This window comes from Notechis scutatus, chromosome 5, assembly GCF_049901735.1.
Source record: "Notechis scutatus isolate UNSWTSFEM ecotype Mainland chromosome 5, rNotScu1.2, whole genome shotgun sequence".
Taxonomy (NCBI): Eukaryota; Metazoa; Chordata; class Lepidosauria; order Squamata; family Elapidae; genus Notechis; species Notechis scutatus.
The window spans coordinates 20673129-20745217 of NC_142013.1; the positions used below are offsets into that span (position 1 = coordinate 20673129).

At 38.7% G+C, this 72089-nt stretch overlaps 1 protein-coding gene across 1 annotated transcript; it reads left to right on the forward strand.

Moving 5' to 3' along the window:
* Positions 1–2317: 2317 nt before the first annotated feature.
* FGF9 (fibroblast growth factor 9) lies at positions 2318–43763 on the forward strand. The gene is made up of 3 exons (XM_026674992.2): positions 2318–3725; positions 19270–19373; positions 42539–43763. The coding sequence occupies exons 1-3, from the start codon at positions 3449–3451 to the stop codon at positions 42782–42784; spliced, it is 627 nt and encodes a 208-aa protein (XP_026530777.1). The 5' UTR covers positions 2318–3448; the 3' UTR covers positions 42785–43763.
* The last annotated feature ends 28326 nt before the right edge of the window (positions 43764–72089 follow it).

The following is a 72089-nucleotide window of genomic DNA, read 5'->3' on the forward strand; positions in this document are numbered from 1 at the left end:
TTAGATGGATAAGACATGTTGCATTAGACTACTGCATGTTATCCCAGTTTTAAGAGGATGTACATTTATATACATAGTTGTGTAGGGCAATGGCGATTTTATTAGGTATTTGCCGAGGAACTGAAATACTAAATATACAGGCAATGCCTCTCATCTTTCATATGTTTCAAGTTAGTTTCAAGCAGAGGTTGTATTCAGCAGGTTCTGACCAGTTCTGGAGAACCAGTAGCAGAAATTTTGAGTAGTTTGGAGAACTGGCAAGTACCACCTCTGACTGGCCCCGCCCTCATCTATTCTCTTATCTCCTGAGTCCCAGCTGATCTGCTGGGTCTTCTTTTGTTGCCCTGCACAGGAGAACAGAGCTGGAAAGCAGGTTAGTGGGGTGAGGATGGAATGGGATTTTGCAGTAACCTTCCCCTGCCACGCCCACCAAACAATGACCACAGAACTGGTAGGAAAATTTTTTGAATCCCACCACTGGTTTCAAAGCAACTTAAAAAATGTCTGACATCCATCTTGCCATGCCATTAGAGGTGGGTGTTGTTATGCTTAGAGGACAACTCCATGCTGGCTGCAAACTAGAGTCCAAACTAGAGCAAAGCCCGATTCTTACTTCACATGGTTGAAAAGTGTACCCTGACACAGAAAAGCAAACCCCTGGCTGAACTTTGATGATAGGGACACTTTACCACCTGAGGGAGGGTGTTCTTCTTCACAACCGAACCCCACATCGGAACATTTCCAGGAGGGTCACAAAGAAAAAAGCTTCAAACCAGAGGTGGTATTCAACAGGTTCTGACCAGTTCTGGAGAACTGGTAGTGGAAATTTTGAGTAGTTCGGAGAACCGGCAAACACCACCCCTGACTGGAGATTTTACAATATCCATGCCCACCAACCTACGCCCACAGAACCGGTAGTAAAAAAAATTGAATCCCACCACTGCTCCAAGCGTGTCCCTTCTATCGGCCTTTTGCTCAAACCGTTTGGTTGCATTCAAGCAGCCGTTAAAAAAAACAAAAAAACACACCTCAGGTTCCAGAGTCCACGTGGGAAACGGCATCCCAGCCTCCGGGAGGGGTTTCCTAATCAGCTTTGCGCCCCGTCAAATTTTATTTTTTTTAAAAAAAAGCGCAAGCGCGTGGCGACTTATCAAGGCCCGCCTCAGCTCGCGCCGGTTCGGCTGGGCAACGAGGCTTTCCGGCTTTCCTCCCGCGTGGGCTCCTCAGCAGCCTGCTGTATTGCTGCAGAAGCGATGGGCGCCCGCGTGAATTCGGAGCTGCTGGCGTGGGAATGGTTGATAAAGATGCTAGGGGGAAAAAAATTGACCTGAAGCAGAGGGTTTAGGCAGAAGAACTCCAGTGACGCTCAAAAGGAGGACAAATCCACCTCAGGTGCCCTCAGAAAAACGCTACCTCCGCATTCGGGGGAGAGTCTTAGGAGGAGGCGTCCCTAAGTTTTGCAGCCTGATCACTCCAGATCCCCCCCCCATCTTCTGGTGGTTGGACTTCCGAGTAGCCAAAAAAGCCCCCGAGCCTCATTAGAGGTATTTTGGTGGGGGGGGGGAGGCCCCAAAGGACCGTTCCGTGCGCGAATTCTGGAGGCGCCTGGAAGTTGCTTCCCAGGGAAGTTTGTGAACGCGGACTTGCCGCTTGAAAAGAAAAGGGGAAGGGGGGGGGGGAAGCGCGTGCGTTTTGCAGAGCGCGCGTTTCTCCCACCATAAAACTTTGTACCAAGTAAAAAGCGTTTGGTTTAAAAAATAATAATATGCCACTTAGCCTCCTGGAAAAACTGGAGCCGGGCTGAATGCAGAACATCAAGCTTTGATTTGGGGCGGGAGGGCCCGGCTCTCCCTTTTACATACTCCGTTGCTGTCCAGCCAGTGTATGGGAATTGGATAGTCAGGAAGCAATTGTGAGCTGTGATACAGGACATACTCGGCGAATTCAGTGACCAAAAGCAAAATATATAAATAAATAAATCCCAATCAGATTTACTTTGATCTAAGGCCGCGCTGCTCTTTCTCCCTCCCTCCCTCCCTCTTCTGTCAGCTCCTGACTCAATTGCGGCTTCAAAGTTCCTGGTCCGCATCGTTTTCTGCCCTACTGCATACCCACGGATCCAGGAGTGTCGCAGACCAGTAAAAAAAGAAGAATTTTGTGTGTGTGTGTGTGTGCGTGTCGGTCCTGGTGAGAGAGCGCGGCGATTCAATTGCCTGGATCAGGCTGGGTGTGGGGGGTAGCTTCTATTGCAGCAGGTAATGTTGAGCGCTAGGACCTGGGAGAGCCCCCTCCGCCGCCCGCAAGCTGGACTACCTTAAACCCAGCCCAATGCCTCTTCCTGCGCCACTTTTCCCTGCGTGCTTGGATGGGAGAGCCACAGACGAGAGCCGCAGCAGCTCGGGGCTGGAGTACAACATCGCCCGGCCAGCTCTGCCGAAGCTACACCTGTTCCGAGGCAACTCGAGGAAAAGATCACCGCCGCCTCTCCCCACCCCACCCCGCACTTTGGACGGGAGCTGCCTTCCCTCTTGCCTGGGTGGTTCGAGGCTGGAACGTCGGCCGGGCTGAACCGAGGAGCATCCGCGTAGGATTCTGGATAATAGATCTGGACGTCAAAAAAGTTTTTTAAAAATATTATTATTTTCAGAAATCCCGTTCTCCTTTCGGGGGGAGGATTTACCTCGGCCAGCAAATGTGAATGTCCCCCCCTTTATTCTTCTCCCCCCCTTTCCCCTCCTTTTTAGGATTCATGCTGATAGATGCAGCCTGGTATAGACTAAAAAGAGCGCATGTCTTTGGGGAAGCAGAACCCATAAAAAAAATGCCTGGCGTCGGGCCGGGAATCTGAGATGCCATATATCGATAATGTATGTCCCCGCTACCCTCTGTAACGCCTAAGGCGCCGAAGTTGCTATGGTCATTCCGCTCCTCAACCCAATGGAGAAACTACGGATTTTTATTCTTTTTTACGGCTGAATGGGCAGAAGACCTCACCGCCTTGCTAAGAGCCCCGGGAGCGTAGACCTCGTCCGCTGCTTCTAGAGCCACAACCCGAGGGGGGCCGAGAGCTATGTCCCGGTGCGGAGCGAGCGCGCTGCTTTTTTCAGACTGAGGTGGCGATTTGACCTTGAACCCTGAGGCCAGCCAAAACTGCGGGCTACTTTTATTCTGGTGTCATTTTTTTTTTTTTTTTAGTTTGGAATCCGTGCGATTATTGATGGATTAAAACAGAAATCTTTTTTTTTCCCCCTACCCACCTTCCTTCAACGTAACTGCAAGTGGAAGGGGAAAGAACGGAGTGGAAACACGCTCTTTTTTTAAAAAAAAAAATATTAAAGGGGGAAAAAAAATCTTAGGTTGGGCACCAGCGATTACAATTTGCTGCCAAAAAAAAAAAAAAAAAAAGCGCTTACCTTCCCCCCTCCTCCTCCTCCCCTCCCCGCTCCTGATGGCTCCTTTAGCTGAAGTTGGGAACTATCTCGGGGTCCAAGACGCGGGCCCCTTTGGGAACGTGCCCGTGTTGCCGGCGGACAGCCCGGTTTTGTTAAGCGACCACCTGGGGCAGTCCGAAGCAGGTGGACTCCCTCGGGGGCCTGCAGTAACGGACCTGGATCACTTAAAAGGCATCCTGAGGCGGAGGCAGCTCTATTGCAGGACTGGATTTCACTTAGAGATTTTCCCCAATGGTACGATCCAAGGAACCAGGCAAGACCACAGCAGATTTGGTAGGTATGGGCGCTTAACCCCCTGGTGGCCGCGGGAGGGCTGTGGCAGAAGTCATCCTGACCCTTTTCCTGCGCAAGGTGGGTGAGTGGGTGGTGGGGGCGGGCGGGGAGGAAAAGGAGTGGGCGGCTGTTGGTGGATGGCATTGTGGTGAAGCCTGAAGAATTTGCAGACCTCCAGCAAGTGTCCAAGTAAGGGGGTGGGGGGGAACCCAACAACGAGCAGTATGGCGTGGTAAAAATCACAGATGCGGCCCGGCGATCGCTCTCCCGGCGCTTGCTCGATGAGTAAATGCAAGCCTTAATAACGAGAGGGAAAGGTCCTCTCCGCAGAGGTGCAGCCAGTGAATCAGTTTCCAGTCAGGGCCAGGAGCCCACTGCCTGTTTAGCCCGGGCGTCTCTTTAACTCCTAAGTAAGCTTCAAGCAGATGTGCAGAGAATTGGGCTCTTCACTTTCGTAATTCTGTAACGTGTTTTCACGATCTGCTCTGCCTACCCCCTTTTTTCCCTATCTGCTTCCATCCACCTGCCTAAACTGCAGCAGAACGTTTCGAAGAGACGTTTTTGGCCGTCTCGTCTCCGCACTAGCTCTTCGCTGCTGAAGGGACACCCCCACCTTTTTTTTTTAAAGAGAGAAGGGCTGTTCGAACCCAGCTAGCCCCGCTGCCTGTTGGTACCGGCATAATAAACCAAGACGTTTTGGTCCCGCAATAATTCTAGCACGATTCTGTTCTGGAAAGGAAAGGCAGGCTTGGCTTATCTTCGCGTTTCTGTTGCATGGATGGATGTCCGCATGCTTAGATATCCCCGTGTCAGATTAAAGACCCGCGCTGGCTAATAGCTGAACGCAGACTTCGCTTAAAGTTTTTTTTTTTTTTAAAGCCCTCTCTGAAGAAATCTCTGTGACTCAGCATAGACAGCCGGCGAACTTGTTCAGCCTTTCCCCAACTCGCCCGCACTCCAGAGATCCTGGAACCGCAAACGCCTTTGTCCCCCAAGTAGCATGATTTGGGAATGATGGGAGTTGTAGTTCCTATCTCTTGTGTGTGGGGCAGGATGCCATGCCGCGCGTTCAAAGGGACCGTCCGCGCGTTTTGATTTTATATCGCTGGGGTTTAAGTCTGGTTTAATTGTGCGGACTGAACTTTGGAAAAGGGAGAGAATTGAAGCAGCCCCATTTCGGAGAGCCCGGGCTCCAAGGTGCTGTTGGAAGGACTTGACTTGCGGGGAAATCCACCTGACTGCACTTGGCCCAGATCACAAAAGATAAAAAAAAAAAAGTTCAGTGGTGGTTTCCCTCCCCTTTCTGCCGCCATGCTTTAAAGCCAGTTGTTACCCGAACAAAATCTCCCTTTCGTGTCTTTTACTGCTTTCGAGAGCCGTTTGGAAATGCCGCAGTTCTGTAACGAAAGGATGCCCTTCGAAGGGGAAACGTGTACCAGGTATTGTTATAACCCCCACCCCACCCCACCATCTCCTTTTATTCTTGCCTAAATTGGGTCTCCTTAGCTTTGAGGACACACGCCCGCTTTTCAACACGGTTTTCGAAGAGAATTGCGAAGCTACTAGGAACCAACCCCCTTTCCCTTAATTTTATTAAGGTCGTTGAAGTGTAGACGCGGGGGGCGCGCGTGACATTGAAAGGAATCTAAAAGAGGCGGTAGCAATTCCCCGAGGGAAGAAAGTTGGGCGACGAAGCAGGGATGGAGTTTGAGCCTGCTCCGTCTTCCCGCACGCCCCTTTCGCTCCGAAATGGCTTTGCGTGGCCCTTAGATGCAGCTGTTGAGATCTGGTGCAGGGCGTGTGTGAGCGTGGCTGTATGGATATTTATATTTCGGGTGCGAAAGTCGGGAGCGGCTGTGTGCTAAAAGGCGAGGTCTGCAAGCCGGGTTTGACGCTCAGCACCAAGCCCGCAGGCTCAGCCGGCAGCAGGTGTACGGTGGCCGGGCTGAAGCCGCCGCCGCCGCCGCTGCTCCCTCGCGCATTTGCGCGGCGGCAACAGCAGCAGCTCGAAGACAATGCCGCGGGGTCCTAAACTCCGCCAATTCCCCCCTCTCTCCACTCGCTTGAGGTGGCCCTGAATTGAATAGGCTCCTTTACAGCTCTTTGAAAAAAAAAAATATCTAAGGGGCACTGGCTATGCCAGCGATTCAGAGCAATGCATCATTTGCAGTTAAATTCAAGGTCCTTCCTTTGATTTAAATGGCTATCCATCTTACCTGTTACAACTGGGGGCTCTTAAAGTGTTGATTTTGAAGGGTGGAAGTCTACAAAAAGTTAAGTAGTAGTCCGATGGGAAGCATCGATGGAAAAAATCCCAGGAGTGCAGATCAGATGGCTAAGAAGACAGTGGCAAATCACTTCTGCGTTGTTATCAGGGGAAACACTATGGGCTGTCCATGTGGAGTTGACTTTGACTCAAGGAAAATTCAATTAGGGGACTGTTTATTACACAGAATGGGGAAATTATGCCAGCTAATATTGTTTTATAAATCAGAAACTTTTTTTTTTGCTTCTTTAAATGTAACAAAAATTCAGCTGTTTTCTTCACTTGAAAAGAATAGCTTTTGGAGTGGTACACAAGAAAATCTAGAAGATTAGGTAAAGCTATAGGGCTGGATGTGGTGTATCTTTTCTAGCAGGATGTTTGCAGGGTTGTCCCCCCCAAAAAAAGGCAAGGGGCACCCACCACCATGAGATCCAACCCCTTCCTTACTTTTTAAATCAGGGGTCTTCAAACTTGACAGCTTTAAGACTTGTGGACTTCAACTCCCAGAATTCTTCCTCCAGTCATGTTAGCTCAGGAATTCTGGGAGTTGAAGTCCACAAATCTTAAACTTGCCAAGTTTGAAAGCCCTTGTTTTAAATGTTCATCACAAAGCACACTGAAAAAAAGATGGTGCTTAGATTGCAGTATGTACCTGTGATCACCACCTTGAATATTTTTAACATCCCGGCCCCCAACATCCTTGTTTTCTACTGGTGTTGGAATTCAGATCCAGTAACTTTGTGCTGAGTAATAGTGGTTGCTGAAGTTCAAAATGTGTAGAAAGTGCCAGTGTGACCAAATGTCTATTAGAAATAAGTAATAAATACAGGTTTTGCTTCATCACAGCAAATCATGCAGTGAAAATTATATGGCTGCAAACCCCATGACCACCCATTTAGGGCAGATGCCACTGAATTCAGTAGCTATTTACATATAACTTGTTGCTCCATCATTAACTGAATAAATCCAACTTCCTGGGTTGATAGGCCCTATTTTCAGCATGCATATTGTGTGAAGCAAACCCACAGGTGCTATTTCTGAAGCTGTGCAGCCTGCAAGCTGACTTTACAGTATGCCCAGCTGTTGCATAGGAATCCTCATTGTAGATGAACTAGATTAATAGAGCGATAAACATGAAAGAAAGAAAAGCTGCATGTACAATTCAGATTCCTGGAATGGCACCTGCAGAGCACAGTGATTCCAAAAGAATAAAAACCACCTGTGGTATACATTATATATTTTAGAGTGGGGGGAAACCTAGGACTGAGCCTCCCTGAATATCTCTGGCAAGACATCAAGCTTTATATATCTTGACTTCTTTTATATCTAATTTGATTTCTAGATTGTACAGAGACCAGGGCAGTCATGCAGTGATATAAAAGTTTTAGAATATAGTTTTTAAAAAGCTTGCCTTGTTATTAAGATCAGTAACAGGGAATTATTCAGTACCATACTTGGACCCACTCTTCTTAAATTAGCTATAGCTGACAGGAAATATCTATTCAAAACAGAAAAATACTGTTCTAGTAGGTTTGGGGACTGCAGTTAGTAGTGCAACTACAATATGCATAATAGCTTCTGAAAAACTCTTCCCCAGTGCATTCCAGGTGTGCAACTTCCAAATTTCCAGCGTATCTAGAAGGCGCTGGTTCTGGAAATATTGTTCTAGTTTCTCTGTCAATGATTGTATATAGTTTTCAGGTTATTTATCTATTTATTTAGGCTACCACCAGAAGTATACTGCAAAAATTCAGGCTATTAGTGGTTATTAGCCAAGAAGTATAGAAAACTCTGCCATCTTCTAGCAATTACATCGATTTTTGCATTTGATTTAAAGTCCATTGTACCTTCATGCCAAAGAATCTAACCTATAGATTTGCTGTGGTGTTTACACTCTCCTCACATTAGTAAATGTGTTCAGCGATGTAAAAAGCAAACAAGCCCTATGTGCCAGTTTTATTTTGCTGTAAAGTTTACACCAGAATAAATCTGTTTAAACTGTGGTAAAGGGTGTTGCTTTTTCAGCAACATTTTTAGTCTTCTGGTCTTGAAAACCCTGTAACGCGATTCTGGGTGACCAAGCCGGTTTTTTTTTTTTAAACCTGTCACTATACAAAGTATCTTGCAGTCTCACAAAATTTGGCAACCATGATCTCTAGAAGTGTGATGTAAAGGCGTGCCTATTGCGTTGGCCCTACTCTCTACTACTACACGCATCCCTCGTGGTTTTCTCTGACTGCCCCTCCCCTTTCCGCAGTTAGCTGCTGGCAAAAGGAGGATCGAGAGAGAGAGAGGAGAGAAAATTGACTAAACCGCAAAGTAACCCTCCACGGTTTAGTGTCCAATAAATCCAGCCCGAGTAATTAAAGGCCGCGGAACTGAGACAGAAATTTGGAGCCGCGCGCTCTATCCAGTGAGCTCTACGCAATAGCGGGCAGGGGAGAACCCGGCAGCTGCGTGACAGGACGGTTCGCGCCTCCCGGATAAGGTTGGCAGGGCCAATTCTGACGTAGGGAAACCGTGGTGCAAGGTTATATATGCCCCCAAGCGCCGTCCCGACTGGGAGCCGGGGCGGGGGCGCACATCTCCGTGAAGTGCGGAACGTCCTCTTGCGAGATCCTTTCAGCCGCCTGGCAAGACTGCAGTGCACCCACTTAAAACTAGGGAGCTGGGCCAACAGGAATCCGGAACGCCGCTAGGGGTGTGTGTGTGTGGGGGGGGCAAAGAAAGAAAATGCTAACTCTTGGAGCCCCCCACTGGTTGTCCGGAATTGTGCAGCGCAAAGATGGCTTCTCACAGCTGCAAACGGCTTTCAGGGTCAACCCGCTTTTTTTCTTCTTCTTTTTTTTTGCACTCCGCCCCGCGGGGACGTGAAATTCCAACAACTGCAGGTGTGCGATTCCTCTCCCCCGCCATTCATTGTCATCCCCACCCTCCAGTTGCACATAAATCGCTCGGAAAATGGAGAAGAGGGACCCGCAATAAGGCTTTTGGGGACAGCGCGCGGAGGGAGCTCTTCTCTCTTTTGCCCAGGCTGTCCGCTGCCCTCCCCGGTTTGAGGCCTTTGGAAGAGCAAGGTGGTGCCGAAGGCGGAGGAGAGAGAGGCAGGCACTCGAGCCTCTCCCGCGGAGGACTGACCTCGCCTCGCGGCCCGCTTTTATTTCCCTCGCTGCCTGCGGCTGCTAAACAGAGCTTGCTGCTTCAGGAGCTATTTTTGTCTTTCCTCGCCCTTTCTTTTCCTTCAACCGTGCAGCCGCAGAGCCAAAATTGAATTGCAGCCGCCAGGCTTGTTTTTAGTTTGTGCTCTCATGTAAACTGATCGTTAGGTGTATGTATCTTTATATCGGTTCCCCTTTTCTCCCTGCCCTAAATGGGCTTGTACAAAAAGGTGGTTTGAAATATCCAGGACTTGCCACTTCAGAAGATCACCTTGTTTTCTACTGTTCAGAAAGTAGGGTTAGAAAATGTAATCATAGCAAAAATGTTCAGGACTTTTGTGGGGGAATGCTCTATGCAGGGGTCCCCAAACTTGGCAACTGTAAGACTTGTGGACTTCAACTCCCAGAATTCCTGAGCTAACATGACTGGAGGAGGAATTCTGGGAGTTGAAGTCCACAAGTCTTAAAGCTGTCAAGTTTGAAGACCCCCTGCTGTATAGATAAAAGTTGTTCGACATTGGAACATCGAATTGGGAAGCTGCCCTTTTACACAACTGGAAAGATTAAATGGAGACTATGATACTCGTTTACCAGGGAAAGAGGGCACTGAGGAGCTCTGGGAAGATCTTGCATTGAACAAGGGATTACTAGGTGTAGGTGTATCCAACATTATGGTTCTGCAGTTGGTTTTGTACAGCATGCTTGGCTAAGGTAGAGTATGTGGTTTTGTATGGAAGCTTAATATGATGGGTGAACCAGGTTACGCTATAATATGGATTATTATTTGGGCAAAGTATCTTATGTGAGCTCTGGAGAAGGGTCTAATGGTGAAAAAGACAGAAGAAAAGAGGACTATCAACAGCAAAGTCAATAGACTTAGTTACTGTGATGATGAGTGCAATGTTGGAAAAGCTGAAGGACCAGGTTAGGAAGAGATCATCATGAAGAAAATATATCTGTAGTCACTAAATAACATCTTGGGGTTCCGTAATCAGTCAAATCTAATGTAACCTTAGGAAATGTATATAATTCAAATTTATATTTTAGTACATTGTGTAAATCCAACCTGTGGGGCAAGTTGAGCAATACAGAATGCTTGGGGCCATCTAGTCATTTATTCCATAGTTTATTGGAAGTCCAGATCTATCCATTAAACTATACTCCATATCTGAAGTGTTTAATCAAACATGCAAAGTCTGACTCTCCAAACAGGAATTTAGCAGCTGAGGATGCAATTTATTCAAAACAACAAAAGCAATAGAAAGGGATGAGAAATTATAGAAGTATCTATACCTACTCAAAAATTTTCAAGAATCTTGAGGGGGAAAAAGAAGCCTTTGAAATGGAATAGAACACTGGGAGGTGATGTAAGGATTTGGGGACGTGGTTTATCATTTCCTTCTTCAAAGATATTTTTTCAACATGGCCTAATTTCCCTGGAATTTTCAGTTGGTCCCTCACTCAAGCAAACTTTGAAACTTCCTGAACTGTTGGAATGCTATAGACATAATTTATCTTATTTATAACAAAACAATTGACTATATCTTCTGACATTCTGATTAGCAAGCTTTTGAAATGTTGGTTGGATGACTTGGCACTTAATTAAATAGCTAACTGTTAGGTTGTTCCATCTCCACCCCAGTCCCAGGAGTGTTTCATTGCTAGATTTGACAATGTGTTAGATCAGGGGTCCCCAAACGTGGTAACTTTAAGACTTGTGGACTTCAACTCCCAGAATTCAGAGCTGGCTGGACCTCTGTGTTAGATTATGCAGGACCTATTGGAAAAGTTTGACTTCTGACAGAATTTGGGAATGATATCTATGGATGTGGCCTTGTTGAGTGATGTAGATTTTCTACCCATGAACTGTCAGGGGATTGATTGGATAGGCATGCTAGCTGACAAGACTGATGTCTCCTGAGAAGAAATGCTGACCAGTGGCAGAATTCAGTTTTGTCAAGAATTGTGCTTTTCTGGTAGTACAGTATGTAAGTTAGTAGAGACTAACATAACCTTTGCTGATAAACCTGAAATATTAAATAAAAGTTGGCTGAATAGAATGAAATTTAGCAGAGGGAGAAATGTAAATTGATCTTAAGAAAAATAAATGAAATCTACATGTATAAGATAGTGTTCTGGCTTGGTAATGATACTGGTGAAATAGGAATAATAGCTTATTGAGAACTAAATGTTAAATCAGTATGATGTGGCTGCCAAAAGCACAAATGCAATTTTATGGTGCAGAACTATAGCTTCTAAATGACCCAAAACAATGTTCCAGTTTATTCTGCATTCTGCTTGCCATATTATAAAAAAGATTTAAACAACAGGGAAAATTGGGAGCCTAGGAATTAAGTTCTCTGAAGATAGGTGGAAGGAACGGGTATATGGGAGCAGCATATGGGAGCACTCTGTAGATACCTGAAAATATATTGTCTAGAAAAAGGTCTCCCATGTGTTAGGAACATGGAATGATGGTTTGAGGACAGCAGATTCCAATTGAATATTAGAAGTTCTTTTCCTTGTAATAAGAGCAGTTCAAAGGGGAGTGTGTGTGTGCATCTTCAAATTAGTGTTGACTCCTTGGCAACTGCAGTCACTGCAGTTTTCTTTCCAAGATTTTTTCAGAAGTGGTTTGCCATTGCATCTTTCCAGAGTTTAGACCAGGGGTGTCAAACTCATGGTGTCATCATGTGATGTATTGGGATTTCCCTACCCATCCCTTTGCTAAACTGGGCATGGGCATGGCCAGCACATGACACATCCGGCCCGAGGGCCAGGACTTTGACAGCCCTGGTTTAGAGTGTGTGACTGTCCCAAGGTCACCCAGTTTGCTTCATGCCAAGATGGGACTAGAACTCACCGTTTTTCAGTTTCTAGCCTGGTATCTTAACTTCTGCACCAAACTAGCTCTCAGTTCAAAAGTAAAACCAAGTAACTAGAGAAGTGGTAAGCTCGATTTACTAAATATATTCAGGTGAAGTTTGAGCAGTCATCTGTTGAGCAGGGTGTTTAGAAATTAATTTAATTTCTTGCTTTGAGTAAGTCATTGGAATCAGAGCTTCAAATAGCTGTTTTCATTCTGTTGTCTTTTCTATACATGAGTGGTAGGCTGTCTTTAGGCCCAATAGTCCTTTTGGCATTTTTGGATCTCTCAAATAGCTGGAATACAGCAATTGTTTATCTGTTACCCAAAATGGCTACTATAATGTCCTGGCTATTGACAACTTTTCCACTTACCTAAAGGAAGCTGTTGTGATTGCTTTGTCTTACCTATTTAAGTCCCTCAAATACTTTCTACTATTCAAGTTAACTTTTGTTTTTTTTTTCCCCCTGGACAAATGTGCACACATAACAAACAGCTGTGGGCTATGGCAAATTACCATTTTTAATTTTCCAAGTATTGGTAGTCCAACCATTCAATTAGTGACCCGTTCAAAATTATAACAGCACTGAAATGAGTGACTTATGACCAGTTCTCATACTTACGACCATTACAACATCCCCATAGTCACATGATTAAACTTCAGGCACTTGGTAACTGGCATGTAGTTATGAGAGTTGCACTTTCCTGGGATCATATGATCACCATTTGTAATCTTCCCAACTGGCTTCTGACAAGTAAAGTCAGTGGGGGAAGCCAGATTCACTTAACATCTGCATGATTCACTTAACAACTGGTGATTTGCCTAATTGGCAAAAAGGAAAAACTCAACTGTTTTTCTTAGCAACAGAAATTTGGAGTTCAGTTGTGATCATAAGTTGAGGATTACCTGTATATCTTGGAAAGACCCCAAGGAAGTGACATTTATAAGATTTTATGCTACATCATCACTGGTTTTGGCATCCATGACATTTAACAACAGACTATGTGTCAAACTGCAGAAGTAGGGTATTGCCTCCATATTACAAATTCTTTCCTAACCTCTCTCAATAAATGTATGAAACAGTAAACACTACCTACATATGTTGCCCTGAGTTTGTTGAAGGAAAAATGAGATGGAAATTAAATCACATGTCTTGATTCTTTGAGATTCCTGCAATATATAAGCCTTCCTGTCACATACACACCTGCCTGTTTTAATGTTGGGCATTTTTTTAAAAAATGAAACATTTGGCAGGTGTGTGGATTTTCCCTTTTCTATAGAGTTACAGATTCCTTAAATAAAAGATGCCTGTTAACTTTTATTATTTATGCTGTTCTGGAAGCAGAGCCAACACTTTGAAATTGGGAAAGCATTTGGCAAACATATTTCCCATTACCTTCAGGGAGTTTTCTTTACATTCTTCTTCAGGCAAAAACAATTTCTGAATGGAAGATAATTAATCCTCTTATATGGAAGGACAGGAAATTAAAAAACAAAGCAAAAACATACCGGTTTCTGGGGGGGGGGGGTCTGAAGAGTCCCTGGGTTTTTTTTTCATTCTTCTGCAATCTGTGACCTTCCATGCATAGCTTGTGACTCCAGCTCACATGGGTGATGATGCAGCAGTCAGATCTTTGCAAAGACTGAGGAAAAGCTGCAGCTGTAACACAGTTCAGATTTTCAGAAAGACTGCAGATGAAATGCAGTAGCTGCATATTCTGCATTCAACTATAGTGCCAGCTGTTTTGTAGAATCTGATGAGACAATTGCAATGGGCAGTATATTTTCAGTTGAACAGATGGAAGATACTTGTATCATGAGGTTGGCTCTCAAACCTACATAGTCCTAGTGGTCTGAATATATTAATTCCCTTGAAACTGGACCTTTTCATTAGTTCTATGATGATGCAAGTATTGATTTTGAACAAATGAGGCAAAATGAATGGATTAAAGAGAAGCTAATTATGAATCTAATTTAATAAATACTTTCAGATTCTGTAATAAACAATGTTGTGTTGGTTATAAGAGGGCTTAGATATCCTCCCCTTCTCAGGATCTTGTTTCCCACCATGCGTGTACGGGAAGATACAATTTGTCTTGATTTCTTTTTTGTGTGGAGCTGGGGAAGAGAGATTTAATTTCCAGCTTCTCTAATACCTGCAGCAATTAAAATAGGGGGTTTGTTCTCAAATTGTGCTTTTGCATTTCCTTGTTGGTCAGTTGCAGGGAATATAGATTAGAATGATTTGGTGAGTCACCTACTTTTTCAGGCTTCAGCAGTACACACTGCTGTGGATGTAGTGCAAGCTGAAAACAATTTGATATGAAAGTATCATCTCTTTTAGGGGTTCAGTTATGTAGCAAACAATAATGTGGTTTGTTCAGTATTGGCTTAGCATGTTATGTGTCAGATTTTTATTTATTTATTAGATAGAATTCTTTGCTGCCCATTTTGCCTTATGGTGATTTTTAAAGAATGATTTATGACTTGGCATTTTACAGGTTCCCCCCATTAAGTTGATTAGAGTATCCAGCATATGTCTTCCAAGGCAACATTTGTAAAAATTCTGATGTTCATAATTTAGTGATTTAAGCATTGTCAGTCTCTATTATATAAAATAGGGAGTCACAACTTTCCCTAGATATCTCTCATTGCCATGTCCTACTTCTTGATGTACTGATTGTTACATCATTATACTTCTGAGTCTCAAATTTCTCCTTGATACTTAAAATTCTTCTTGGAACTTGGAAGTATTTCAATTTTCAGTAATCTTTTTTCAAGAGTGCAGTTATAGTTTTACATGCTAAGAAACATACATGTGAAACTTAGTCCACTTCTAAGACTAATACTGTTGACCTTGAGTTCTGTGTTACTTTATGTCTTCTGAATTTTTTTTTCTTTTTGAATAAGTGATGCTTTGTTTAATACTACTAAGTTGAACTATAGCCCTAACCTTCTACCTTCTCCATCTTGTTTCCATTTTCTTTACACCTAAATCCTAAACTGTGATTAATTATAATTGTGGGCCGGAAAGATAGGTTATGCATTCAGTCTGAAATTGACTTGTTTGAAATTAATCATAGTTACAGTTAACTGTAGTGTGCCGTGACCCATTGCAAACTGTTAGTCTAAAGCAGGGCTGTCAAACTCGCAGTCCATGGGCTCAATGCATCACACACTGGCCATGCCAGTGCCTGGTTTAGCGAAGGGGAAAAAAATCCCGATACATCACATGATGCCACCGTGCTGAACGAGTTTGACATCCCTGATCTAAAACATCTTTTAAAAAATCTTTTGCTATAGGAGATTGGGTGAGTGTAGCTAAGTTCTTTGAACAGCTGGATGAGCTACTGGTCAAATTGCTCATTTAATACATCATAAGTATAGAGGTGCCTCTCACCTGTTATCTCTTAGGCATGCTAATTTTGAATGTGGGTCTAAGCATCTTCTGGAAAAATGCTAAATTTATTTCTCAAAACAGCTAATCTGATTGATTGCATACATGGAGGAGAGCCAAAGGGTGAAGTGGAAAGAAAAAGGAGTTTTCCTGAAGGTTCTGCTCAGTATGGACTTTCCTCTTTGCTAGTGTCCTTGAAGTCAAGCTTTTTCTGAAGATGCTTTGGCACTCTTTCAAAAGAATGCTATAGATCAGAGGTCTCCAAACTTGGCAACTTTATGACTTGTGGACTTCAACTCCCAGAATTCATCAACCAGTCCACAAGTATTAAAGTTGCCAAGCTTGGGGTCTCCTACTATAGATCCATGTTCGAAGAATTAGGCTCACTTGCAGTAGGCTCATCATGAAACAGGAGGGAGCAGTCAGGGATATGAGAGTTTCATCCTCAGCTAGTTCTACCATGGAACAACCAAAATGTCACAAAGTGTAGCTGCTTCCCATCCACCCCTCAAAACAACAGATGATATGGCCAAGTGAAAACCCTTTGTCAGTGGAAACACCAGAAAACCTATAACATCCCTATTGAGGATAGAACCAAAACTATATAGATAGCATAGCAAAACTCATTTCTTTCCTGTTTGAACTAACTTATGCAGCATTGAACTCATGTGTTCTCAAAAACACCCCCCCAAACCCCATTAAACCCATGTAATAAGGAAGCTTACTGTATTAAGATTTGTCAAATGCTTTGGAAGGTGCCTTCTGAAAACAACTGTGCTATGCAGCCAAAACCAAAATGGTCTTGGAGGCCGGTGTCCAGTGATTTGAGAGGAGAAGTCATACCTAAAGCAACCTAAAGTAGCCAGTGAGACTGGGAAATCCCAATCTCTAACCACATTGATTAATTTAACCACGTTGATTAAGAGTTCTAGATTGTATTCATTGTGTAGTAGAACAGAAACACAATTTGAGAATTGGGATGGGTGAAGATAGTTTTAAGTAGCCTCAGTTATGGGCTGGAGATGAGATGATGGTCTGGGATGGCTGAAGATGGCCTTAAAGTATAGGTAGAAACATACAAGGAGAGGGATTCTTTCAGATTCTTTGACACCCAGCTGTGAAGGCATCACTTCTATTGATAAGATACTACCTTGCCAACAGGGGGTAAAGAACATAGGTAGTTAATGCAAACAAAGCAGTACTTGGTGGATACAATTGTAATTTTAAATCTATAGTGGTTTAGTGAATTGCATATAAATAGCTGTTATAGGTTTATTATTTTGTTAATAACATGTTCATTTCTACAGTGGCTAGAGGGAATTCTGAGGTCTAGGATTGTGTGCTGATATTAGGATAACCCAAAGTATTAACTACATGCTTAGTAATGGAAGTTCCAGTCCCAATCAAGGACTACCTGTAAGACAGTACAGCAATATTTGAGGGAGATTTAAACATTAAGGGTGACAAAAAGCTTTATTCCAGTATTAGAAGAATGGCCAGGAGAAACATCCTTCTATGGGGCTTAACAATAAAGTAAGTTACAGTGGGATAGGTTGCATTGCAAAGTGTTTAGTTCTGCTGTTGTGGAGAGCAGAACGGACACACAACAGTTTTATTTCAAGGAAGCCTTAGTTCAGAGCTCAATTGCAGATTCTGGATTGAAGAAAAGCTTGGATTAAATCTTACTCCCAATTCTGGGTAGAGCTGGGTAAACATAAATCAGAATGTGAATTTCCTGATTGTTAAAGATCTACCAGTTATGCTTATAAATGGCCTAGCGTATCATATGACCCCAGCTATTCTGGTTATAGTCAATAAATGATGATTAAACAGATCACAGCTTAGTGTGTTTTGTAAATGTAGGTGACCTTTTTGCTGATGAAAAATATGTTTGGTCACCTACCTTTTAAATGCCTCAAGGAGAATTGCAGTAAACTGCATACATTCAACAGCAGAATGAAAACAGTTGAATGCAGCTTTGAAAGAATATTGCATTATACCCAACAGGAAATGGTCATATGCAGCTGGAATGATGATTCATGAATAAATATATTTACATTCTGATACACAGCTTGTGTGTATTACAGATCAGTAATTCAGAACTATTCTTCATAGCCAAATTAAAGTGCTATTTAACATTTTAGTGCTATACTCATGCCAACAGAAACTTATAATAGTATAACTTTCGCTATCCCATTGGTAATCCCTAGCTTAGCAAACATTGCTATCTATATATCACAGAGAACATGGTGTGGTTGAGGGGGAGGATTCCCTTGGCTTCATTTTCCTTCCATTCCACCCAATATCACCAATTGGTGATAGTCTGTGATTCTATCATCCTTCTTTGTAACCCGGGATAGGTTGGGCAAGAGGTAAATTTTGACAGATGACTAAACTAGCAAGTTTAATCATTGTTCAAACTCATTCTGAAAATGTTTTTTTATGAATATATTCAAAGGGAATAGTGCTTTCCTGGAATAGTTCAAAAATAATCCAATCAACAATGGAGTTCTATTTTGAAGCATCAGAAAGAGAGCTGGGTTTCTCTGTCCTGCTTCCCTGCTTAGTCCCTGCCATCTTTGATGGTATCTGCTGCTGTTCAGAACAATCCATGCAAAATTATACAAAAAGCATAATTAGTCTCATAGCTTTTGTCATTAAAGTCATGGCTTCATAAGGCCTAACATTAGAACATCCATTGGACATTCAGAACAAGTTGACTGCATTTTGATCTGGGCAATTTCCCTGTCCTTGCTTTTTACTTATTGTTGTTGTTCTATTGATTAGTTTGGTTTGTTTATTATTTGATAAAACTGTTACTCTACTGGTAGTAATTTTAAATGTCTGGACTCCAGTAGGCCACTGTCATCCAAGGTGTAAATCAGATGCCATCAGATGCAGTGATGAATAATATATAAAGCAAAGCTCAATAATAGTTGCACAGAACTTTACATGACAAGTTCCAGAACTTCACCTGTCAGTTTTTTTCCTTATTGCTGGATTTATGCTGCTGAGATAGGTTATTGCATCCCGCAATAACTTTTTATAAAAGATGTGCAGTTATTATTTTACAAAATCTAGAGTGTGCTTTCCTATTAGTCACATTTTCCTTATGCATTAGTGGAGTTTATAATTGCATTCCTGTCCATTAAATTCTCTTTCCTTTCTCATTCCACTCAACCCTTGCCTATTCTCATGTACATTTTAAGCCTATAATTTTGATATAGCCATTTTTAAAAGTTTTCAACATTTTAGTCACATTCAGATAAAAGTAATATGTATATTGAATATAGAAAAGAAATAAGAATCCTAGATAATACTGTAAAGCAAGATATGAGAATATTTTAAGAAAAATGAAACAAGTTAAGCTATGAACTGAAATTTGATAAAATAGGTTTAATGAATATAATATTTGGGAATATTTAAAAGAAAACAGAATAAGTAATAATGTGATATGAATTTGAACAAGAAAGATGGATATATAACCATGGTGGCTAGATTGATGAAGAATTTAAATTGGGGTAAATTGGGGGAGAGGAGATAGGTTGGTTATGTAGATACAGGTAACATATCAGATTACAAATCCTTTATCAATTGACAGTTGTATATGTTAAAACCCCTTGTCTTTATTCTTGTATAATGATTGTTCTGCAATAATTTGAGGAAAAGCTCAACACTGTTTGCTTATGTATTAGGACTACCTGTAGCTGTAATAGTTGCTGATGTGCTGGCATTCTTTTTGGCAGAAAAACAGGTGCAATTTTAACAATACGACTGAGTCAATTAAAAGTCAACACAAGTATTAAAACAGGAGAATGAAATCTATATTAATACGCTTGCTTTATATATTTTGCAGGTATCCTGGAATTTATCAGTATAGCAGTCGGCCTGGTCAGCATTCGAGGGGTAGACAGTGGACTTTATTTGGGAATGAATGAAAAAGGAGAATTATATGGCTCGGTAAGTATTTTGCAGTTAAAATGTGGCTTTACCTAGTCAGTTTTGATTATTTTTGTGTCTGATGGGCTTTTTAAAAAATATTTATTCAACCATATCATCAGCAATTATGTAACATTAGGAAAATACCCAAATCTACCAATGCTTATTTTTTCCAATTTATTTAATTCAATTTTGGTGAATCTTACATTTCACTTAAACAAAGATGCACATTTTTGTATGCGTTTCTTTTGAGATTTTTGAGCACTATGAATCTGCTTTATGTGTAGGTAATCGACAGTTAAATTCACAGTCTAAGATTGCTGGAAATTTAACAATTCAAGTACTACCAAGCCTACTACTACTATTATTGTCTCTTTTATTCATTAAACATGAAACTCAAATCAACTGAACATTTAAAAATGTATCACAAATATAACTGACTAGCGCTAATGGTTGATACGGGTTGCTGCCAGCATCCTAGGTTTCAATCAGGTATCTTCTTAAGATGTACGATGTTCTGAGTAGCGCTGTTTTTTTGCAGTTCTGCTGATGTTATTGCAGAAAGCTGCAATTTCTTGATGTATTTTATAAAATTCTTGGACATGGTATCAAGTGCCCTGGTGACAATGGGTATCACAGTTACATGTTTCATCCATAATTGCGTAGTTTCGATGGCCAGGTTGTGATATTTTGTGATTTTTTTTCTAGTTCCTTTTCTTCGACTCTGCCGTCTCCTGGTACAGCCTCCTGGTATTATGATGATGATGATGATGATGTAAAACTAGACATTGGGGGTGGGAGAACTGAATTATAAAACTGCACCTTTAAAGGAATATTTGAATTTTGGTTTAAATCTTTGTTGAGGCATAAAATATATTAGTTAACTTTATTTCTATCACTCAGTATTTCTGTCGTGTCAATTTTGTATGGATAAAATTTATGCTTTGAACTCTGGAGGAAATGCGGTGTATAAATGTAATAGATACATTAATGAATAAGATCCTACTAGTAATTATAGCTAATAGTAACAGATAAATATGGTAATCCAGTTGTATTTGCACTGTCATGAGCTGCTGTTTGTGTTATTTCATCTACAGTGTTATATTGACATATCACTTGGATAGCATCACATAGCAGCTAACTTTCTTAGGTTTTGATAAAAACTTCTATACATCAAAATTATTTCCTGGTGATTATCTGACAATATTCCTGTAATTCTCAAAAATTATAAGGATGTGTATTGCATTATCTGAGTTTCCCAATTTCCCAATATTGTCTATAATCCTGGGATTTCCTAATGATTGATATGTCAGGAAAACCAGATTCAACCTTGTTTGCTTTTTCAAGAACAGCCGAGGAATACAATAGATGTATAATTCCTATAGTGTTGCCAAAACTTTTATATGTCATATAAATAAACAGAGGTAGGACTTGGGGTAGCAGAATACTTAGAAATTCTAAGGCATTCCAGTCCCTATGGAACTATTATAAGTTGAATGGCATCTGATAGCTATACTGGAGCATGTTGCATTTGGTGGACACAGTAGATGGAAACTGCATCTCCAGAATCCCATCGGGATCATAATCTTAACTTCAAATGCCTTACATAAGCAGTTGCTTAATATTTTTATTAGAGTTATCTGTCCTCCTTTCAAGCTTCATAACCAGAGAACGCAAGTGATGTCACTGGCATGCAGCCATAATAAATGATCCTTGGGAGAATGCTCTTTTATTCAGAAAAACGGGTCCCACTTTATCTTGTCGTCTTTTTCTTCCTCAGCTTTAGAAAGTTAGTAAATATTTATAGTTGAAGATGAACTGTCAGTGCTTATTACATATCAGAAAGGCACAATGGGTGGGGTGGGGTGGGGGAAGCAGAATGTTGAAGTGAATTACTACTGATGTGGGTGAAATACCTCTCTCTCTCTACCCCTCCCCCCTCTGTCTCACACACACATGAAGAGTGCAAGCTATTAGCCCCAGAATAGCAGTTGTTATACTACAAAATATACTTATGTGCCACGGTATTTCTGAAGATAAATGGGCCTGTAAAGAACTTTTTCCTCATTCTACCGAAGCAATTAAGCAGTTAGAGAGTTATTAAATGTAAGCAACAATCCATGTAAAAAGGGCAGGACATACAGTGCAATGTAATTTCAATTTCCCACACTGCGCAAAGTCATAATTGATCATGCTCCATAACAATGTTTCTCAAATAGGGAAACACAATTATAGAACACTAATATAAGTGGCAGGAAACCAAATGTAAGTTGGGAGAAGTTGGTGTGGCATGCAAGGGACTTTGGAAAAATAGCTGGCTGAATTGAAGGGTCTTCCATAGACCAACTGTTTAATAGCATGGATTGTACTCCAGTTACTCTATAGACCAGTATGAAAGATGTATTGTTTCAGCTCCGCATTTCTCTCTTATGTCCAGATGAAGTCAAAGATTGGGCTGAAAAATCTGAGGTCTGATTCAGTGTCTTTTTCCCCCACGATGACTGAAAACCGTATCTGAGGATATCTGAGTCTAGTCCCCTTACCACTGTAAATGATTATGGCAACAGACATATGACACTTGCTTTTCCACTAGTAAAAATACAACTCTGTTAGCAATCTTATGGACTAGTGAAAGTGCTTATTTGTTTCCCTCCAAGTAGAAGAAGGTTAAAAAATGGTCCCCCGTACTTAAGGGCCTTTATTTATTCTATGAATAGAATAGAATAGAATTCTTTATTGGCCAAGTGTGATTGGACACACAAGGAATTTGTCTTGGTGCAAATGCTCTCAGTGTACATAGAATAAAAGTTACATTCGTCAAGAGTCAAGAATCATAAGGTACAACAATTAATAATAGTCATAGGGTACAATAAGCAATCAAATCATACTAGGAAACAGTCAATATAGATCGTAAGGATACAAGTGTCAAAGTTACAGTCATACAGTTACAAGTGGGAGGGGATGGGTGATAAGGAGTGATGAGAAGATTAGTAGTAATAGTAGTGCAGACTTTGTAAATAATTGGATAGTGTTGAGAGAATTATTTGTTTGGCAGAATGATGGCATTCGGGAAAAAAATGTCCTTGTGTCTAGTTGTTCTGGTGTTCAGTGGTCTATAGCGTCGTTTTAGGGGAAGGAGTTGAAACAGTTTATGTCCAGGATGTGAGGGATCTGTAGATACCATTTTCAAATAGTTATTATGCCTATCATACTTTTTAATAATGATAGCTGTTTTTGTTTTGGAATGCTGATTATTAAGTTGTGATGTCTACATTGTGGGGGCCATTATGGGGATTCTCTGCCTTAATTCTACTTGTGTTGTAGATAAGATGTTGTGTCATTAGTAGAAAGAAGGACTGCCAATTTAGTGGGATATAGTTCATTGTTAAAGTTTGGCTCGTGGAATTAAAATGGAAAATGTGGGACTAGAATGCATGTTTGCCTCATTCCTTTCTGAATTCGAATTAATATAGACAGGCTGTCAGAGGAAAAACTGCTTTGTGCTGGCATGAACTTATGTAATTGTGTTATCAAAAGTAGTACTGTAGTATTCGGTCAATTGAGGAGAACTAAATCAATTGAAGACCACTCTCACTCTTTGTACATGTAGTCCTCAACTTACAACAGTTCTGTCAGGATTCTGGCAGTTACTCCAATTAAATCATGAGCCTCAAGCCATACTCCCAAAACTAAAAAAAAATTATTTGAAGTTAACATTCTACGTCTGGCATTAACTTGGGCATAGCCAACTCTGAGATACATAATTCACAGTCACTCTTGATCCTGCTTCTCTCCCCCCGCCCCCCCGTGTATTATCCATCATCTAATCAGTCTTTGAAGAAAATATGAATGGAATGTACTTTCGATTCCACACTGCTGCCTGCTCTTTGAAATTCCCCCATTTCTGTTGTCAACTATAAAATGTGTATACAAAATGTTTTATGAGTTGACAAGTTCATTTAGTGACCATTGAAAGTTACAACAGCACTGGAAAAAGTGACTTATGCCATTTTTCAGAATTACGATCTTTGCAACATCCCCATGATCATGTAATCAACATTTGGACACTTGGCACCTAGTTCATATTCACATTGGTTGCAGTGTCCCTGGTTCATGTGATCCCCTTTTGCGACGTTCCAACAAGCAAAGTCAGTGGGGAAGCCAGATTCACTTAACAACCATGTTACTAACTTATCAACTGCAGTGATTCACTTAATAATCGTGGCAAGAAAGATTGTAAAAGGGGGCTAAACTCACTTAATAAATGTCTCATTTAATCACAGAAATTTGGGCTCAATTGTGGTTGTAAGTCAAGGACTAGCTGTATTTCTTCCTCAATTTAATTTGGCCTTTCCTAGCCTAGAGTCATTCAAATGAGTAGAATTCAATTCTCAAAAATCCTATCTAGCACAGGAACATTTACAGGTATAAATAAAAGACAATACATTTGTAAGACCTGAGTTCTACATTCCTTTATGTTTCTTCATATAATGGTATACCCCCACTTATTTCTGTATTTGCAAATTTTATCAATACATCTGAATTTCTGGGACCTTTCAGAATGTGAAACAATCAAAAGAGAACTCCCCAGTTGTTCAAGTGCTTTTTAAAAATGGTGCAATTTGAATGAGGGAACTAAAATGTAAGTAAATGGAAGAAATGTTAAATAGGACCAAATCTCCATTCCTCTCTTTATAGAATCACATATCCATTCTAAATATTTGATGATTTAAGGGGAGAATTTTAAGTATTTGCAGAAAAAAGCTTACACTTAAAAACAGGTATCATTAAATACACTTTTTTAAAAATGTGAAAAAATTTGACCTTGGAAAAAATACCAAAGTGAGGTTCTTTTGCCAGCATTATTTATTTATTAATTAAATTTATTTGCCGACCACCTCATTTTGAAGCGACTCTAGGTGACTTTGCAGCCCAGTTCCAGGAGTCCTTTTAAGACAAAAAGAAATGCAACTGTACATGTGGTATATTCATTGTTGCATATTCAAAATTGTCTTACAATATAACATATGAAAAATATGTAAATTAGCCATGTCATTTGCTAATTGTGCAACAGGATTGAAAATAACTATTGGCTGTCTGAAGTATATTAGTTCTGAAATCAAGTTTGCATAGAAACAAGCTAGCACTCAAATTAAAAAAGACAATGTTGCTTAATAGCTACTGCAGTGTAAAACAATCTTTAAATGCATCAAAGCCAAATACTTGAAACTGGTTTATTTTACTAATGAAATTGGTTTGGTAAGTAACTGGTTTTGAATCTGAGCGGGTATCTTTCCTTCCTCAGTTAATTTTACAATAGGTACCTATGGACATTTTAATGCCATGTTGAAGTATAGAAGCTTTTTGTTGTTGTTGAATATGTACACAAAGTTTAATGAAGTACTTGGCAATAGTGTGTTTGAGCCATATGCTGTGGAAATTCCTATTTCCACTGGTGGGGCTTGCACAGGAAAAATGCCTGGGGCATTGTCCCCTAAGACTGAAAGAATTGGCTTGAAATGCTGTCAACAGAAAATGGGCTTTACTGCTAAACTGCAATGTGATGAAAAGTGGCTGTAGTGTAATTCCATTAGTTTCAATGAAATGTATCATCTAATATTCATGATCCTTTAGGGTCTTGTTGACACTGGCATAATTAATACCTACATTTTAACAGCTGCCAACAGTAGCACAAATAGTCTGGTTATGGTCTGGAGTCGGTATATATTTTCCTATCCTCCTGGGTTCTGGAAGCATATGCCAAAAATAGTGCTCAAGGTGTTGGATTATTTCAAGTACCATACTGGTACAGGGTTAAAAATCTGAGGGTTGTGGTATTTTGGGTGCCAAGGCTATAGAAGTGTGGCTGGATGCTGATACTGAAGTACTGACATTTGCCAAATGACACATGTATCCATTAGCAAATATAGCCTGTGCTCTGAAATAGTTTATTGTTGTAAATTCCCTCTTCCAGAGTGACAGCCATGCTAGACTTTTAAAGACCTACAGACACTCAGATCATGTGATTACTAAAGTCACATAAACTGTAGGGAGCCATGGAGATGACCTTGGGGGAAAAAGTTTCAGAAATCACTGCAAAAAGAAAATGTGCAGAAGCTTGCCCTGAGCTTTGAGAAAAGAGAAAGTATTAGGAAAAGACTCACACTGGCTGCTCCGTGATTCCTAGGGGTCTAAGAGGAATGGATGGAACAATATAATCAGTCTTGCAAGAGTCTGTTACTATAGCCTTTTTCAGTAGAGTTTTATGACTCATGATTCAGATTTATGAATTAAAAGTTTTTGATATTTTGGGCAAATACGTTGCAGTGTATTTGGTGACATACTGATTTTTTTTTTTTTAGAAGACCCTTCCTGACACACAACCCATACTAGGAGGATCTTTAAAAGACTCCACAAACACAAGCGTTTTGCTACATTGGAGAAATGTGTGTTTTCAGTAACAGGATTTCTGCTGAATGCATACAAATGGTTCCTTTAGAAGTACAAGCCATATTTTCACAGCAATTACTTGAAAATGTGAAGGATCTACACCTTTCATGGTTTTCCTAATTTCTATAAAAAGTTCATAATTCTGCAACTGCATAAAACTCATCTGTTAAAGATAGGACATATTTTCATATAGTCTACTCAAAAGGGAACAGCATTTCAGAAATAGAAAGATCTTTCCCCATTACAGCTCCTACTCAGATGTCCAAACATCACATTCCAATTCATGATGCAAGTTAATGTTTTAGAAATGGTGGCTGAAGTAGTTCTTCAGGCACAGAATGAGGGCAGAATGGATCTCTTGTCATATGCATTTTATTCCAGATTGCTTCTATCAGCTGAATGCAATTATATGAAGGCAGCATTCCAGCAATGAAGACACTTCCTGGAAGGCCAGGACACCTAGTACAAGTATGCACAGACCATGTGAATTTGGAACTTCTGCAAAACATTAGAACTTGGAAGATCAAGTGGGCACAATTTTCCTCCCAGCATCAATTCCTGTATCTTATTTTCCCTGACTCACAGATCAAGTTATTAAATGCCCTGTCACATAAACCAGAATATGATAATCTCCCCCTGCTGTAACTATGCCATTGCTAGGAGTTAGACCCTCCTGAAAGAGAGGCAGAATGCTTACTTCAGGTCTTGGATGGATAATATCCATGGAGTCTTGCAAGATGTTTTTTCACCTTACATGTCTGAAAGGGTGGTATTTCACAACAGCCATTTATAGGTTCCCTGTCTTTAAGAAGAGAAAGGTTTATAACACTGTCATGATAGTAGAACTGCTGGATACTGGGATGTGTTTAAAACTGCATTAGGTGCTCAGATAGTTCTCATGGTCAAGTGTGAGAGTGATGACAGAGATTACATTTCATCTTGTCATGGTTGATGCTGAGCAAGGTCTATTCATGGAAAACTCCTTGACTTGCTTCTCCCTCTGAGTTCCTGTTTATGAACTGGGATTACACTTCAGTGGGTTTTACTCCTCTCCCCACCCTACACTTCTTGCAGGATTGTACTGGCATTCTTGGGGTTGTAGATTTGTTTACAAAAATGGCTCATTTCATTCCTTGCAAGGGATTCCCATCAGCTTAGGAACAAGCACAAATTTTTTGAACATGTTTTTAGGTACAGAAACCTAGTCAGTCGTGATCTCAACTTACCTCCAACTTTTAGAAGGTCCTCTTCCAATTATTAGACATTAAAACCCATTTGTTGTCATCTTTTTGACATTCAACCTTTAATGGTCAAACTGAAACAGAAACAGATTCAGGAACACAGCTTAATCTGTAAAAAAATTTACTCTTCCCATTTTGATGGATAGAAAAGAGGTATATGAAGTGGAAACTATTCTGTGTTTTAGTTGCAAGGGAAATAATTGGAATATCTGATTCACTGGAGGGCCATCCAGAATTGGAGAGATCATAGGAGAACATGACAGACATGCATGCCTATGCTTATGGACAATTTCATTACAATTCCCAGGAAACTGTCATCCATACAAAGACAAAGTACCTACAAAGAAAAGGGGGTCAAACTATTTTCCAAAGCACCAAAAGCCATAATGGGTATAAAAGGGAAGGAAGGGAAAACTTAATTGGACTTGCAAGATTTTATTTCCACAGCCAATCTCAGTCAATAATAGTTCTAGTCTTCTAGGAGTTCTAGGAGTTCAATCCTGGACTATATATTTTATAGTATTGGAGTTTTTTTCCCCAGGACTCTATATCTTGATATTCTTGATATTATATTAACAGACTACTGCAAGCACATGGAATCAGCATAGCACACAAGCCAACTAAAGCCCTTCAAAACATCCTAAACAAATCAAAAGACCCAGCCCCAGGACAAAACAAACAAACCAGGAGTAATCTACAACATACAGTGTAATGACTGCAACAACCACTATGTTGGACAAACAGGAAGAAGACTGGCAGAACTCATCCATGAATACCAAATACCAGTGAGAAAACTATTCAATTTCACAACAAATAGATAGACTTAATCATAGTTTCATTTGGGAAATTATGACATCCTAGACTGAGCCAAGTCCAAAAGAGTCAGGGAATTTCTAGAAATCTGGTACTCTGACAAATTAACCTTCAATAGACACATGGACATTAAGAACATCTATAGATTATGCAAAACCAGCCAAAAAGGGAACAAAAAGATCCAAGCACCTCTTCACCAGCAATCAGCACCTCCTAGATCAGAATAGATTAACTCCACAATTAACATCAGACCAACTATTATTCAGTGTTCTGTTATTGGGGAAAACAATACCCCAATCAAGAAATTACCAGAGAAGCTAACAGTAAACAGCCCAGCCAAAGAATCTCTAAGAACCCCCACCAACACTGAAAAAGGGCAAGCCACAAGAATACTTTATAAACTGACAGCAATTCACATTCCTTATTAGCCCTGATGATGTTACCTAGTTTGGGTAATGAAATATCTGCAAGAAAACAAACAAGCTCAGAGAGCACAAAGGACCCCTGGAGTCTTTTATATTCTGAACAGCCTCAAAGGGATGACATAAAAAGAGATATCCAAGCATCTCAATTTGTCCTTGTTGATATTGAAAATAATAAAAAGACAAAGCATGTTGGAAAAGACCTTGGACTTTTTAAAGTCCATCATGCACTGTCTCTGACTCTGTATTCTTATGAATGAGAGACAGGAATGCTCTGATCATTCCAGGGAAAGGATTATCCAACCTTTGCTTTAAACAAGCTTCCAAGGATGGAGTATCTATGACCTGAGGAGGCAGGCCCTTCTTCTGCTGCTTAACATGTAGAACAGTCAAGAAGAAACTCAATTATTTATCAGTAAGAATAATTTCACCATTCTCTGTTCTCCATTTTCAATATAACGTTCCTTTTGAGTCCTTTTTTTTTTGGTTTGTAGAATAATATATGTGATAATATGCAATGTATATATGAACTACACAAAATTCATGTGACTACTTAATAGAGGCCTTGAATTGCATGAAAACTAGTATCATCTACTATTTATAAAATGTATGAAAGGAATATTTAAAAGAATAATTATTTCAAAATCTCTAGCCAGTATGGTCAGGTATAGTGTTAAAAATGAAAAATAAATGATATTGAAAATACTTCTTGGCTAATTTCTTATATTTTCAAGCAAAAACACACTATATTTGTATATGGTACTATAATGCTCAGACAGATTTAAAAGTGATGTACCATTCAAAGCAATTAAGCACGATGCTGGTGGACACACAATACAGCTAAACTGTATTTTATGTATCTTCAGCATGTCATACTTTTAATAGGCAAGACATACAACAGGACCTCAGATGACTGCAGTTTATTGGCACGATTATAAAAGAAGAAAGAGGTTTCCAAAAATACTGGCCTCAAACCAGAATATTATGCAGGATGACAATGTTCAATGGTCTAAAACTGGCTAAACTTCAACCTCTGAAATTATAGTTAAGGACGGTTTTGATGCAACAAATAATTGCAATTCAAAAATAGAAATGAAAACATATGACCTATCATATTAGAGAAGGAGGGTGGACTTCAGTAGGGTTCCTATAATAAAACATTTTACCTTAATTTAGCAATAGCTCTATGGTTATTGGTTGTGTTGAATCTGCTGGATACAAGGAAAAATCAAGGAGTATCCAGAAAGATAGAATGTCAAATCTTGCTTCCACAGGCTGATTACATTCATTTTAATTACATTCAACAGTATCCATTGGGTTTATTTCCTAGTAAGCATGCACACATTTGGAAATTACTTACTAGGAGCCTTTTTATGTAATTGGGACTTAATCCTTTTATTCTCTATTTTAAGAGCAGAATTCTAAATCCCTGGCCTTATATTGACTTTGGGAAGTTTTCCCCCATGTGTTTGACAGATTTCATTTATTCACTTTATTATGAAACCAGGATTTCGGTATATTATGAAGCCTTAACACGACAGAAAAGTGATAATCAGATTGCTAGTTTTGATAGCAATGTTTTAAAATCTGTCTTGTAGAGTTTCAGCAGCACCATATTTTAGCAGGTATAGTTCATAGTACGGGGATTGTGTTTACACACACTGAATAATATAGCCTGCAGTACTGTATTTACAGGTAATATCCCACAATGTTTTTTTTGTCAGAGTCTGAGGTCTATGAAGCCAAATGAATTACCAAGCAATAACAAGTCTCTTTGATCTCAGAGCATCAACTTTTATTATCAGATATTTGACAGATTCATCTTTTTAGATTCTGAAATATATTAAAGGCAATGTGAAATGAAATGGTCACCCCCACACACACCCAAATTTCACCTCCTCACCTCTCAAATGGGGATGCACTTTTATTAACCCTGAGCCTTTTTGTCCTAGCAGAACCAGGATATCTACGTTCTTCCTGAATATGTACTTTTACATTCTGCCTTACCTTGACCTGAATTAAATTGGTCATGTATAAATTCTGTTGAAGCCAGTGGATTTTCACAGGTGCCTAATAAGGTATTGGCAACATTTTTATTGTGCTGTAATACAGTTGCTGAGAAACTGATCTGTGAAAAAGCTATCTCTTGTTCAGATCATTCTTTTGCCACTAACTTAAGGACTCCTCAGATGAATTGTCCTTCATATGTACATCAAGCATGGTAAGGATTGGAATAACACATTCCTGATCCTTTTCTTGCATTTCATATGATAGATTTTCTATTTAATTCATAAATACTGGATCTACGTTGAAGTGCTTGCTTTGGGCTTTGAGAAAATCCTGGTCTAGTTAATGAGGAATTGCAGGGTGGGATCAGGTGTGTGTGTGTGTGTGTGTGTGTGTGTGTGTATGTATGTATGTATGTATGTATGTATGTATGTATGTATGTATAATTTATATGGCCACTGGTCTCAACAGAAAAATGATACTTTCTCCTATCTTCCATTTTAGCTTTGAAAAATAGTGCAATAATTGCAATATATATTGCTATTCAGAGCCTGAGTGCTAAAAATTTCTGGGCTCAGGAAAGTCTAATGTGATTTCTAGCAAGATGGCTGCCTATTCTCTGATATCTTCACTCACCAGTTCAGTTGAAAATTGAATGCATACAAATTATTAAATAATTGACATAAAACATCATCCAAGTTGAAAGTAACTGTACATAAGATGGATTTGCATGTGAGAGAGACATGCGACAAAGCATTGGTGTCTTTAAATTTAGAATTGAGAAATAAAGCAAGTAATTGTTCCCAGCCTGGTTTTTAGTTATATTTCATGTTGTTGCATGAATAGGGATGATTGTTAAACTAAAACTTGCAGAAAGCAACTCCAGCCCACTATAATTACGGCTTATAATTATATAAGTATTAGAAATACTTATAGAAATACTGGTATTAGAAATGCTGGGAATTCTGTATCAGTTTATAGTCTCAGCACACTTAAAGATTGGTTGATGGGGGGATATTGCTTTAAAATGATTTTACAAGGTAAATAATGCAGAAAATTATGATGAGCCATGCTCATCAGTTGGTGGCTACTTTTCCTGCCCATCACTAATGGATGACTGATTAAAGATAGCAAGCAACCTACCAGTCACTGCCCTGAAACCACACTGACTTAAATTGTGTGACGGCAGCAACATTAACTGGCCTGGTTGTTTGATAATGTAGGGTGTGAGTCAGTCCTTTCCTGCTGAATCAAGGATGGGAGGAAAACACATGAACAAAGACTATAAGGATGTGTCCTCTGTGAATTCCAGACTTGAAACTGTAAAGATATGATAATGTCTAAACCATTTTAATATAAGAATAAAGCTACAAATAATGGAGACAATTCAGATCAATCTTGGATGAGTTTTAAACTGACTTGGCAGGAAGTGGAAAACAAGGGAGCCTGAGGGTCTGCAAGAGTTCTTGGTATGTTGTCTGTTTAAATATGGAAGATGCATGGAGGAAAAACTAGAACATTACACATGGATCTTCTACTTGCTTTTTCCTTGCACCGAGGTACTTAAAAAGTATTAAGAGAATCTACAGCCCAGAAGAAGGTACTATGGGTCAAAACCAATGTGGCATCACTAGATAGTAAAGAGTACCTTATTTGAAGAAGTAGCTATTTTAAATATAGCTGTGGGAAATTTCAACTATAAAAACAGTTCAAATATCTTTCCCAGAATCTTATTTTTGCTTCCAGGCAATGCATCAACAGTCATTCTTAAATTGGAGATGACTTTCTGTTTGATGATATCTAAAATTAGGTTTACAGTCTTGATTTACTGGCCAAGATTAAAATTGGTAGAGGATATGAAGCTACCAACATTACTAGCCTGTGTTATCTATCCACAATTCTGCTTAGCTCTTGTGCATAAATTACTAAATAGGTATGGATTTTTCTTAGGGCAAGGCAATTCTGAAAATTAATTGTTGACAGTTACTAGATTAGCCAGCATTAAATTTCAAGAAGCTTTAAACAAGTCACAAATCTAAGACCTTTCCATACTGTCATGCATTTGAAGAAGGAAAAGCTTTGTCTCAGGCCAACAATTGTAATGCTCCCTGCATGAAACTGATTTTAAAAGATAATTTGTTATAAAATGCAGATGAAAAGATACCGATCACATGTAATTTTAAAGATTATATTATCTCTTCCTGTGCGGGTATCCTTCAAATTATGACTTTGTTTAATGATGGTCTGGAATTATGTTGGCTTTCAGCCAACCAACAGAGACAAGAGGGAGCTGAGATGAGGTAGTAAGGCATAATGTAAGTTGTGTGGGGTGCCTCAGGGAAGTAGGAGAGGCCCTGGAAGGCCCTGGTGCAGGACACAAATGAGTTCTCTTCACTCCACTGAAAATCTTGCTTGGATTTCAGGATGGAGGATTTTCAGCTCCTGAATGTAACCTCCTAAGTTCTGCCCCCAGCCCCCATAGGATCCCACTTTTCTTACCTGGGACCAGGGATGGGCTGCTGGGGGTTTGCAGGGGTTCGGGAGATCCTCTAGCTAAGATTCTGCACGGTTCTGAGAACCCCCAAATCCCACTCCTGGCTGGCCCTGCCCACCTCTCCCCTTCCAGAAGTCCCCACGTGGCCTGTTTTGGATGCAGGTAAGTGCAGGGCACGTGTGGAAGCTCGAGGAGGGCGAAAAACGGGCCTCCCGGAAGTTCAGGAAAGCTGGAAATGGGCTCATTTCCAGCTCCCAGAGAACCTCCAAAATCCAGGGAGGCCATTTTCGCCCTCATGGAGGCTCGAGGAAAGCCTCCAGAGGCTGGGGAGGGCAAAAACACCACCCCCCCGGCCATGGTTCAGAAGGCTGACTAGGCCACGCCCGCCATAGCCACGCCCACCCAACAACCAGGCAGAGAACCTGTTGCTAACATATTTGAAGCCCACCCCTACCTGCTTAGATCTGTGAGGTCGCTTTAATGATCACAACCAGGAGTATTGAGAAGTCACGTGGGCACCTCACTTTACGATTGCGTCAGTCAACAGCTGAGATCCAGTCCCAATTGTGGGCTACCTGTATTGGCTTCCCTGCTTGCCTTTTTAAGCCTTACCAGATAGACCAGACAGAAAATACGATCAGATAAGCTAATGTCACTTTATTGTAAACCTATAATAACAAAACCTTGCATGTCTGAAAATACATTTCTCCTGTTGTCTCCTTTATAGCTCAACAAACTGGGGAGGGTCCCTTCTGAACTTCTTTCTCTTTCTCCGCTCAATATCCAGCAACGGGCTATCTGACCATTTCTAAACATAATCTCTTCACCCCCACCAGATACCATTACAGCCTGTTTTCAGAAAACAGAAAAGGTCATTTATATAGTTCCTTATTTTCCTTACTTTGGATGCATTTCTACTCAGAGTATGTATGAAAAGCCAATATGAATATTTTAACACATATTTATGTGCAGTAAAGCATCTTTATTGGTCCAGTTGCTATGATTCAACCTTTAAGCCACTAACTTAGTTTTTAAAAACAGGATTGGAAAAATTCATTGGAAAAGCCAGATGAACTGGGAGGCTCAATGTGGCCCCCAGGTTGGAGGAAGCATTCCTCCAGATGTTATAGGAATACTGCAGTGACCAGGAGCATGTTACCATCTCCCACTTATGGGAATTGCGGAAAAACAAGATTGCTAGAGTAAGATAGGCCTGATCCAACAAGCCTATCATATGTACAAGAAATATGCAACGTCCGGATGTACATGATGAGCCTTCCCTGGACCTAGCCATATGTTTCGTCTGTGCACAGACCCAGCCGAAGTACATTTGGTCTATGCATGGATCTGAAGCACCCATTTGCATGCAAACTTTTGGAAAATTAGCATGAACATTATTTTTATAAATACAGGTGATCCTCATTTAAGTACTGCTAGTTCAGTGACTGTTCAAAGTTATGACAGTATTGAATGAGGGTTACTTACCCTCACACTTAGGGCTGTTGCAGTGTCTCATGGTGATGTGTTTAGAGTTTGTGACGTTTCTTGCTGACGATCTCACTTGAGATCTCACTTGAGACTTTTAAGAGATTAGACTGCCATTTGTCAGAAATGGTGTAGGGTCTCCCGCTTGGGCGAGGTATTGGACTAGATGACCTATAAGGTCCCTTCCAACTCTGATTATCTGTTATCTATTATTCCCACAAGCAAAGTCAGTGAGGAAGCTGGCAGGAAGTTGGAAGTCGCAGTCACATGAAGTTCTTACTTAAACAATATATGGTCCAATGGTGGGATTCAATTTTTTTTACTACTGGTTCTGTGGGCGTGGCTTGGTGGGCGTGGTAGGGGAAGGATACTGCAAAATCCCATTCCCTTCCCACCCCACTAACCTGCTTTCCAGCTCTGTTCTCCTGTGCAGGGCAACAAAAGAAGGCCCAGCCGATCAGCTGGAACTCAGGAGGCAGAGGATAGATGGGGGCAGGAGTCAAAGGTGGTATTTTCTGGTTCTTCGAACTACTCAAAATTTCTACTACCGGTTCTCCAGAACTGGTCAGAACCTGCTGAATACCACCTCTGATATGGTCCTTGCTTAATGATGACTGGAACTGTGGATCTAAACAGCATGATCATACTGTTTTTTGACTAATAACCTTAAAATTGGAGTTTTCGGCCCCAATTAATATTGTTATTACGTGCATACCTATTTTTATGAGCACTTTCTCACTACATGAAACTTTTCATTTGAACATTCCATGTTAACATTTTGGAGAACTGTAAAAGTCAAATTGTGATTCAATTCCTATAATGGTTAAAAATTTAAATAGTTTTAAAGCTTTAAAAGTTTTATATAGATTCTTGATAAGATTTCATAAGTAGTTTGTCACTACCTTCTTCCTATGGTTAAGAGAGAGTGAGTGGTTCAAAGTCACCCTACTGGCTTTGTGCCTAAGGTGGGTCTGGAAGTCACTCTCCCAATTTCTATCTTTCTAGCCTTTAACCACTACCTGGGAGTTATACTCTTATTAAAATGTAATGCAGATTAATTTATCTTCCATATCTGTCCTTTTTTCACTCAAGAAGTTAATTAAACAAGAAGTAAAAAGCCCAAAATTAAAAACACAAGCAAAAGAAACAGAAAAGAAAATAATAAAGAAATAGAAAAGAGATTTTTAAGCAGAGACTAGTAAGAATAAATAAACATGTTAATGTTAGATTAGTGCTTCATATTTATAGTATCGTTTGTCGATTTAGAACTTCACACTGTTCAAATTAAGTTGATATACACCAATTAATATATATATGGTATGAATTATATATCAACATGAGAAATTCCAAACATTTCTGTTTAATAGAAAATTCTATCTTTATTTAGTAAATCTAGCAGGATAATGCTATACAGATCTTCTCTACAATGATTATCCCTCTCAGTAGCTGAGGCAGAGTTGATGGGAACAAGATAAAATGCCTTTCCCGGTTAATGCTAGAGTTAGAATATAGCCCACTCTTCTTTACTTATAATCTTTCATTGACATATTGAAAAAAAAAGTAGTATTAGTATTATACATACTATCTTTTGGAGAGGTTTAAGTCTCTGTATTATTCTAGTTTTACTGTATTTTTGAAATTGTTCAACTTCAGTGTAACTTGGCCTTGACTTGAATATTCCAACAAGTGGAAAAGACTATGGTAGATAGATATATTACAAATAAATACATTGAAGTATTAAGATTAAGTATTAAGTTGCTAATTATGAAATTATTCTAAAGTTCTATAAACTGCATCCTGTAAAATCTGCAATTCTGTGGTGTCTATAGTATCTCGTTTCTCTTTTCACACTTTTTCAAAAGATTTGCTGAATCATTCTGGATGAGAATAGAATAGCCTCAGTAAATATATGACCTTAAAAGTAGGTTATTTTAATATTCTAGTGACTACACTTAGATATGACAGGAAGCCGACAGAGTTATTTGCAGATGACACAGAGCTGGAAGAGAGTTAATACTTTTGAGGGGGAAAACAATCTAAAGACTTAGATAAGTTTCACTCATGCACTGATATGAACAAAATGGAATTTAACAATAGAAATGTAAAGTTTTGCATCAGACAGAAAAGTATAAGGCACAAATCTTAGATGGGGGAAGTCTGGCTTGGTGATACAGGTAGTCCTGATCTTACAGCCACAATTGGGGTCATAATTTCTGTCATAAGTCATTGTGGTGGTAAAGTGAGTCATACCTCATTTTACAACAATTTTTATGGTGGTCATTAAGTGAATCACAAGCTTGCTAAGCAAATCTATCTTCCTTAATTGATTTTTTTTGCCAGGTTTTGTGTGTGTGTGCCAAAAATGAACTGGCAAATCAGGATTATGTGACTTCAGGCCACTCACAGGTTGTAACCATGTGCTGATTGACAAGCACCTGAATTGCGATCCTTGACCCCTGGCTTCATATCCCCTTCCACCAAGCATCTCCTCCTGATGGGAAAACACTCATTAATCATGTTTCTTAATATGGAGTGAGGTGAATTCACTTGTCTAACTAGTCATCAGACTAACCAGGGTTCTCTCTAAAGAAAAGAAAAGGAGAGAGAAATTGATCATAAGCGATCCATGTCCCTGATTGCAGATGAATGCTAGTGCTACCAATAAATGCCCAGGGAATCCAGTTTGTATCTCCTGGCTGGCAGCATCTGAAGTAGCCAAGAAATGGGCATGGAGAAGATACAATAGAGCAGACTTTGGAATCAGACAATTGTGATTGGCCCATTTGCAATAACAAAGACCGCAAAATGGTTTCTGCCAGATTTCAGCAACTGGAAGGGGATTTTGAGGTTCTCAGAAAGTTGCTCTTATGGGGGAGGGGAGAATCTATAGAAGGATCAGAAAACTTAAGTTAGCATCCATAGCCATTTGATCAAGCCTTGCCTTTTTAAAAAGTGTCAGTTGTATAACACCTATGAAAAAGGGCGTGGGCTTTAGTTGCATAGTTGAAGCCACCAATTCACCATTCCTGTAGATATCCCTTTGTTCAGATGCAAATGGATCTTCGCCTGGCTATCCTTCTTCTAGGACAGGGATGTCAAACTCAATTTCATTGAGGGCCACATCAGGGTTGTGTTTGACTTCGGGGAGGGGGCGAGGGGAGCATGGCCAGGGTGGGGCATGCCCAGCTCAACATCATTCATGTCGGGGCGCCTGTGGTGGCCCAAGCTCTCTGCCAAGCTCTTTCCCAAGCTCTGTTTTCGGATTACAACAACCTCAACCCTCTGCCAGTGAAAACAGAGCTCAGGAGGACCACCTGCAGCTCTTCCGAGCTCTGTTTTCACTGGCAGAGGTACTTCAGGTCAGTCCTTTGCTGTTTCCAGGGTAGCCCTGTGGGCCAGATCTAAGCACCCCATGGGCCGGATCCAGCCCGTGGGCATTGAGTTTGACACCCGTGTTTTAGGACATGCTTTTTGATATACATCTGATGCATATGTACAAATATGTAGTGACTAATTGTGCTGGAATTCTCTTTTATTCCTACTCAAAGACAATTTTCAAAGATACCTTTAATTGACCTACTTTAAATTGGAGATACTAGTTATTGATATGTAGTTATGTATTTTTGTTTTTCATCCAGCTAAAATTGATTCAAATGGACTGAAATATATCATTGCTTATTGCAAACTATTGCTAATTTGGATTTTTTTATCTATATGTAGTGAATGTATTTGTTCCATAGCTATAAAACTATTAAATCAAATGTTTTATATGTGATTGTGTATATATATTTATATGTATCTATGTGGTGTGAGTATGTGTATATATATATCAATATATTTCACTGATATATGTATATCAATGTCTTTCACTGTAGGCATTAAATTGTTTCTCCAACATAATAATCTTGATGTTGTAATGATGGTAGTTAAAAACAGGAAGAGGTTTAAAAGAGAAATAGTTATTGTGATAGATTTTCTTCTAGTTTAAATGCTAATAGCATTAATGGGATGAAAGGTTTTCTTAGATTGTATTAATTAATTTAATTAAAAATAGGATCAGCTCTCAGGCTATTTATTCTGCTGAGTGATTCTGCATTTGTGAACTAAAGTATTTGACTTTAGTATTTGACTTGATGATGTGGTTGTCTAGCTCAAAATCCAGGGGATATCATATGTCTCTAAAGAAAGGATGTTGTCTTACTGCATAATCTAAATAGAATGCATTAATTTCTATTATATAGCATATTGATTAATGCACCTTTAGAAATATCCATATTTTGGCCATTCATAGTATTAAAAGAATGTAATTCAATTGTCAACATGTGGGAGATGTTGTACTGGACTGACTAAAGCAAAATGTTCTGGCCATAGAGAAATAACAGTCATCCAATGTCTACCATTCAATTTCCCACTACTGTAGTGCTTCTGCAGTATAGGGAAGAAGAGGGGCACAGTGGTGCAGCTTATTGGTAATAGTGCAGCTCAATGGTAATAATGCAAGTAGGGATGGTTGGAACAAAAGATTTGGCTGCAAATTTTTTTAAAAATATTGTACCCTGTGTGACTGTTGTATAATTCTAATATTGTTTGGGAACTGACAAAATGTTAAAAATATGGAAAGCAAAACATGGTATTCAAAGGTTTTTTTCTCTTAAGTTTTAATTTTATAACCCTTTATTATGATTATATCCCATATTTATTATGACATACGTAAACTAACTTAGGTATGTCCAACCTGTGGGCCATATGTGGCTCTGGACAGCTGGTAATGTGGCTCCATAATTAAAAAAAATAAAGGAAGTTTGTTGTTTATATACAGTAACTATACTATATATTTTGTATGCAGCCCAAGATCATTCTTAATCCCTCAGTGCGGCCCAGGCAAGTCAAAAGATTGGATAATCTCTTCATATGATGCTATGTCTTATCATACCATCCTGTTGTGTATTTTGTTATAATTCTTTGTAGAAATAATCCAATTCTATTTTCAAAATGGAAACCTGCTACTATCCTGTGGTGGTGTTTATAATTAATTTAAGTTGTCCAGAAGAACAAATAAATTATCTTACAGATTCAACTTATTTTCAAATAATGGCATCAAATATGTATGGAAAACTGAATAACTGACTCAAGAATAGACTGAGAGGCATTTAATATGCCTCTTTAGATCATATAGAGTTACATTGCAGAATGCATTCTGCAGTGTAACTCTATATGATCTAATTTGTCTGAAGAAAATAAGAATTAAAAAAAACCCATTAAGTTTCTTGCCAGTTTCTCTGACAGTGCATTTGACTTCTATACAGCATCTGGATTTACAATTGAAAGAACTCAAAGTAATTTTAAAAATTGTTCAAAGGAACGTTAAGATAGGAAATGCTGTATTTAAAGACTATTCAGCAAATAAAAAGAAGAGATTGATTACAAAGCTGCTTGCATTCTTCTTCTTAGATAAGCTGTGGGAGGCTATTAGAACACATTCAACTCTTACCTATTGTAGAATTCAGTAAAATTGATGATGCACAATGAGGTTGAAACATCAGACTTGGTTCTTTTTCTCTATTAACAATTTTGGTTGAAGTAGATGTAATAATGGGTAAAGTGCTTATCCATCTAAGCCTTTGTAAGGATCTTCCCCCTCCATACTGATTAATATGTATGTTTGTTTATAGCATATGGTATTAAAGCTGTTTTGAGAAGTCCATGGTGAGGGTTACAATGATTAAGTGATTATATGAACAACTTCTTTGAGAGCTAAAATTGCAGGAACAATGGAAAATTATTTATAGTATTTGTAAATTTAACATAAAGGTAAAACATCCTAAACTCAAACTCAGCTAATGTTGATAACATGGATATCACAATGAAGGGTGGGTTTTTTTGCGTACAATGTGGAAGAAGTTTACCATATTCTTTGTTTGTTTTTTCCAGTTGAGCCTACAGCTCTGTGATTTCCTTGTGGTGTTCAATTAAAGTAATAACCAGTTTCTTTAGTTTCTTTCAAGGTCAGCCAAGCTTGCTAGGAAGCCAGAAGGGGAAAAAGTAAAAAAAAAGACATGCAAATCCTCCCTAAAAAAACCTAATTTAAACTTAAGAGCACTATAAAAATCAGAGTGTGAAAAGTTTTGCATACACCATAAGGTCTTATCTGGAACTGAGAACTTTTGTCTTTCATTGGATCTTTGAAGGACATTTCCCACCACTAAAAGAGCAGTTTAAGACCATAATAAGAATAATCCTGGATCAGACCAAATACTGTTCAATAAAACTCTCTTCCTTCAATGAATAACCTTCAGGAAATTCATATGCTGGGTGTGAGAAGAATATCTTCCACTTTCTTGTAGTACTGGAATCTCTAGTCCTCTTGATACATAATCTCTGTGTGTGGTGGGAATGGTGTAGTCATTCTCACTAAATATGTTCAGCTTGTAACTATCACTGCCTAACAGCTCTTGAATTCATTATGGGAAATGTAAGTGGATGTTTCCCTTTCAGATAAGCCCATATGTTCACCATCTGCAATGCAATATAAACATTTTTATTCATCATTTTATGTATAAAATTTCTACATTGCTTTTCCTTTATTCAAAATTTCAAAGCAGAGGTTTCTTGACCAGCTTGAATGAGTATATATAAATACTGAAATAATTATATCTATCAGAGGCTACCTTGAAAGCTTTGCTATAAATGAAACTGACCTGAAAAGAAAATATATGGATGATAATTGTGTTGCACTGTATATTTCATATGGAAATATATTGGAAACCACTTGATTTTTTTAATGACAAGTAGTATAGTAATGCTGTAAATAAATAAGAAAGAAATGCTTACTCCGTGGGCACAATCATATCTGCTTCAGAATTTCTATTTTTTTTTAAATTAAAAATAGTAGATCAAATCCTGTGATACTGGGCAACTGAGTTTTATTTTAAAAAGTTTTTATTTGTATGCAGCCAATGTAGTGTCAGAGAATGTGTCATCTGGCAAAGCATGGTCTTACACTGAAGAAGTTATCTGTGGAGCATATTATTAGCATCTGAGCTAAAGAGTAACTTTAATTTTGTTTTCTTCTTTTCACTTCATTAACTTTTCTTCCCCTTACATTCTTAATTCCTTGATAGAGAAGTTTCTTTTAGTTGCTATATATTGTTCTTAAGAGCTAGCACTTAATGAATGTAAAGGTGTTTTCTTATTCTTTTATCGTCATTCAATGGATTTTTAAAATGTCTATTTTAAGCCAACTTTAGGGAGCAAGAATCTTGAATATATCATATACCCCCTCTTAAAGAGTATATCTCAATAAAGTGTTGGTTTAAGGGCCGTACAATTTGTTATTTTACAAACTACTAGATTATATACTATATGCTATATGTAAACAGAGAAACCCACCCTGTTACAACATTGCATCATAATATTATGCCATTACTTCATTCCAAGGGACATGGTGGCTCAACAGTTAAGGACGCTGAGTTGTCAGCTGAAAAGCTGATAGCTTGGGGTTCAAGACCAGAGTGCTGCGCAACGGGTGAGCTCCTGTTACTTGCCCCAGCTCTTGCCTACCTAGCAGTTCAAAAGCATGCAAATGCGAGTAGATAAATTGATACCATGTTGGTGGGAAGATAATAGTGTTCTGTGGTCTCAGTGTATAGTCATGACCATGGAAATATTTTCAGACAACATTGGCAGAAATATATTCTAAGCATTTTTAATATATGTCTTTATAATTGTAGCAGCACTGTTCAAATGGGACAATCCTATTTTTTAAAGCAAAAGATGTATTAATTTTTAAATGTTTAGGATTTAGAAATTAATGAAAATCTATTTAATCATGTAGGTATCACAGTAGTTCAGCCTTCCCACTTAGGTGGCTTTTAGATGTGATTTTTTCCTGGCAGATTGCTGAATGAGAAATGCTGTAGTGTAATCCAAAAGTTTTGAAGGGCAGTAGGCTAAGAAAGAGTATATATAGTAATAAGAATGTAGATCTATGAGCTGCTCAAAGATTCAGATGCTTAAGAAATAAATGAATTAGAAACCAATAGGAGGAATAAAATATTTAGATTAGTTTTTTGTAGCCCAACTCAACTTCACAAGGTGGTTTTTTTAGAGAAAATAGGAGAAAGGAGTATTGAGTGTGTCCTTCACTTTGAGGTAAAAATAATAAAGGGGAGAATAAAATGTATTATTCATCTTTGTTCCAAATGCAGCACCCTTGTTTAACAATATATGGGAAAACAATCCACTCATGACTTTTTCTCTCTCTTATATTTACAGGATAAATTGACCCAGGAGTGTGTGTTCAGAGAGCAATTTGAAGAGAACTGGTATAATACATACTCATCAAACCTATATAAGCATGTGGACACTGGAAGACGATATTATGTCGCGTTAAATAGAGATGGAACTCCCAGAGAAGGGACCAGGACTAAACGGCATCAGAAATTCACACATTTTTTACCTAGGCCAGTGGACCCTGAGAAAGTCCCTGAACTATATAAGGATATTTTAAGCCAAAGTTGACAAAGACATTTCCTTCACTTGAGCCCTTAAAAACCAACAACCACTATAAAGGTTTCATGCGGTGGGTTCTTAATTGATTAGCTGTGTCATCACATCAGCTCCACTATTGCCAAACTATGTCGCATGCATAATATATGATGGAGGCTTGGATGAAACTTGCTGATGGTGTTCCGCACTTAAAAGGTTTGTCTTCTGGAAGAGAGCCTATGCCCATTGCTTGATTTATTGAGTGAGAAAGAAAGAGTGAGGATGTTTGAGAGTGAAAGCAGAAGCTGAAGAACGAAGGAAGGGGGGAAAGGCCTGATGCATGCTGGGAAATAGACACGCTTTAAAAAAATTTTGGTCTGTTGTATACTTCATCCTAGATCAGCATAGCTGCCATACTTTGACTCATGAAGAATTTTGGCTGGTGGCCTGCTCAAGTGTACGCTGCATTTTTTTTTAAAAGCAAAGGCATGGAGGGTATGGTCTGTCTAAAATCCACATAGGAAAAAAGAGACTTATTTTCAGTTTGATTGCTTCCTTAATGAATTTTAAGTAAAGACCTCTTAGTAATACAGGATTTTTTTTTTAAAAAAAGTTAAATTTATTTATAGAAATCCAAAGGCAACATTTTATTTATTTTATATATTTATTTATTACATAGAGTTTATTTTTAATGACAAGTGTACAGGCCAGATAGGCAGATTGAAAGTTATAAGCTCTAAAAAACATTTCAACAGCAAAGGCCGCTACGACCGTGTGATTAAATTCATACAAGTCAAACATAAAGATGCATGGAGGCAAGGAGGAATCTAGGGATCCTAATGTATTAAAGGCGACAATATTTTTTGTGCCCATATTATTGTAAAATTATGCACACCACTCATAACTCTTGAGTGCTCACTCTTCTGACTGCTTGTTTCATAGCTTAAAATCTCCCCCTTTCCTCTCCCTCTCTTACTGAGGATTAAAGATAAAACTGGGTCTTCAAAACTTTAATTCTGTGTCTGTAGTATTTCCTCTTTGATAAGCAACTTATCAAACTTAAAATCTACAAACTTCCCATTGTGGAATAAAAAACGCAAAGAAATAAAAAGAAGGGTTGGTATATGATACATTCTACTTGTTAAACCTACTGCATATAATACCAAAACTACATCATAAATATGTATTTGTTTTTTTTTACTTAAGCAGAATATCAGAAATATTCTAATGCCTATTAGGATATTTTTATACCAATTAAGGTTGCCTCACACAAGTAGTAACAAAGACCAGAGACAAGGCTCTCACTCTTGTAAACTTGTTTAATTGTGCACTTGATTATCTACTCTGAAATTACACAAGTTCCATGTGGGGTTATTATCTTTCATGGGAAAAATGCTTTCATTGTGGTCTATTATAATACATAGAGGACTCTTGCAGATGACAAGAGTACATTTCTATTGAGAATTACAATGTGGGTGAAAGTACTATACTTAAATTATGTTTCAAATGTTCTTAAAGCATATTGTGCTGGCTGCACTGCATAATGTGTATCAGTGAGGATTGTGTAACATAATGAGTGCAAGCATACCTTTTGTTAGTAGCTATAATTTGGGCTTACCCATAGAGGAGAGGCTTTGTCATAAAGCCCTAAGATCAACAGAGGCCACAGAAACCTTGACAATGACTGCAGTTCATGCACTTACATGTACATACCATTTCAATAAAAGTTGGCAGAGGAAATGTAGAGAGTTTAGACTACAGTAATACAGTCAGCTCAACATGGCTCTGGTTATAGCCTGGATTCTATGTAAAATGGAGTGCTCTATTGTTCTCTGTAGCAGGATTTGCACATAACACTATGCCATACAATAAAGATTAGTAACTAACATTCACGATGTATAAGATGCAGAGCGGCCCAATAAAGAAAATGTGTCTTATTTGGGGGCAGCAAACCTCAGTCTGAAATTAATGTTGTTGCTGAGTTACAAGACCTGGCTTGTGTTCATTATATTTTGTCATATACCAAAATCCTGCCTTTTTTGGTTTGTTTTGGTCTTTTCTTTTTTCAATTAGAAAAAAAAATTATATTTTTCACCTGCAAAATTAATGTTTAATGAAACATGGGTAAAAATTCTGGATTAGAATTAGATGCAGAAGTAGTTCACATTAGAAATATATGCTTTGCGTTATAGCCAAGCCTAAAGGAATTGTAGGAGAATACTAGCATATGCGCTGATTATGCTGCAATGCAAAAATAATTTGCTAGAAAGAGTTGCTCATTGTGAACTCAAAATTCATCTCAACCTCTGCTAAAACAGGACAGTTCTACTGGAAGCTACTAGGAGCCCTTGTGGTGCAATGGTTTGAATGCAATATTGCAGGCTAACTCTGCCCACAGTCTGGAGTTCAATCCTGCTGGGGCTCAAGGTTGACTCAGCCTTCCATCCTTCTGAGGTTGGTAAAATGAGCACCCAGATTGTTGGAGGCAATATGCTGACATTGTAAACTGCTCAGAGATTGCTGTAAAGCACTGTGAAGCGGTATATAAGTCTAAGTGCTATTTCTATTGCTATTGAAGCAACCCCAGAACCATATATTTATACCCTGATTTTCCACAAGAAGGTCTTCTCAAACAACAAGCCGTTTCAGGTCTGAAGTAGCAGTCAGGAATAAATCTTGATGTATGTGCTTGCGAATATACTGAAAAAATGGTTAATATGTTCAAGATGAATTAAACATTTTTTAAATTGGTTGTATGGTTGCCCTTTGGAAAGAAAGATGACAAGAAAATGCAGTGAATTCATAAGATCAGCTTTAGGTCAGAACAATTTCTTATTTTCTACTTGTTCTCCTGAAGTATTAAGCCATCTCTACTCTTGAAGCCAGTGAGTTAAACATTTTCTTGCCATTTCTAAAATAATCAGTGGTTCAAGACTGTAGTTTTGAAGACACGACATACATACAATGGAAGATGGAAAACAAATATGGGACTACTATTTTAGGAATAAGCCTGTGTCAAATCTATCCATAGTGTTAGCTAATCTACAACACCTAGTCTTGGGTAATTTCTAGATGTGATAAGATGCAGCTATTCATGATTATAGTTTGTTGGAGAGCTGTCCCATATAACTATCAGCTGTATTGGTGTGAATGCCATAAGCAGCATCTAAAAGGGGGAAGGACATCAAAAAAGTCAAGATGAGGTCATGACAGCACAGTAGAAACTCTAGCCCTTTGTGTATATTTGTGAATTTGCATGTGTCTCTTGTAATGCCTTGATGCCATCTTGCCTTTTTTTTAAAACAACCTCCACCTTTTCTCAAGACATTGGTGAATGTCATAATATGTACATTATTCATTGCTGGTTTAGCACAAAAAATGCTCATTTTACTAAGATCATCGAGAGCTCTCCATGACATTAAAATGAAAAAGCTATTACCAATCAATTTTCAGTTCATATTTATAATACAATGTGAGACTTTCTCAATTTAGTTCTGAATTGCTAAGAAAATTAGACTAGGATCAATCCTTTCAAATTGACACCTAGATTGATCCCAAGAAACTCCAAACATATAATTACAGAACAATTAAACCTATAAACCATATAAATATATTTCGAGTGGTATCTTGAATACTGAACTGAGAGTCAACCCTTTGAAATCCAGCATTTCTTTAATAACTATGACCAGGATTGAACTGTTAATTTTTGCTCAGAGCCGATTATTTAAGAAGTTTAGTCTATTTTGTAATAACCTTTTTATCACCACTTGTCTGTTATCTTTTTTTAACCTTTGCTTCACATTGAAATGATGAATCAGTTGCATCTTTATCTATAAAATAGGCACATGCAATACAGTATTAAGTAACAAGATCAATGCTCACTGAAAGCACATGAGCAATCCATCTACAGCTTTATAAAATTGCCTGCCAGAGACTGCAGACATAGGTGGCATGTCAAGCACCTGATAAGCCTTAATGCGGGTCTGTATTCAACTTGATGGTTCACAAGTTGCACAGACCTCTTGTTTTAATGGTCAAACCACTTTCACTGGAAAAATGATAAAAGAGTTTTTAAGATGACTTTAAATATAAATTACTTTTCAACTGTATCCTTAAAATTTGGACGATAAATTGATCATCTTACGAGGAAGTCGGATAAAGGACAGCATGTTCAACATCTAGTAGTAGAAAGATGTACACGTGTATATCTATATGGATAAAAGTATGTATATGTATATCTATCTATATGTATGATAGATATAGGTATGTGTGTATGTATGCATGTCTACCTATGTAGTTGCATAAAGATGGATTCAAGGAGCAATAAGCATCCAGATTTGCACTATGTCCACAAAAATATTAAGGACACCCATAAGCAAAGTCAGTTTTGCCACAACTGACCAGAATAAATAAGACCATATTTTTAGCCTTAATGTGGAATTTGCTGTGGGAGGGGGAGGGGTTGATCACAGACAGATCATTAATATTACTTAATGTGTTTTAATTTATTTTTTTGTATTTTTTAAAGAAAGGACTAAAAATAAGCAAGAAAAAAAATGTTATGACTTTGTGGCAGTTGATACAATAAACTATAACCAATATATTCAAATAACCCATAGTGTTGTGTTGGATATTTGAATATTTAGAGATACGGAATTATCATAGATATTTTCTTGGACAAACAATTTCCATTCAACAAAACACTGTTTTCCACCTATCTTATCCTTTTATTCTTCTAAGCAACATACAATAATTCCAGAATTAGGATCAATTTTATCTTCTTCCCCATAAGGCATCAGCAATTAAATCTCAAGGGTTGCACCCTTTACTGACCCTTGTTGTATAGACATTTGTTTTTATATAAATTGTGTGGCCTTACAGATAATGGTTTATTCCAAACAGGACTTCATAGACAAGGCTACCTCTAACACTTGCATTTGGAAAAGGCAAAGAAAGTGCCTTCTATTAGAGAGGGTTTTTCAAGTATGGCAGGAAAAAAATAAAGATGGTAGATGTGATTTTGGGGGGTCTAAAGTTAGTGTTGACTCCATTTAACTGCCCGTTGAGCTCCAAAAACAAAGAGATGATGAGTTTTTTCTAAGCAGTTTCCTTTATGGTTCTTTGCCTATAGACTACTTCTGCCATTAACACATACTCGGAGAACGACTAGGGAAGAGTGGCTTTAAGTCTTTTCATCTTTTGCTCCTCCGGAATGCTCTCCTTCCCTCTTGAAAATCTGGACTACATTCCATCACAACTGCTTGGAGTAGCCTCAGACAATTTCTTGGCTACATTTCAGAAGTGGTTTGCCATAGTCTCCTTCCTAGGGCTGGAAATTGAGTGATGGGTCCAAGGTCATCCTACTGTCTTTGTGCTTAAGGCAGAAGTAGAACTCACGGTCTCCTGTCCCAAAGGTGCTTTTTCAAAGGGCAACTGGACTTCCTTTGTTTTTTCTTGTAGACATTTAGCTTCTCATCCAATAAGCTTCTTCTGTTCTGACCAAATGGTGGGGAATGGAAGGATTTATATTCCTTGCAGTCAGGCTTTTGTAAAAGCAGCATTGGGACAACCTCTATGACAGAATCTCCATAGCCAGCAGTCTCCTGGTTTCTAGTCAGGGATATATTGTGTATAAAGAGCAAACTTTAATCACACCATCACAGTCAGTGATCTTGATGATTTTACTATAACCTACTGACTTTGGGGAGACATTTGTAATATGAAGAAATCTTTATTGTTGCTATTCAGTTCTATATACAGTGTTATATAACACTGGCACTTTTTAATAATTCACACAAACAAAAATGCTAAACCCATAAATGTTACCCGATTACATGAAACTGTAAAGACAAAATAGATTTGCACTTTGTATATATTTATTGTTAGGATTTACACTTGGCTGTAAAATTGTATTCACAGAACTGCCTGTCAGTGGGTTATGTGAAATCGCTTAAATTTTGTGGGGCAATTTTGTGTTCTTCAAATATACTTTGGAATCCATGGAGCTACTATATTTAACAATTGATGATGCCTAGCTTTGGTTTCTATATGTTGTTTATCATATATTAAAGGACCAATCTATTCTCATGGAAATCAGTAAGATTCTCCCATTTTCCATTAACAAATCAGCCCTGTGGCAAAAATAGTTGGACCATTTCTGCAGAACACAGACAAAACTAACTGACTAGTAAATTCTTCAACATGCCATTTAATTAAAGAATCTATACATTATTTTTAGAACAGATGAATAGATTTCACATTCACATTTACTCTACCTCCATTATAATTATGGGTAATAGCATTTAACCCAGTGTTCTAGTGATTCACCTTTTCAATTGTTTAGGACCAAAATCTCCTTAATTTATCTCCGTCACCACTTTGGAGACACATTCTTGCAAATAGAACACTGATTAATCTCAGTTTACAAGATAGACAGGGTGGACTTTAATTCACTCATGAAAACTAACAAAAAGTTTTTGAACAATATTCGGTAACATTTTATTCAGATCTGCCTTAGTTTTGGATTTCACAGAAGCCCATTTTTAATAGTCATTGAATTTAGTAAATTTCCCCTTCCCCTTCTATCTTACCCAATTTACAGTTATAAAATTATTAAGGAATAGTAGCATAATTAAAATATTAACATTGTTAAAATTCCATAAAAACCATCCAATTGTAATTTAAGGCAATTTCAGATCTTAAGAACTACAGTATTGGAGCATTATTATATCATAAAGTATATCTCTTAAACATGAGAAAAAGTCAGCTGCATTGCTTTTGCTAGGTAAGTGAAAATGTAGGTGTCATTATTGATTTTTGTCAACATAGTACTTAAGTCGACAAATTCTGTTTAAGTCTGATAGCATGGTAGAGACAGAAACTTAAGTCCTGCTGTTTCTAGCAGGTTAGGAGATAGATCCCAGTAGGCCACTAGTTATCTAAAAAATTACCCAGATCTGGCCCTGTTTAAGTTTTTAGTTTCCTTTTCCGAGGGCTGATAAACTAGATCAGTGGCCCCCAACCTTTTTTGTGCCATGGCCTGGTACCGGCATCATAAAATGATCCGTGGCCCGGTACCGGCATCAGCACGCATGACAAGGCAAGGCGAGCCAAGCGACCGGCCGGCCAGCCAGCCGTCCCCTGCTTCTCCCCTGCCACCTTCAACTCCTCCTTTGTACCTTTTTTGTGCTTTTTTGTGCTTTCTTAATCTCCTCCGCCATCGGGACAGCTCTTCGTTTGAAGCCACCACCCCCCTTCGATGAAACTAAGGCGTGAGGATTCCTTCAGGACCCAAACACCGCTTTCCAACCGGAAAAGCTCACCCGGAAGCACTTTCTTGTCGAAACAAGATGGCGGCACCCAGCAAACCGGCGCCCGGTAGAAAATGATCCACGGACCGGGACCGGTCCAGGGCCCGGTGGTTGGGGACCCCTGAACTAGATTATATCTCTTTAAGTTAGCTACCAGAAATAAAGAAGACAAGTAGTTTTCCAACAAGATTTTTCCTTAGTCCTTTTTTCAAGAAATTAATTGGTAGAGCCCTTAGAGTTTTTCTCTCTTTATGCAACAAGGAGGCTGAACTTCCTTCTTGTGCTCCTGAATTTAATCATTGTTTCAAAGTTTGGAGTGTTGTGATCTAGCATCCAGAATGGACAGTGGTGCCAAATTCAAGAAAGTCCATGTAAATACCATCTTGATTCCAGAAAACTAATCATGACTTTTCCTGCCAAAGTATAGTTTTGATTTCCCCCTGCCCCGCAGTTAAAACTTGGTGATGATATTCCATAGACTTACACACATTTTTGGGTCATAATGATGAACCAATGTTTCACTTGTCTGTAACAAGGGTATGAAGAAATTCCTCAGCTTCTTATAGCATGACAACAATTCCTGGCATATTCCAATACTTAGAGCTTTTATCTGTGCCATCAGCATGTAAGAAACCCATCTTGTACAACTTTTCTGATATTGAAAAAAGAATGGTAATGTGACCCATACATTCCAGAAAATGCCAGACTTGAAATAATTTCTCTTTGAGTAATTCTGCAATTGTCCTTAATAGGATCATCAACTTTTCTCACATAAAAATCACTACCTACCGCTGTCACAGGCCATCCACTTCATTCTTGATCACATGAATCAGTTCTTCCTAGTTCCTGATTTTTATATTTTTCTTGCCCCAGTCTTGTCAACAGTCATAACCATAAATAATCTGCATTTGGCAATGAATTTAAATTCTGGAGATGTTTCCAGCAGTCAAAAATCATAAAGTATTGCACTGATAAGTTCTCACTGCTTTCATTTCATTTCACACGGCTTTCATTTCACAAATAATAAAACTTAGTCTCAGAGCAACTTGTCAACAACTGAAAAAATAAAAACCCAAATGCTGAATAATACACCAGACCTTAGTACATCAGTAGTGCATATCGGAGTATTGTGACTTATAACACGAAGATTTCATTCAGTCCTTAGCTGGAAGGATGAATGGATGAAATATAGATAGCTGGATTTCACAGAATTTTCTGAACCTACACAGAAGAAAGGAGTGGCTACAGTTAAGGCCATACATCTATATTTTGTAATATAATAATATAAAGTACAATATCATATATAATATAATATATTCCTATATACATATGCCGGGGTGGGATTCTACCAGTTCACACCTATTCGCTAGAACCAGTTGTTAACATTCTAAGCAGTTCAGAGAACCGGTTATTAGAAGAAATTACTGGCCTAATCCTGTAAGGAAGGCAGGAAGGAAACATTCTGGTGTTGCTTACAGAAATTGTCTCTCCGTTAACCCTTATTACATTCTTGGCAGGACTAGACTTCCTGTCTCAGGAACATCTCTGGAGTTTTTTCCCCCTCCTTTGCTGGTACTTTGTTTGTTTGGAGTGACCATTCAAAGTTACAATGGCACTGAAAAAAGTGACATATGACCATTTTTCACACATACGACTGTTGCAGCATCCCCACAGAGAGGCCAGGTGAGGAGATATGTGCCTCGATGTGAGTGATATTGAGTTGGCCACGCCCAGCCAATAACATGACCACCAAGCCATGCCCACCAACTAAGCCACGCCCACAGAACCAGTTGTTAAAAAAATTGAATCCCACCCCTGTAACATATGAATATCCAGTAATTGTGCAAAGCTATGTTCATACAGTTGGATATCTAAGAAGAAGCATAATCTTTTTCATGTATAAAGTCTGTATGTGTATAGAGAACAGAGTAGAGTCTTTATGTGAGATGTGGTGGTGCAGTGGTTAGACTGCAGCATTGCAGGCTAACTCTGCCCATAGCCAGGAGTTTGATCCTGATCAGCACAAGGTTGACTCAGCCTTCCATCCTTCTGAGATCAATAAAATGAGGACTCTGATTATTGGGGGCAATATGCTGACATTTGTAAACTACTCAGAGAGTGTGTAAAGCACTATTGGTCAATATATAAGTCTAAGTAGTGTTACTACTGTTATGTGCCACTGGTGTAATCTCACTTTTTTCACATTCAAAAAAACACTGAACGGTGTACCTATAATTTGACCAAACAATGGCTGAGAATTTTCAGAACTGCAGATTTAATGTAATATACCTATAATTTATCCAACATCAACAAACAGAAAGCATCTTTTTATGGATGGAGAAGAAATCTTGTCATGTCTCAATATTTTGTCAAGAATATCAGTTCTTAAAGCTAATCCTAGAAGCATAAATAGTATACAATTGCAATTATTGTTTCATGTAACCTTTGATATGCAAGAAATTAATCAAACTGCAGGCAGGTTTGACCTATTTTAGGGCCTCCATGGCAGGGCAGAAACTATAGGCTGACAATTCAAGGTCAAAACTAACAAGGCAATTATAGTAACAAGGCAATTATAGGAAAAAGTACTGCTCCTTATCAATTACAGTTTCAGTAGTTTGGCAGGAAATTATCAACAAAGTTACAGCAAAGGTCAAATAAATAATAATGAAAGACACTTCAAAATGCATAATGTTGAAATCAGCCTGCCACAAACAGTAGAAATTGTTCCAACATTTAAGAGCTCTAAACATAGAGTTTTATACTGGAAGCTCCTAGTCTCTACCCAAAGATACTGATCAACAGTGATTATAGAAAATAAACTACTCAAATTACTCCAGGAAGACCATTATTCAAGTCAACCTGGCACTTTTTTGCCATTTAATTCTTGCCACGTTTAATTATTTGCCCGCTCTCACTGACATGAAGGCTATATGTCAGCATTAGTCCCTGTGACCGTGTGAAGTTGGTCTTCTTGCTATATTTCAGCTAATCCTTAGCTTCTTTCTTTTCCTTAGAAGGGATGATATAGGGGATAGAGCCGATAATATAGAATTAATGGAGAGCTGATTCCCTGTATTATAAATATGTAAATGTATGCATTAAAAAAGCTGATTCACAAGTCATTTTGGCAGATCTTGAGTTTTGTCTAATGTGCTAATGGATTTTTTTTATGCACATCCTTTACAAAAAATATCAGTGCTGCAATGAGTCAGCAAAAGTGCAAGAAAATCTTGCAGTAATATCTGTCAGTTTGCAGTGGAGAGGATTTCACATTTTTATGCCAACAACTCTGCCTTGTCTGCTGACTCCAAAACAAATTCAGTGAAGCATAATGCTTACTGTGGTACACAGAGTTGAAAATCAGAAAAAGAGTCATTATTGGATCTACTTCAAAACATTCTCTCTCTTTTATGATAGACTGAGTTACTCTAAGCAAATTGTTAAGCTGGAAGCGTTATTATGTCATAATATATTTGGTTTATCTCTGATGTTGTTGGATTTGACCTAATAGTAGGGATCACTATTATCTTTGAAGAGCAAAATAATAGTTAGTTGCTAGTACAAAATGAGGGATTGGTGGATGTGCACATGTTTTCTTGCAACAGAGACATCCTGTGTCCAGATAAATGGACCGTTGCCACTGCATTTTTTTATGCTGATGGAAGGCCTTTGGGAGAAACTGGGCTTTGAATATATAGGACAAAACATTATTTGACTTTACATCCTAAGTGATGTAAATGAAACTCTGGATATGGCACAAAAATTACCTTATTATTCTCCTTGCTTATTTCAAACAGCTCGGAGGATATTTTTCTATTTCACTGGATTTTCAATTTAGGTAATTACAGAAGTATCTACTAGAGTTGATGTGGGAAAAGCCAGATTGTAACTAGAGCTCACTGGCAAATTCAAAGACCAAAGTTACTAAGAAATAGAAAACTTGCCTATCGTCCATCCTAATTATTGCAAAGACCTAGTTGCTTAAGGAACTCCATGCATTTATTTAGCATTGAGAATAGTATTTTAGATTGGTTCAGAAGGATGGCATACTGTCACATCTGTGTGCGAGAAAAGGAGTATGACTTCTGCTTGTTACAATCACAATACACAAAAACAGACCTGACAATACAAAAACAATCTTGTCCTAGATTTGTCTGCTGCACCATCAATCCATTGCCTAAGAAAGGTAAACCAAGATAGGGGTCTCCAACCTTGGCAACTTGAAGCCTGGAGGACTTCAACTCCCAGAATTCTGGAGAGTGGCACATGGGGAGTTTCTGGCTGGGGAATTCTGGGAGTTGAAGTCCTCCAGGCTTAAAGTTACTAAGGTTGGAGACCCCTGAACTAAGACATGTCACATTCACCTCAAGACCAAGAACACAATATAGAAGATTTGCAGTGAGAGGTTGGAGATGACCATAAGCACAGATCCAACTGCAAAAAAAAAAAAAAAAAAGCAAAATTGAAAATCTTGGAAAAAAGAAGCCTTCTTCACAATTGTCTGCATTTCCATCAATGTTTTGCACAGAAAAAGCAAACTAAAATATGTGAGTTAATGTGAAGATCTTCAGTTAAAAGAAAATCTAGCTGGGGCTAAATTTAAACTGATGTAGTTATACCTTAAAAAAAAAAAAGACAGGTTTTAATAAACTCCATACCATGATAAGCAAAATTCTATGGAGGAATAGCCAGTGGGAAAAGAAGTTCAAGATAGATGAAAATTCCTTTCAAAATTCGAGACATTAACAAGCACAATGACAAACAATTCCAGGGAGAAAAAAATGGTGGATCGAAGAAGCATCAGCCATTGTGATGCCACAAAAAGCTTAATCAAGACCTGGAAAAAAAGGACACAAAGAAGAGATGAAAAGGTGGGTGGAGTGAATGCATAGTGTGCTCTGTAAAGCGAGAAAAAGCAACTCTCAGAATGAGCTGAAGTTGGCAAATATATATGAAAAGGCACATTGTTTAGAATGTGCTTAGAATGCGAGGACAAGTATATCAATTATGGAAGAGTTACAGTTCATTTGCATATCCTGCTTGTCCTAATGCAAATACAGACACTTTAGTGCTGCTGGACAAAATGTTTAAACTGAATGTTGTTTAATTAATTCTTTTAATTTTAAGAGATAAAAATAACAACTGATGCCACATAGAATTTGAAAGTGAATTGGAGCTCCTATTTGTGAACTTATAGTAACTACCGAACCTTAGAGTAACTAAATACACAATTGTTCTAAGTATCATGAGACTGCACCCAAGATTGATCTTAACAATATCTAATGTTAATAAATGGTTTTAAAAAACATAATGGCTATATGATAATATCTTGATAAACTCAAATGAACTTACCAAGAGACCAGAACTCTGAGACTGAGGTACTATCACCAAAAAGATCACAACTTCCATTGTGTTCCTTCTCTTCAAGGATGATGGCTGTGATAATGACACACAAAGTGACCTCTAATGTGAAGACTGCATGTTATAGAAACTAGTTTCTATAGACAGATAAATCAACTATTTATTTAGACAGAACAATCCTTATTAATACTGAGTAGGACATTTTTTTATTGTAAGCATTTAAATATGTTGTTCTAAATACTGTAAGACAAGTTATTAGAGTTAACTAAAAGTCTCAAGCCATTTTTTTTTAGAAGGTAAGGATCAAATATTACTCTCCAGATAGAGATAAAACATAATTGTTGCAATCACTGCAACTTACAATTCAATTGCAGTGCTGCTGATAGTGAACAGCTCTCCTCTATGGAAAACAGGTCATCTTAGATATACCTAGCTATAACTAGATTTAAGTGGCAGTACTCTGTCCTTCAAAAGTAAGTCACTTAGATGTTGTGAAGTAATGTTTGGCTCCTGGTCAGTGGTGGGATTCAAAAACTTTTACTACCGGTTCTGTGGGCGTGGCTACATGGGCGTGGCCATGTGACTGGGCGGGCGTGGCTTTTTTTGCAGCTCCCACCCATTTTTGGGACCTTCCTAGCCTCAGAGAAGCCTTGGAGGGGGGTTTGCTCCCCTAAGGCTCCTCTGGGGCTCTGGAAGAAAAGGAACAGAGCATGGGAGGGGCATGCAGCACTCCTCCAAGCTCCGTTTTGGGAGCTTCCTAGCCTCAGAGAAGCCTTGGGGGGAGGGCGTTTTTGCTCTCCTAAAGGCTCCTCTGGGGCTCTGGAAGGCAAAAAATGGAGAGGGGGCTGAGCTCCTTCCTCCATTTTTTGCCTTTCTGGGCCTCAGCAAGGAGAATCCCGACACAGCTGATCTTATCTACAGCTGATTGTCGGGAGGGGGGAAAAAGAAAGAAATACCTTAGGCGAATGTCAGGCAGGCGGGCGGGGTCAGCGAGCATCAGGCGGGAGGGTGACTGGGTGGGGAGCGTGGCCAGCCAGAACTTACTACCGGTTCGGCGACCCATGCCAAATTCTTGCTATTGGTTCGCCCGATCCAATGCGAACTGGCTGAATACCACCACTGCCCCTGGTGACTGCATAGCTATATGCTTAGTGTTTTCACATTTGTTTAGTCATAAGTTGTAGTTCTTTCAGGACATCCCCCCCTCTTTTCTGGATATTGTATATCTTCTTTATTGTCTATCTATCTCTATTTGTCTATATTGCTATATCTCTACATTAATTCACAGGTACTTTTTGAAGTCCATGAGAGTCTAATTATCAACTATCTTGAAATCCATTACTAAAAAATGTTTATTTTCTCCCACTTTTTTTCCCCTCAGCATCCAGTTTCCCAGTACAATTGATACAACCTCTGCTATATACATATTATTTGCAGGCTTATATCTCAGTAAAGTTTGCAGCTGAACAACTTGACAGTCATGGATGAAAACTCATGAGGCAATGGTGTAGCCTGCTAGAAAGGGGGGGGGACCCCACCCCTATCCAAAATCATCCCCATTAGGAAAAATTCAGGCAAGTCAGGGATAAGTCCACCGAGTGCTAAATCAAATAGTTACTTCCTTTGCCTCAAGTGCACAAACCTGTTTTCTTTCTTTTTCTCTTTTTAAAAAATAAAGTGTCAGAAATGTGATTGGGTAAACATGCAAGGGCTTGAACACAAAGCAAGTAGACCACTTGAAGAAAGGTTGTTGCCTGTATAAGAGGATGAGAGACAGGTATCTTGGTCTATATATCAGACGAATGACCCATTGGGATACCCATATCAAAATAACCTACCTTATGTCCGGCCAGAACTTGAAAATAACATTTAAAGTAGCACAGTATTTAAACAAAATAATTCGGTTGAGATCTGCATATGTGGGATTGATTGGGGTAGATTGCAAGGGCGACTCCGAAATATAACGTTATTATATTTTATCTATATCTTAAATCATTGTACATTATTACAATTTTATTTTGGATTGTATTTTATTACTATTTCATCTTAAATCGTATTTTGTCTAGATTCCATTTAAATTGTATTTTATCAAATTTCATTTTGAATTGCTTTTATTAAATCTTAGTAACAAATTGTTGCTGGAACTTTGCACTTTGATATGGCCCAATGGCTAATCAATAAAGACTTATTATTATTGAAGAAAGGTGGAGAGAGAGAGAGAGAGAGAGAGAGGGAGAGAGAGAGAGAGAATAGCTCAGGAACTTCTGTATATATAGGTGAGGTGGATAGGAACCTTTGCAGAAAAGGAAGAAGATCATAGCAATTTATTTGGAGATATGCTTGTATCAAAGTTAGAAATCAAGGACTGGTATTATTAGGCAGCATTTCTGTTGTATTTTCACTCTTCTTTTTCTAGGTCATTGGCCTAGAGGAAAAAAGCATGAATGAATAAATGGAGCAAGAAGAAACAGCTGCTGCTCTTTTTCTTCTGACCATCTTTGGAAGCGCTGGAAATTGAACTCAGAGGCAAGAGAAATAGTTGGGGAACATTTGGGGTATCTGTCAAATGCTGCTAGTTTTATGATGATAAACTACAAAGTTAGAAACAAATCAGGTACCTTATAAAAATGTTCAATTCCATTTCATAAATGAGTATGAAACACAACAACATTCTCTAATCACTATTTTGAACCAGAATGACCAGGGATGTAATTGCAAGAGAATGTATTAAAATGAGCAATTATAGTATTGCAGTTTAGGAAGTAAGGTTATTTTGCCAAAAATAACCTTTAGATAAAACCATGAGCTCAAGAGAAGAACACTATAACAGAACTGCTGTAAATAATCACTTTAAAAAAAAAATTAAATTGCTTCTTTAAGATACATTGCTGTGGAAAGAATAAGCATCCTTAGGTATCACGTTGACTTTTTGCAATAAAGTCATGGATTGAATCTTGATGGGTCAAAATTAATGTGTTGAAATTAATGTGTCAATGTATAACATATTAAAAGACCAAGAACAGCTTCTTGGTGCAGTTAGGCACTGTAAAAATAAAAATTTCAAAATGTGGTGAAGGAAGAGGAGTTTCCCCTCACAGCTTGTATGCCTTATGGTTGGCTGAAGGGATTAGGAGAAAATGAGAGAACTGTCAATCTGTCAAGTAATTTCCAATTGATGTCAAGAAGAGATTGCTGAACTGAATGTCATAGCCTTTCTGTAATGAAAGCAGCCGGTTTTTGATAGCAGGAGCAAAAAAAGGATACCCATTTTGAAATATAGTGAACTGTACGATTGTAGCCCAATGTACTTCTAAAATGCCATATCTAATTGGTGATGCACTAATCACTGGTTACCAATTTGTGTATCCAAGATGTGTCTAATTTAATTAATTTGTGGCAGAAACATTACAACTTCATAGTGCAATTTCTTTTTGAGTTTCAGAAGCTCACAGCAATGGGGTTCCCCTCAGGGGTGGGATACGACAGGGTTAACTATCAGTTCGGGATTTACGAGCTTCCTTGCAGGCTGCTCGCTGCGCGCCTGTAAATTGTCATCAGCAGCTGCCTGCAGAGAAGCAGCCTTTGAAACAGCCCTCTTTTCTTGCTTTTCTAACTGCAGCTGTGTCTTGTTCAGCAGCTGAAGTTGAAAAATCAGGAAATAAAGATCAGGTAAGAGCCCGGGTGGGTGGATGGGCAAAAACATTAGCAGACATAGAACCGGTTCTATGTCTGCTGCTCTTCAGAGCTACCGGTTCTATAGAGGTGGACAGAACTGGTAGAAACCCACCCCTGGTTCCCCTGCAAAAATCTTCTAGTAAGAACTTTGTGATGTAGTGGTTAAAGTCTTGGAGAAGGAAGAACCAGGTTTTATTTCAACCTCAACCATGCCAGCTTATTGGTTGACTGGTCCACTATCACACGGGTTTCTTATTGCAGGGAAAATTAGGAGGCGAGAACAAGATGTATACTTCCTTCAGTGCGGGATATCAACCAAATACAGATTGTCAATGTTAATGTGGGCTCTCCTCATAAAATAACTATGAGGCCAGAGATTATTAACTTAATTGTCCCCCCTGGAAATGAGTATATCTTCTATTCTGTCCTAAAAGATTTTGCGCAACTTTATAACTTTGAGAAGAAGTTCAGGTGACTTGGTTTATTCCTGTTCTTTGCATGGCACTTTGTGACAACGCAATGCAAAAATGTCATTGTACAAACCAAGCAGGTTGAGACCAGTAGCTTCTATTTTGGCTGATGCACAGAATTAAGTTCAGCAGCTACTACAAGTAACAAAGGAGGCCTGTTTAAAAAAATGCCACACGTGAGGGGTCTGAAAAGAAGAGCAAGGTGACCAGAGAGGTGCTCTTTCCCCCCCTTAAAAACAAGCCGGCACATCATTTCTGGTCTCCCGCATGCATTTGATAAACACGAGTTTGCATACAGAAGGAATAGATCTACAGAGGACACTATAGCCATCACTCTTCACACTGCTCTGACTCATCTAGAACAGCGGGAGGGCTATGTGAGGATGCTTTTTGTAGATTTAAGTTCTGCATTTAACACAATTCTTCCACATAGAGTAGTGTCTAAACTTCTGGACCTTGGACTTTTTTATTCCATCTGCCTTTGGATTATGGATTTTCTGTCTGGCCGCTCACAGAGGGTCAGATGAGGTAATCATACCTCTTCAGCCCTTATTCTTAACACTGGTACACCACAGGGTTGCATGTTGAGTCCCTTACTCTATACTCTTTATGTGCATGACTGCATTCCCACTCACGCTAGCAATACTATTACTAAATTTGCAGATGATACAACAGTGGTGGGACTTATCTCTGGGGGTGGGGGGAAGAGTCTGCCTACCGAGATGAGGTGGACGGGTTGCTTTCGTGGTGTGGAGACAATAATTTGGTCCTCAACACCAATAAGACCAAGGAGCTTATAATTGACTATAGAAGGAACAGATCAGACATCTAGCCCTTGCTTATCAATGGAGACTGAGTGGAGCAAGTGGCCAGTTTTAAGTTTCTGGGTGTTACCCTAAAAGAGGACCTGACCTGGGGTGCTCACATTGCAGCACTGGTCAAAAGGGCCCAGCAGAGATTATACTATCTGAGTCTTCTCAGAAAACAACAACTGAATGAGAAACTGCTGGTGATCTTCTACCGCTGCACCATAGAGAGCATATTAACATACTGCACCTCTGTATGGTTTGCCAGTTGCACAGTGGCAGATAGGAAAGAACTCCAGAGGGTTAATGTCATTGCCCAGAAGATCATTGGTTGCCCTCTCTCCTCTTTGGAAGAGCTTTATAGCTCCTGCTGCCCTAAGAAAGTTCAAATCATTATTAAAGGTCCATTTCATCCTGGGCACCCTTTTTTTGAACTATTACCTGGCAGACGGTACAGAATATTAAAAACAAGCACAAATAGGCTGAAAAACAGCTTCTATCCCAGGGCAGTAGCTCTTTTGAATTCTGCTGTATGGTGCGGTGTTGCGGATTTTTGGTTCAATGTGTGGAGTGTGAAGGATGTGTGTTTGTGTTTATTTTCATGGTCATGATGTGCACTGAAGATGGTGTTTGATTTCATTGTACGAGGTGCAATGACAATAAAGTAAAGTAAACTGCCTTCAAGATTCAAAGTGGAACTTCAGAATTTCTAAAAGACTAATCTCTGGTCTTAGCCCTTACTGATGAGTTAAATTTAACTTTAATGCTTTTAAGAAAGGATTATGTGATACATATATGTAAGTGGAGCCTGTTTATGAAGAAAATGGATTAGGTTTAGGAGAAAAATTTATGGTTTTCATTTTGGACTTGCCCACATTTGCTTTGTCCCTTCCCTATGCAATTCCCAAGATGCACAAGTTGCCTTTCATTTTCCTACTTCACCCCAATGTTTAGCACCTATGGGTTAAATGAATATAACATTATATAGCTGAAATCCATCCTAGTCTGCCATACCTCAAAAACATCTCAGAAACCACCAAAGCACATAAACCAGCTAAAATCCTCTAAACGGGGCCCCGGGCCCCGGCCGCCGAACAAGTCCGGGTGCGGCCCCTTTGGAAAAGTGATGAGTCCGGGGGGGGGGGGGGGGGGGGGGGGGGGGGGGGGGGGGGGGGTGGGGGGGGAGCGGGGGGGGGCGGGGGTTGGAGGGCTTTCGTAACCTTCCAAAGTCACCGGCCCTTGATGCTCGTGGTCCCCCTCAAAAGTGGCGGCCGTGATCGCCCGCCGCCGGGCCGTCCGGGCGCGAAAAGTGGTCCTGCTCCAAAACATCTTAAGGAAACCAAATGACCCAGCAGCCCCATTTGCCACATACAGTGTAAGCATTATAACAGCCACTGCATAGGACAAACAGGTAGAAGGTTAGCAGAGTGCATTCATGGACACCAGTTAGCAGTCAGAAGACATGGTGAAAACTCCTTAATTTCACAATACATGGACAGACTTTAGCATAGTTTCAACTGGGAAACTGTGAGCATCCTAGACCAAGTTAAATCTAAAAAATACTAGAGAATTCCTGGAAGCCTGGCATTCAGACAAATCAGCCATGAACAGGCACAAAGAGATAAACAATATTATCACATACCATTCAAAAGAGGTAATCAGAAAGGAAACAAAAAAACCAAAACACTTCCTCACCAGCAATCAACACCTAGATGAGCAGAGACTAATAGCAATATTAACATTAGACCAACAATCAAGAAGCAAACAATACTCCGGTAAAGGAATTATATATTTGGACAAACAAGCTTGCAGTAAGCTTGTAGCCCAAAGAACCACCAAGACCATGCTCACCAATACTGACAGGGCAAACCGCTACTAACTAGAGCATACAAAACATTTGCTAGACCAATACTCGAATACAGTTCATCAGTCTGGAACCCACATTACGTATCTGATATTAGCACAATTGAGAAAGTCCAGAAATATTTCACAAGAAGAGTTCTCCACTCCTCTACTCGTTGTAGAATACCTTATGCCACCAGACTTGAAATTCTTGAACTAGAAAACCTTGAATTACGCCGTCTTCGGTCTGATTTAAGCATGGTATATAAAATCATACATTGCAATGTCCTACCTGTCAATGAATACTTCAGCTTCAACCATAACAACACAAGAGCACACAATAGATACAAACTCAAAGTTAACCGCACCAAACTTGATTGCAGGAAATACGACTTCAGCAATAGAGTGGTCAATGTCTGGAATACTCTACCTGACTCTGTAGTTTCTTCCCCAAACCCCAAAAACTTTAACCTTAGACTGTCTACTATTGACCTCGCCCCTTTCCTAAGAGGTCTGTAGGGGGCGTGCATAAGCGCACCAACGTGCCTACCGTCCCTGTCCTATTGTTTCTCTTATTCTTGTTTTATTTTTCTTATATGTACCCATTTCATGTATTCACAACTATGTATACACTTATACTTATTATCTTGTAAACAATTGGCAAATCAAATAAATAAATAAAATAAATAAAATGAGAGCAAACCACTCTCTTTGACCACTGATGAAGTAATTTAATTTGGTAATAAAATGTCTACAAGAAAACAACCAAGCTCAGAGAGCACCAAGGACTCCCCACCATCTTAGTCTGTCAGGCATAAGCCTATACTAGTAAAAGTTATAATTTATAATTTAAACATCCTATTTATATTCCACCCAATTGGCTCAGCAAGCCACTATCAGTTGCTGAACTACATTTTGACTAATGATTCTCAGTATTTATTTTATTGGGTAATTGCTGATTTTATTACATGCTTTCTTATCAAAATTACATGATTTTTCACTCCCTATTTTATCATCACAACCTTATATGAGGTAATACAGATTAATAGTTGACATTTATTTCATCAAATAGCAATAGCACCTATACACTGCTTCAAATTGCAATAGACTTATATACTGCAAATAGCAATAGACTTATATACTGTTTCACAGTGCTTTACAGCCCTATCTAAGTAGTTTACAGAATCAGCATATTGCCCCCAATAATCTGGGTCCTCATTTTACCGACCTCAGAATGATGGAAGGCTGAGTCAACCTTGAGCCTGGTGAGATTTGAATTGCCAAACTTCTGGCAGCCAGCAGTCAGCAGAAATAGCCTGCAGTACTGCATTCTAACCAGTGCGCCACCATGGCTCTTGAACAGCATGTCATCAAATTACTTTAATATGTGTACTGTAGCTATGAATGCACTCATAGCAACAATGATACTGATTGGCCAAAGTCAACCTGTAAGCTTTACAGCTAACAGGAATTCTGAATTTGAATTTTGCTGATTGTAATCCAACATTCTACTACTCTACTACCACATTTAAGTGAGTAGTTATCTTTTTGTTTGCACATGCATACATGTGTTTTGTTTTTAGTTATCTCTTCTAAAGCTGAAAGAGATTGCGATATAGCAACTGTAAAGTATTAGTGTGGATTTAATATGAACTATTACTATGAGGGAGCCAGTTTGTGTCCATAACCATATAAATATGTGACCTCACCTGCAGCTACATTTTAAGAAGCACTGCTGTAGACTTGACAACCATAGATATGAATCTCTTACTACAGGAGAGTTCATTTGGATTAACTTTCATCTGGAAGATTCAGCAGCGGTCTGCCATCTATTATATGTCCAAGTGGAAAGGCAGCCACATCGGTGCAAAATTTGGAATGACATGTGTTATGAAGTTCTCAGAGTAAAGTCAAGACTAGGATAGGAAGCAACTAAATTCATTTAATAAGGACCACATGACATGCATAACATATCCAGTTCCACAACATATGAAACACTCTCAACACTGAGTTTTCCTGTTTTTAATTAAGATGTAAACTTTGACATCAAAGAGATGCAAAATCCCCAATTTGCTCAAACATAACTTTTATACCACTTAAAGGAATTTTACAAGTTGGAATAAATACTCTGGCTTCATGCATATTGGATTAATTGTGCAGTTTTAGGAATTTAGCTGGAGTTATACAATAGTAATTCCACCTCATGGCATTCCTCATTAGATATATTTCAACATTTTTAAAAAAGCAAGAAATAAAATATGAGCAATATGGCAAGCAATTGCTTTATTTGAATTTAAATTAGTAGAGGACTGTCTGCAGAACTAATTTCTATTTGAATGAGGAATCAAAAACATTTACCATAACTATAGATAATAAGCAGGTAGAGAAAATTTACCTTGCCTCAAAATATCCTAATAAACCCAACCGCCTGCTTTTTGTGATAATAGTCAAATAAGTGTGATTTAATTTATAGTAACTCACAACCAGAGGTGGTATTCAGCATGTTCTGACCAGTTTGGAGAACTGATAGCGGAAATTTTGAGTAGTTCGGAGAACCGGCAAATACCACCTCTGACAAATCCTTTTACATATCCTTCCCCTACCACGCCCACCAAGCCATGCCCACAGAACCGGTAGTAAAAAAATTTGAATCCTATCACTGCTCAAATGTAATCTAAGACTTTTTTATTTAATGGACAACATCTGTTTACTGCTGTGTCCGCTTATTTATTCATTAAATATCTATGCTGCCCAATTCCCAATAATTCTTTTCAAAAAAATTTCAAAACTTGGATGTGTTTCTGGACATTAGAATCAGGAAGATAAATGGACACTGTAAGGCAGGGGTGTCAAATTCGCGTCATCATGGCAGTGTCACGTGATATATTGGGACTTTTTTCCCCCTTTGCTAAACTGGGTGAGGGTGGCGCCAGCATATGACTCATCTGGCCCACGGGGCGCGAGTTTGACGCCCCTGCTGTAAGGGGTTAATTTATTGTTAATTGTGTTTTGTCCTTGGTTGCCAACATATGCTTTTTATATTGTATTGGGTTTTATGTGGTGGTAACTGACCAGAATCACTATGGTGAGATAGGGAGTCATGTAAATTAAATCAACCAATAAAATAATAAATTAACATTTTTCACCTTAAGGTAATAGATCTGATGGCAGCTGTAAGGTGTGTAAAATATGTTGTTCTTTGCTATCCATTACATTGGAAGCAGAATCAGGTGACTAGTAATGGGTAGGATCAGAACAGAGCTCACTGGCCATTTTAAGATATGCAATATGGTCTAACATCTTCCCTTTCAATCCCTGGACAGTCACATTTTCTTTCATGCTGTAGACACCTCCATGAAGGACTGGGCTATCATAATTGTTATGGCTTTATTTCTGGTTACTGGTTTAGTGCAGGACAGAAATAGCAATATAGTGGAACGATCCCCGTGGTATCTAAGAAAGCATGGAGGAATTTGACATTTCTTGCCCATATAAAGAAAGGAAAGGAAACACAGATAAGTAAAAGTGGTTTGTGTTCCATTCCTTCATGACTTTGATCTTTTTTTAAAAAAAATATTTTATTCTGGTTCCATCAGAATAGAGTGGAAATACAAAATATGTTCAAAAATAAAACACCGCCTTCTCTCCACCTAAAAGCCAATAGAGATTATGTGTGATTAAAAAGCAGATAATGTACATATTTCTGGGAAACAGGGGCTAGAAAGGAGTATTGTGAAAAAACTATCTGGCTGGAATTCTGAGGAAAAGATTGAATTAATTAATTAATTAATTAAATTTATTTGCTGCCTATCTTGCCACAATGCACTATTCCATAGAAAACATATTCAGGTGATTTAAAACATAATTATATGCAAATAAAGGGACAATGAACCAGTTACCAAGATGATTCTGAGTGTTTTTCTTCTGTCCATCATATTAGTAATAACATAAACATCTTTTAATTCTAGAAAATGCTACAAATTTATCTTTTGTGGTGATTTTACAATCTGTAAGTAGTTAAGAACTGAATTGGAAATTTAAGCAAGAATGTCTTCCCTGTACATTGCATGTCACAGAACAAGGCAAACTCACATACTTAGACTCAAACTCTGTTTTTAAGGGGGAAATATCTGACATGAAGATAATATCAAGAGGCCATTTTAATGTTTATAACTATTCTGATGTTAAGAATTGAACTTGACAAATCTTGGGTGAAGAACCCCACAGAACTTAAAAACTGGTTTCTGAAGTAACTGTAATTATGAGAATTATCAAACACTAAAAGTGACTTTCCCATAGCTATTTGATATTTAAAATGATAGCAGCAGATGTTTATTACTAAATGGAATGATGTGAACTGAGGAACTGAAGTGTACATTTGGTTTTACTGAAATGTTTTAAGTAATCACTTCAAAGCCTGTCAAATTCCTCTGTACATCTGTGTATCTTTCCTGAGAGATAAAGCAACTACACATTAGGTACACCTGGTCCACAAAGACCTGTATGTAGGTATTTGTTGGCATAATAGATGTAATTATAGTGTGAGTAGACAGACACTTAATGTAAGCATTACTGAAAAATTAATGTTTAGGTAATTGGCTCTTTTCCACTATTATATGTCAGAGTCAAAAAAGAAGCAATGAGAAAGGCAAAATATTAGTACAGTGCCTTTGGCAATCTAATATTGAATTGTGAATTTTCAAAAAACACTGCATACACAATGACGTTATCTATATAATTTCTTTTAATTGTTCAATTGAAAAGAATTAGCATATATGCTGAAGAAAATTGCGTGATTAGTCGATAAAAATATTGACACATAGTTCTTCGAGAGAATACAGGCTGCTGAAGGCAAGGCGAATAACACAGGTTGGTTTGGTGCATGGTTTGGCTTGTTGGTTCGTGTAGTTGGTCTGAAAATATATGAAGCATGTCGTCATACATGGAAAAAATACATTCACATGCCTTACTTATAGATTCCCTATAGGCATCCAGTAAGCCATTGTGGATACAAAATGCTAGGTTGATCTGATCCAACATGGTTTATTATATGTCCTAAAAATAATGAAACATGAGTTCTATAAACTTTTCTATCAGCAGTCTAGGAAGTGTGACTGTCTGCAGAATATTTTTTTGATGGAAAACATGGCTTTTTCTTTGGGACCTGTGAGAAGGTGTCCCTGACCTTCACAAAGCCCGGCACCAGATTTATAAGGAACTGTACCTTCTTGTCATGTGTCCTGACAAAACAGCCTCAAAGGTTACTCCTTGGCCATGTTGCTTCCCCAGGTTCAATATAATGCTCCTTCTCACAGATAAGGGTGATCTGCCATCTTGAGGAATTATGTGGTCATGGCTGCTTCTATAATTTTAATAGCTGTGTAATTACCTCCCTCAAGATAAGGTCAACAGTAAGATAATGTCTATTAAGGACAGATCTACGGAATCAAAAGTGTCAGATGGCTCTAGAATAGGGAGAAAAATAGGAAATGGTTGGTTACATAGTAGGTTCAGTTATTGTTTCCCCAGTTTCCCCAATCTGGGCGCACTCCAAATGCAGCAATTGTAACCTTCACTATCACCACCCTTGCTATTGCTGAAGGTTCTGGGAGTTGAAGTTCATACATCTGCCTGAATGCCAATTATACATGCAGAATCGGCTTCTGTTACAACTCAAGGTATTTATTACAGTCCTAAATCCTTAACTCTAGTACCAGAAACATATTGCAGCATACAAACTTTCTAGGGAATGAAAACACAAAAGCTTATTTTTCAGATAATCCACTCCACTCCAACACTAGTTCAAAAATAATCCATAAGTAGTCAGGATTCCATCCAGAAGTGCTCCAGGGAATTTCAAGCAGATGGATGGATAGAATTAACAGAACAACAGAGTTGGAAGGGAGTTAGTAGGCAATAGAACATTAATAGCCATAAAAAGGCAGTCATTATGCAGGTTTCTTTAACGATAACTCTTTCTGTTAACTGCTTGCTAAATCACACTTTTTTCTTTTGAATAGATGGTTTGACTTTCTTTGCTCTGCCATTCAGTTTCTGGGTTAGATGACTTGGACAGCTGTAAAGATCTGAATGTTTTATTTTATTTATTTATTTATTTGATTTGCCAATTGTTTACAAGATAATAAGTATAAGTGTATACATAGTTGTGAATACATGAAATGGGTACATATAAGAAAAATAAAGAAGAATAAGAGAAACAATAGGACAGGGACGGTAGGCACGTTGGTGCGCTTATGCACGCCCCCTACAGACCTCTTAGGAAAGGGGTGAGGTCAATAGTAGACAGTCTAAGGTTAAAGTTTTTGGGGTTTGGGAAGAAACTACAGAGTCGGGTAGAGTATTCCAGACATTGACCACTCTATTGCTGAAGTCATATTTCCTGCAATCAAGTTTGGTGCGGTTAACATTGAGTTTGTATCTATTGTGTGCTCTTGTGTTGTTATGGTTGAAGCTGAAGTATTCATTGACAGGTAGGACATTGCAATGTATGATTTTATATACCATGCTTAAATCAGACCGAAGGCGGCGTAATTCAAGGTTTTCTAGTTCTAGAATTTCAAGTCTGGTGGCATAAGGTATTCTACAACGAGTAGAGGAGTGGAGAACTCTTCTTGTGAAATATTTCTGGACTTTCTCAATTGTGCTAATATCAGATACGTAATGTGGGTTCCAGACTGATGAACTGTATTCGAGTATTGGTCTAGCAAATGTTTTGTATGCTCTGGTTAGTAGTGTGATATTACCAGAGAAAAAGCTACGTAGGATTAGGTTAACAACTCTTAATGCCTTTTTGGCTATGTAGTTGCAGTGGGCTCTAGCACTTAGATCATTAGAGGTGAGTATTCCAAGGTCCTTTACAGAGCTTGGGTCATCAACAAGATCTTGACTATTCAGCTTGTATTTTATTTTCTGATTTTTTTGCCAATATGTAAGACAGAGCATTTATTTGTTGAGATTTGAAGTTGCCATTTGTTTGACCATTCTGATACATAGTCAAGATCTTTTTGTAGGGTAGCAGTATTGTCTGTGGTATTGAACAGCTTTACATCATCAGCGAAAAGAACGCAATTGCTCTTAATATGATCACAGAGGTCATTTATGTAGAGTATGAAGAGAGTTGGTCCTAGAACACTGCCTTGGGGACACCACTATTGACAGGTACAGAATTTGATAGGGCGCTCCCAATTTTGACCATTTGTTGTCTGTTTGCCAGGAATGCTTCTATCCAGTTATTCAGTTGTCCAGAGATACCATAGGATTTTATTTTTAGGAGTAGTTTGTCGTGTACCACTGAATCAAAGGCTTTACAGAAGTCTATGTAGATTGCGTCTATTGCTTTGCCCTGGTCGAGTTGTGTCGTCCATATGTTTTTGCAGTGTAAGAGTTGCAGATTACAGGATAGTTTTTTCTGAAACCAAATTGTTTATTGGAGAGTAGGTTGTTTGTCTCTAAGTGGAGGATGATGGATTGGTTAATAATTGATTCCATGACTTTACAGGTGACGCAGCATAAGGAGATTGGTCTGTAATTTTCAACTAGGCTTGGGTCTCCCTTTTTGAAGATGGGGATGACTGTGGCTTGTGACCATAGGTTAGGCAAGGAGCTGGTCCTGAAAGATTTTCAAAGATTATGCTTAGAGGTTTGGCTATGGCAGTGGATAGCTTTTTTAAGAAGTAGGCACATATTCCATCGGTCCAATAGATAGAGATGGTTTTAGATTGCGTAGTGCTTTTTCAACATTGTCTTCTGTAAAATCGATATGTATTAGATCATTGTTGTTATCTGTGGTACGGCTAGGAAATACTGGGCATGATCCATTGCTGTTTACAAATACTGAGCCGAAGAATGTGTTAAAGAGGTTGGCTTTAATGGTGTCGTCGTTGCAGTCTTTACCATCAGGTCCTATCAAGGGTGGGATGGACCTTGAGTCTTTTAGTTTGTTGTTTACAAAATTGTAAAAAGCACTGGTGGAATTGGTGCTTAGAAGGTTTTCCTCTTGTTTAATGTGATAATTGGTGCATTCGGTCTTTATCTGGTGGCATAAATTTTGTATCGGCTTTTGAAATTGGCAACGTGACCAGATTTGTTTTTCCGCCAGAGTGATCTCTTTTGGATTGAAGTTTCCTTATTGTTATGGGTAATCTGCTTTTTGTTTTGTTTTGGGAGTTGTTGTTGGTACATATAGTTTGATGACTCTTTTGACTTCAAGTAAAAATATGTTGTAATGGTCTTCAACAGTATTGCATCCAGTGAATAGAGATTGCCAATCAAGGGATGAGAGATCGTTGTCTATAAGATCATAGTTGCCTTTTTGAAGTTACAATTGGGGATTACATCATTGTGGTGATTTTTGTGTGGGCGTATGTTGAGACAAAAGTCAATCATATTGTGGTCACTGCTGGAAAAGGGTTCTTTAGTTTGTATTCCGTAAATTAAATTCAAACTATTGCAGAAGATGAGATCGAGGCAGTTGTTTAGTCTAGTGTTGTTGGTTACTAGTTGTTCCAGTCCCAGATTTGTAATAGCATTGTAGAAGGTTGTGTGTATGATTTCAGTTGTACATTCATTTAGGGTCCAGTCAATATGAGGTAGATTGAAATCACCAAGAAAGATAAAAGGGTATGGGCAGGATGCAGCCCATGTTAGTAATGTATTTAGCTTGTTTACATGTTCGATGTCATAATCAGGTGCTCTGTAACATAGTAAGAATCGAATTGTGATATTTAAGGATAGTTCACAGATGATGGTCTCAGGAAGAGCAAGCTCCTGGGTAACTTGGATATTTTTAGATGTAAGGACTTTTTATAGAAGATAGCAACACCACCTCCTCTACGAATTTCACGATCTGATTGGTAAACATGATAGTCCCTTACTGTGGTAATGGAGTCAGGGAGAGATGCATTGAGCCATGTTTCACAGACAAATATAATGTCGAATTTAGCCATATTTAGTAGGAGGAAAAATTCAGGTATTTTATTCACGAGGCTTCTTGCATTGAGTAGTTTGCATTTAAGGCCAGTAGTAGTTGGAATTGAGGTAGTTAGGGGCGTGCATGCCTAGTCTTGGGTGATGGTGGATCGGTTGAGGTAGGGTTGTGGTTGAGGGTTAAAGCCTAGTTGCAGGTTGTGTGACTTACTTTTGATACAATCAGCATGGTAGTCAATGTACAGGTCCTTCTCTCCATTGTCTAGACATTTTTGAGTTCAGTGCGGAGTACACGGGAGCGGGCACGTTGCTGTATGGTTAGGTCAGGGCGACAACGGAGGTTCTTATGGTTGGTGTTGGTTTTGGCGAGTGAATTTATAGTGTAAATGAATTTACGTTTGCTTGATTCATTTTGCAGATGACCCTGCACAAGCGTGGGGCCACAGAGCCGTCTCTGTTTTTGAGCTCTCGGTCAATGCGGGAAATGTCAAGTATTTCATCAGCGGAGATGGTTGATGCTTGATAATCACTGATGATGTTTCGGACAGTTGTGATGTCATCATTGACATTGATGTCCTCTAGACCAAATAAGATGGCGTTTGGACGTTTCCGTTCATGCTCAACGGCTTCTCTGATGAGGATTGGGATATCAATATTTGTCTGGGTTGTGTTTATTTGTGGATTGGGTTTTGGATTGGGTTGTGGTTGTTGGGTAGAGATGTGGTTTGTAGCTATTGGATGTTCAGGTTTTTGCGTTGTGTCTTTTTTTTCAAGGTTGGATATTCTTTCTTTTACGGCGTCCAGGGATGCTACTATGGTGTTAAGGGATGTTTCAATGGTTTCGATGGTATCAACTCTATCAGACAGATCCAGTTTGGGTCTGCATGATTTGCAGAAATATGGAAACTCATTGGATGATTCTAGG

Excerpts from the sequence above, each read along its gene's own strand:
- FGF9 (XM_026674992.2), top strand. The coding sequence starts at position 3,449 with ATGGCTCCTTTAGCTGAAGTTGGGAACTATCTCGGGGTCCAAGACGCG. Across the intron at positions 3,726-19,269 it reads GCAAGACCACAGCAGATTTG|GTATCCTGGAATTTATCAGT; the intron begins GTAGGTATGGGC and ends TATATTTTGCAG. Across the intron at positions 19,374-42,538 it reads AAGGAGAATTATATGGCTCG|GATAAATTGACCCAGGAGTG; the intron begins GTAAGTATTTTG and ends TTATATTTACAG.